This window comes from Arvicola amphibius, chromosome 2, assembly GCF_903992535.2.
Source record: "Arvicola amphibius chromosome 2, mArvAmp1.2, whole genome shotgun sequence".
NCBI classification, from domain to species: Eukaryota; Metazoa; Chordata; class Mammalia; order Rodentia; family Cricetidae; genus Arvicola; species Arvicola amphibius.
The window spans coordinates 29,618,791-29,690,879 of record NC_052048.2 but is presented as its reverse complement, the minus strand read 5'-3'; the positions used below and the strand labels follow the sequence as shown (position 1 = coordinate 29,690,879).

General features: G+C 43.3%; 2 protein-coding genes and 1 pseudogene across 3 annotated transcripts; 1 reads left to right on the top strand and 2 right to left on the bottom strand.

The window, feature by feature from the left end:
• Positions 1-15,005: 15,005 nt before the first annotated feature.
• Bms1 (BMS1 ribosome biogenesis factor) lies at positions 15,006-50,911 on the bottom strand. Of its 2 annotated transcripts, XM_038319596.1 has the most exons (23): positions 50,740-50,909; positions 49,832-50,037; positions 48,703-48,893; positions 46,853-46,932; positions 44,596-44,784; positions 44,007-44,149; positions 42,724-42,845; positions 42,263-42,456; positions 38,576-38,715; positions 35,869-36,629; positions 35,599-35,700; positions 34,390-34,550; positions 28,951-29,032; positions 26,869-26,942; positions 26,130-26,306; positions 22,585-22,773; positions 22,328-22,508; positions 22,098-22,156; positions 20,763-20,885; positions 19,494-19,641; positions 19,019-19,194; positions 15,954-16,115; positions 15,006-15,503 (listed from the first exon to the last, which is right to left on the bottom strand). In XM_038319596.1, exons 2-23 carry the CDS (start codon positions 50,005-50,007, stop codon positions 15,273-15,275), a joined length of 3,861 nt encoding a protein of 1,286 aa, XP_038175524.1. In that variant the 5' UTR covers positions 50,008-50,037; positions 50,740-50,909; the 3' UTR covers positions 15,006-15,272. The 2 variants fall into 2 exon arrangements, with proteins under 2 accessions (XP_038175524.1, XP_038175525.1); XM_038319597.1 differs by lacking the exons at positions 15,006-15,503; positions 15,954-16,115 and adding an exon at positions 17,627-18,973 and having other exon boundaries at positions 19,009-19,194; positions 50,740-50,911.
• LOC119807571 lies at positions 47,315-47,894 on the top strand (annotated as a pseudogene).
• Positions 50,912-64,661: 13,750 nt separating the features above from the next.
• Znf248 (zinc finger protein 248) lies at positions 64,662-71,336 on the bottom strand. The gene is made up of 5 exons (XM_042054523.1): positions 71,214-71,336; positions 70,857-71,045; positions 70,533-70,659; positions 70,161-70,250; positions 64,662-66,644 (listed from the first exon to the last, which is right to left on the bottom strand). The coding sequence occupies exons 1-5, from the start codon at positions 71,334-71,336 to the stop codon at positions 65,146-65,148; spliced, it is 2,028 nt and encodes a 675-aa protein (XP_041910457.1). The 3' UTR covers positions 64,662-65,145.
• Between the last annotated feature and the right edge of the window lie 753 nt (positions 71,337-72,089).

Sequence of the window (72,089 nt, the reverse complement as noted above, 5' to 3'; positions counted from 1 at the left end):
TGTGGCATAGATGGTTCTCTCTGAGAATCTCTGTCATCGGGCTCTGGCTTATTTGGCTCTGTGACTTCTGCTTACTCCCTTGGGGACTCCAGCCACTTTGGTTGTGCAAGCCCTGCTCCCCAGTGTTACCGCTTGTGCTTCTACTTTGTGGGAGGTGGATTGGACGGAAAACAGTCACATGCGGGGTGGCTCCACGCTCACCACCAGCAGCCCCGTGCCAAGCTGGCCCAAGAAAATCATGTCACTAAACTGATGCTAGTGCCTGCTGCCCAGCTCCCACCTGTAGGGCGTAGGAGGGGGCTGGTAGCCAGGCTGAAGGCAGCTGCTAATGACTCATGTACATGTTTTTGGACTTTGTGTTGTGTCTGAGTTTCCTGCTCCAAAGACATCTGTCTGGTGAAGAACCAGCCTCTCTGTGCTCAGAGGTCAGCGTCCTTCGGGTGGGCTCAATGCTGGCAAGGCGGAGGACAACTGGAAGGCTCCTCCAAATCTTCCTTCTATGCCCCTTATGGTCCCAGTAACCTGGAATCCCCTCTGCTTTCTCTGCGGGCATCCTGATTTCCCACTGTGTCTGGGCTTCCCTTCAGCCCAGTGTTTCATGCACTGGGTCAGGGGAGGTTGCTCGCCACCCTAGCAGTTCACGATTTCCTCTAGGACCGGAAGCTTCCAGCTATCCAAAATCGAATGTTTCCTCCTCCTCCCCCAGTTTCCACTCTGCCCTGTGCCTCTCATGAGCTCTCACTCTTCTTCTGACCCCCATGTAGTTCCCAACCTCTGCTCAACATCCACTCTCTAGTACCTTGTTCTTGCCCTTTGTCTCTCACTGACGCTGGCCCCTCTGCACGCTGTCCGCTGAAGCTCCACCCATCCACAGGCTCACTGCTTGCCCCTCTGCACGCTGTCCGCTGAAGCCCCGCCCATCCACAGGCTCACACACATACTCACATTTATACATGTAGCCATACTTAAATGCACACACAGAGATATTTCCACACACCCACACACATGAATGGAAACACCCATGAACTCACAAGCATTTGCCGAGCTCACACGTGATTACACAGAGTTACTGGTATCAGGAGAGAGGTAACGTGGGATCTGTTGGTCCACCAAAGTCCCACTCCCCCAGTAGCTACAAGATCCTCCCATCTGACCCCTTCCATTCCTTTTCTTCTCCACTTCCTTCTCTGGAATATAATTGCTTACATTTCTCCTCCTTGGAGAAAAAAAAAAGTAGGGAAGAGGAAGAGGAGAAGAAGAAAGGTCAAGAAGAGAAGGAAACGAAATTTCACTTTGTCCCAAGTTCCTCCCTGGTCTATCCTTTTGTCTTCCTATTGCAGCAGCCAACCCCTGTGCAAAGCCCGAAACAGTCCTCCTCTCGTCTATCCTTGCCCCTGTGCTAGGATTCTTTGGACTTTATTGTTCCATTTTTTCCCAAACTTACCTGCTCTCGGGACCCTTGTTTACTTCTGTGTGTATGTGTGAGCTGTGCGTGTGAGTGGCTGCGTGTTCACAGGAGTGGAGGTACATGTGTGCGTGTGTGGAGTTCTGAAGTGATGTCTGGTGTCTTCCTCGATGGCTCTCCATTTTACTTACTGAGGCTTGGTCCCTAGCTGAGTGTAGAGCTCATCAATTATGGCTAGTCTATCTAACCAGCTTGCTCTGGGGATCTTCTATTCCTGCCGCTTAAGTGCTTGGATTACAGGCTTCCGTCACCCTCAGTCCCCACAGTGACTGTGCCCCTGGCCCAAGTCCCCAGCCAGCCTCTGGTTCTCCCGAAAGTGCCTCTCTGTTGCAGCCCTGGCCCTTCTGGTCTGAACACTCCCCACAGACTCATAACATTTGTTGAACAACTCACTGGGACCCACCCATCCTGGTGCCTGTGGCCCGGGGCCCCGTGTATTTCAGTCCTATCCAGATACAGACTGGAACTCCTCCACTCACCAAAATCTCATCACAGCTGGTCAGCTCCCTGGGATAAAGGGGGCTTCACTACAGACCCCCAAAGCCCAACTTGCCTTCAGGTCCAGCCTGCATAGCACCGATGTTCTTGGATAGTGTCTGGATCCCTCAGCCCCCAAGGACCTTCCTCCCCTCCCCCTGCTTCTGAGAATCTTCTTGAAACACGTTCTTCCCCGAAGCACCCAGATCCTACTGTGTTGTTCCATCAGGGGTGTGAGCATGTTTGTCAAAATCTGAGCACTGCCTGTGCTCCTGGACTCTCTTCTTATGCTACACCCCATCTTCCATACAGGGACTCAACTACCCACAAAGCCAGGATTAATCATGGGATTTTCAACGTGAAAATGAAGGTAGTCATGACAAACCACGTCCCCATGTCCCTGGTCTGTGTACACTGTTGCCTTCCCAGATGGGATAGTCCATTTTGCCCTCAGAGATGATCCAACAATCCAAGTTTCACTTCAAGAGCCTCTTGAGCCTTCCTAAAATTTGAGACATGAACTCTCTGCCTGTTCACTGCTAACTCCTAACTACTCCTGGCTTGGATCCTGCAGAGGAACTATGGACTTGGTGGCTGCGCCTCCTCTCCGACTGGAGCGTATCTTCCAGGATGATATTCACATTTCTAGTAAGCATGAGAGATGGCCTTGCCATGTTTCCAACCACACACTATTTCTCTCTTGGGGCAGGAGATACATGAAAACAGGCTCAGAGGGGAACCTATAGAACGCCACCTACCCGCAGACCCAAGAGAGTGAGGACAGGAGAGAAGCCCTGAAGGATTAGTTCCAAATCCCTGAGTACAATGTGGGACCAGGCATCCTCCATGATGCCCACACAGAAGACAAGAAGCCAGCTGCTTCTCTAGGGGACCCACAGCACTTGGTGACTTCACTAAGGATGGAAGCAAGGACCCCAGGAAGTGTGAGGGAGAGCTCTCATCTATCTACACCAACAGTCCAAGGTGTCCATCCAAGGGAACTCGTCCTCTGCCCTGCCCTTAGCTGTGCGGATGACAGCTTTGAATGGAGGCTAAGGTCAGATTAAGGACCCTTTGCAGGACACAAGTACCAAAGAAAGACTGTGGTCAGTCCTTAGCTGCTGAGATTGGCCACTCCCACAACAGATCCATTAAGGACTAAGAGGCTCTCACCCATGGAGGGTGAGCACAGCCCCACATATTCCCGGCTCACAGGGCCCAGAGTAGACAGGCCGAGGATGGCAAAACTCACGACTAGGGAGAGAGAAACTGAGACTTCAACCCAGGGTCAGTAGCCTCAAAGCTCCCAGCCACTGGCCCTGTTCCTCTCCATGGGAACACCTCTCAGCACACAAGGACAGCACCATGCCAGGTGTGCTCAGTCCTGAGACAGACAACACGTCTTGGGTGACTCTAACGTGTCTGCTGGAATCCTGCGGGAAAGGGTGTGTGTTTATGTACACCCTTCTCTATCTGGATGGATTTGTAGCCATTCACAACAGAACACAAGCAAAACTGACACCCTTGCAGCTAGTCAACGATGGTCAGTTTACATAACTACCACACCAGTACTTGAAGGCATGTGTCACACACACACACACACACACTGCTACACAGCAGGAAGAGTCCTAGGCAAGTGGCCATCTGCGTCCACCTCTCTTCACATTAGCTACTGGATGTTATGGGAAGGCTAAGGAAGACAGCAGCATCAGGCCTCAATGATTTCTTAAGGACGTGTCTCTAAATGATTTAATCTCTTCCTGAGACACTGCCCATGAATTGACGACCTTTGCTTTCCTCTCTCTTGTCTGATGAGCAATGGCTCTCTGACAAGCCAGTAAATTTTTCCAATTGCTTCTGCTGAGGATTTTTTCCAAGATGATGAAGTGAAAGTGCTTTATGGCAAAGCACTCTGCACCCCCCGCCCTCTGCACCCCGCCCTCTGCACCCCTCACTCTGCACCCCCCACTCTGCACCCCCTCACTCTGCACCCCCTCACTCTGCACCCCACACTCTGCACCCCCCTCACTCTGCACCCCTCATTCTGCACCCCCCACTCTGCACCCCCTCACTCTGCACCCCACACTCTGCAGCCCCCCCGCAATCTGCACCCCCCAGCACTCTGCACCCCCCGCACTCTGCACCCCGCACTCTGCACCCCACACTCTGCACCCCCCGCACTCTGCACCCCCCCCCCGCACTCTGCACCCCCCGCACTCTGTACCCCCCAATTCTGTACCTCTCCTCACTCTGCACCCACCCCTCCCTCTGCACCCCCCCACTCTGTACCCACCTCTCACTCTGCTCCCCCCACTCTGTACCCGCCCCTTCCTCTGAACCTACCCCTCCCTCTGCACCCGCCCCTCGCTTAGCTACCAGGGAAGGAAGAGGAAGGACAGGCTGCTGGTGGCGGTATCTGGGCTGAGTGGTGCACTGTTAAACAAACGCAGGTACGTTCCAGATGGTGACTCAAGCACAGAAGGGGCTGGAGACAAGGAGAGAGAGCTGGTCACCTTCCTAAGCTCTGTGAGGCTCTGCAGTGACGGGGCTAGGAGCATGGCACCTCTAATCTCTCCCTAACCAAAACACTCCTAATCGGCCATCTAAGGGGAGATCCCAGAAGGCTCTGCAGAAATCTGGGTGCAATCCAACCATCTGCTAAACAGTCACAACCACCTACTGTGGCTCTGCGGACCAGGCACACAGCAGACCCACACCTGCCAGACTCCTGCCCAGGACATCTGGGACACTCAGCAGATACTGTGGTGCTGTAGAAACCCATTGACTGACTAGGACAGCCGGAGGGGAAGACTGGTGGAGGTGACAGGACAGGTACAGCATCAGAGGGACTGTGGCAGGGACAAACAAACCTATGGGGACAACAAAGAGGGTAAAGGACATAGTAGGTGCAAGGTTTTAGGGAACCCAAGGGGGTCTTCATTGGGTGCCATGCATGCAAGCCCACCCCTTTGTGGATTCTGCAGCTGCATGACGCCCCCTGCTGGGCATATTCATCCTGCTCCTCGCCATAATGGTCACAGGCTGCTGACCTTGGCACTGTAGGATGCTGGTGCCCCAAGTTCTTCACATCTAGAATAAAGCAGTCTGAATGAGAATGAAAGCACAGCATCCAGGCCTGAGACCTGCCCCCAAGACCACTCCCATGCAGGCTTGGCAGCACCAAGAGTGGCCTCTCAAGCCAAGCCAGCATTGTGAGTGTGTTCTTGGCGTGGCTTCATGGTCACCCCTCTTCCTTCAGAATTACCATGGCCCACAGCCTTGGCCGATACTGCCACACCCTGTCATTGCTTACTCAATATGCTGAAGTTTACTTTATTTACACTGATGTGTGTGTGCGTGCACACACACACACATGTGCATGTGCACACGTTGAGCACATATGGAAGTCAAAGGATAACTGCAGAAGTTGGCTGTTTTCAACTCCTGTGTGAATGCCAGGAGTCAGATGATCTAACTTTGTGGTCAGCACCGTTACCCACTGAGCCATCTTAATAGCCAATGGTTACTTGTTCTTGATGTCCAACCACTCCAGAAGTGACGTCCTGCAACTGTCAATCATGATGTACAAAAATCAAACAAAAGGCTCCTTCCATGAAAAGCCAAGAGAGAACATGGGCTATACCAGAGAAACAGCCAAATGGAACAAATATGGCACTGGCCTAAAATGATCCTGAGCTTCCTAAGGCCAAAGCAAAAAAAAAATCCATGACCAGAAGCCTCAGGAAAGCCCAGTGGGTAAGACTTAGAGGCACTGGTAAAAACAGGAAACTAGTGCCGATGTGAGCACTGTATTTTATCATCCTGCACACGCACAATCTATGGTCACGCACACACACACACACACACACACACACACACACACACGTGCGACCTTCACCATTTCCCCTGCCAAGTCAACCATGGGATGGTATTCTGCTGAGGCCAGTGAGCACAACCCCCAAGAAAGCCTGCAGGGACCAGAGGACATCAATGGGTATCCCTTTGTCTTTGCTGCATCCATAGGAACCCACAGGGAAACATCAAGTAGTATTGTAACATTAGGTCCTGCTTGTCAGGATTTCTGCCCTGCCCAGTTCCCACAGCCAGCAAGTCCCAAAGAAAGTCACACAGAGGTCTCCATAAGATTCTAAACTGATTGGCCCATTAGCTCAGGCTTCTTATTAGCTCTTGTAGCTTATATTAACCCATTATTCTTATCTATGTTAGCCACATGGCTCAGTATTTTTTTCAGCAGGACAGGTCACATCCTGCTTCTTCCACGATCTGGGCAGGACTCAGGAGGAATGGTCTTCCTCCTTCCCAGCATTCTCCTGTTCTCATTGTCCCGCCTCTACTTCCTGTCTGGTTGACTGCCTATACTTCCTGCCTGGCCAATCAGTGTTTATTTAAAACATGATTGACAGAATACAAACAATTCTCCCGCATCATATTATAAGGACTAAAGAGGCCCAGGCTCTCCTGTCCAGCCCTACTAGAGAGAGGAATACTATAAGCAGATGACCTAGTGACCACACTCAGCCACTATGATCCACATGATGGAGAAGCATCATGTCTCAAAGGTCCCCCTGCAGTCTTGTATAGATCCTGTGTATTATCAGTCTTTCTCCCACGCCCTGCCTGCAGGAGATGCTCAGAGGACCAACTTCCATCACCCTTTCTGGGGAAACTTAAGACTCACACCCTGGCAGCTGCCTGCACTGCTCCTTGCCCTGCTGGACTGTCCATCTGTCCCTCTGCCTGTTGCTGTGAATGAAGGTCAGCCTGGAGCCAAATGGGTCATGGGTCGAGAAACCTGAGAAGCAGGTGTCCCTTCATTCATCCCCTGGAATGCTCCTGCCACCTCCACTAGCTTCCACCTGCTTTGGCTGCCTGTTGATGCCTGGACAATCCTGGGGAGAAATCTGGGAATTTATACAACCCTGAGTCTGGTTACGGCTCATTACCCTAATGGAGAGAATTTCTGGACATTTCCCAAGTTTCTTCCCTTAAAATGCTCCATTAAGGACCTAACCTCAATAAGAAATGACCACTTTCTAAAGAATTCTCCTAAGTACTGACTCTTGTTGTTCAGTGTTTGTTTTGTTTTTTTTTCTAACCTGATGAAACTCAATCATTCCAAATAAAACCGGAGCCAAAGCGGAGAGGTAGACGGACCAGTAAGGCTGGGGGAGGCAGCCTGGGCTCTTTCCATCTTGTATCCAGCTGGTCCCTGGAGGCGCTGGGCTCTTCCTGTCCAGAGAAAAGCTGTAAGTGCAGAGAAGCGTGCACGCCCTGGGAGCCGGCCAGGCTGCCAGCAAGGCAGCTGAAGTCTTGAGAAAACTTCCTGATTGCATTAACAAGGTCACACCACCAGGACCTAATCAAATCCCCCTGGAGAAGGCGGCTTCTGGAAAAGCTGCTGCTCACACATGGCAGAACCAGGGGCCACCAGGGCCAGATGCAATGGGACAATCTGTCCTGGGACCTAAGGTGGGAAGGCAGAAGTCTTACTGCCTCCACCAGGCTGGAGCGGTGCACAAGCCAGGAAGCTGGACAGGTTTGCTAACTCGGGACCTCCCCTTTCCAGAGGCTACATGGAGATCCTTGGTAAGCCGGGTGCCCAGTGACTATGTCATAGGCCATCCTGTACAGCTTGGGGGTGCTTTAAGAAGGCATGGGGCTGCAGAGGGCAGGGTCTGAGACCGGCCTGCAGCAGCTCCTGGGCAGCCATGCTCACCCTGTTCAGGAAGAGCACCACGAGCACAGCAGTTCCCGATATGTGAGTGGCAATCTCCACACGGGCCGAATATTAGACATTACATTATGATTTATAACAGTAGCAAAATTAGTTATGAAATAGCAATGAAATAATCTTATGGTTGGGGATCACCACAACATGAGGAACTAGATTAAAGGGGTGCAGCATTGGGAAGGTTGAGAACCACTCGGCTGGACCCTTGTCTTAGACTGGGGCCACCTGCACCTCGCCCACCCGAAGGAAAGCTGGGAGAACTGTGAGGTATCCACTTTGCTTCTCTTTGGCTCAGTTTCTTTAGCTGTGCAACAAGAGGAACACGCTGAGGTTCAAAATAAAGGGCATGTCAATCATACCTTGCCTAGTACAAAAAAAAAAAAAAAGCCGCAGGAGATGACAGGAGGTGCCCAAACTCTCTTACCCAGAAGGGAATCTCCAATCTGTGTTTTCCTTTGCAGTCCCAGAGTACTTGAGAAACAACTCCTACAAACCCAGTCCACATAAGTCCAAACCCAAGGTATATCCCGTGCCCGTGATTCTACGTTCCTTCTCTAAGAACACTTTCTTTTCTGAAAGTTCCCAGGAGCCCATGTATATTCCTAGGCACCCACTGTAAAAGAAAAGGTATTAGAGACAGCGCAAACACACAGATTGATATAGACACAGCAGACTGGTTGCCTTCTAAGGCTCCTGAAGTCAGTTTGCTGTGGGCCCCCAACAGACTCCATCAGCTGCGCCTGAGCCGGGACCCCTCTGGCTTTGCTAGTTTGTGCCACACTCCACTGGGTTTTCCTGCTTCTCGGAAATCCTGGAATCCTTCACCAGCTGGCAGTTCCTTGTTGCCTTGAAGGTTTGGGCCTGTTTCCCTTCCCCAGACCACTCTGTTGGGGGGCCCTTTGCGTCCAGGACAGGGTTCCAGCTGCTACTTCACCTAAGCATTCCCCCTTCCTGATTCAGGAACTCACCTCAGCCTCCCTGGGACAGAGATTGGGAGGTCCTCTCCAAGCCCTGCATCTTCTGCCTGGTCCCTAGACCCTAGGCCAACAGCAGTTCTCCCTTCTGTGTCCACTGCCCTACCCCTGCTTCCGGCGATTCGCCCAAATTAACTACCTTAAAAAATGGGCTGAGAATTGAAGCCAGGGCCTGACATATGCCAAGCAAGTGTTGTAGCTACTGAACTACGATCTTCATTATTTATGTATTTATTTATCTTGCTTAAAATTTTAATCTTCCTGGGGTTTATAAGGCATAGCAGAGGAGTGACTTTGGGTCTCTTCAGTGGAGCACCGCAGCTAATCCCAGCACTGGGGTTGAACACCAGTGTTTCCTGTCTCAGAGGTGCCTTGGTCCAGAACACGGTCACATGTCTGATTGGTGATCCTGCTGCACTTCCAGGCTCAATCCTACTGTGACCTCTTCCCAAAGGAAGGACCTCCACCCAGATCCACAGCTGACTTCTCTGAGCCTCTCTGCCACGTTTCTCTAGCTCAGCTGTGCGTCTCTCTCCCTCCCCCAAAGCATGGAGTAAAGACCTCTCTCCCCAGCCTTACACCCCAAACATGACCCTTAGGCTGCATCTAGGAGGAGGCATCTCTACTGACAAATGTATGTTTTCTACCAACTTCAGTGACTTCCTCTCAACTCTTCAACCTGTTCTCTCTCCCTCCCTCCCTCCCAGCATTAACCTACATACACCTACAGCTGTGAGGAGACACCATGACCAAAAGCATCTTGGGGATGAAAGGGTTATTCCACTCATCAGTCCACAACACAGTCCAGCACAGAAGTCAGGCAGGACCTCAAGCAGGGCAGGAACCTGGATGCAGGAGCTGGAGCAGAAGCCAGTGAGCAACACAGCTCACTGACTTGCTCCTCGTGGCTTTCTCGCCTGCTTTCTTAAGCCACACTGGACCACACTCAGGACAACACTGCCCTCAGTGCGCTGGGCCAATCCACATCAACTGCTAATCATGAAAAATGCACTATGGTCTTGCCCACAGGCAGATCTGATGGGGGCATTGCCTCAACTGAGGATCCCTCTTCCCAAATGAGTCTAGCTTGTGTCAGGTTGACATAAAAAGAACCAGGACGCTCACACGCAGATACACACATGTGCAGAGAGATGCAAACATGCACATGCGTTCCCACAGGCATAGGTGCACATTATACGCATGCATACCCCCCACATTAATGCTAAAATTTGTTTAATATAAAAGAATATACATAGCAGACTCAAAGATGTCCAAAGGCACATAGCTACTGACTGGCAAAATTAAACACTTTTGTACTTAAAAGTCGTTTAAAACACTGGATGTTTAAACGACACTTTTTTCTTTCTTAAACAGCAACAAACAAACAAGCGTGCAAAGTTCCCGATAAAATGAGCAAACTCATTATACAGTCAGCCCTGGGAATATAAGCACTAAATAATCTAAGTGCTCTGACTAGCAATTATTCTTGTGGCCAGTGCTCATTGTATGCACGGATTAGCCTCCCCACACTGGCCGCAACCATCAGCTATCAGTCTGAGGGGGAATCTGAGGCTGAAGCCCCCCACATCACTACCCCCTCCAGGCTGGCCTTCCTCTTGCAGTGCTTGCCTATGGCGCCACCTCGTGGCCGCTGCGGTAACTCCCAATGAAGAGGCCGTGACGGGGGTTCCTTAGTCTGTGCCACAGGGCAGCATGCAGTCTCTCTGGGACGGCAGCAGCTGCTGACAATCTCACATGGAGATGCAGGGAAGGGGACTCATCCTTTAATCCCCTAGGATCTAGAAGGAAAGTCCCCCGAGTGCACTAACCATGAGTGATCACGTGTGTTTACAGCTGTACACATACAATGCAGCCTCCTGAGTGCATTCAGATGCTCACACTTGCAGGTGTTCAGATGCAGCTGTATACACTTTACTCCTTCCCTCCCTCACCCCCACCCCAACCCCGTGGAGGTACAGTGGCTCACACGGGGAATCAAAGCTGCTTCTACTCACAAAGGCAGACTTCAGTCAGAGCCGTGGTGCATGCCTGGTTCAGCTTATATAGAGAGGAAACCCGAGGCTCCTCCATGACAGGCCTAATATCCGCTGGTCTGCATGCCCTGTGTGGACGGCCCCAGGACAGTTCCAGGCCTGGAACGGAAACCCAAGAGAACAGCCACCGGCTTCCCATAGCCTGGTCACAGCAGCAGAGCCTCAGGAGGTACCCCACAACAGGTCAGCCTTCCAGTCCTCTGATGTCTCAGCAAACAGATGTAAATACAGTTATGAGCTGGCATGGGCGCCCCAGGGGACAGACACAGGAGCCAGGGCCAGGGCATGGAGCTCTTAAGTAGGGGTGAATCTAAAGAAGTCACAAGGCAAGTGTGGCACAGAACTAAGACTATGGAGGGAGGGAGGGGCAGCTGTCAAATGCTCCTGGAAGACGGTAGCTAAGAGCTTAGACTGGACTCTGGGGACAAAGTTAGCTCACTTTCTAGCTTCCTGTGGACACCACAACAATATTAATTTTACAGTTTTTATGGTCTTACTATATGTCCATTCCCAACCTATTAGCATACTGGATACTGACACCCAAACTGATGTAGAATAGAAGACACTCTTATCCAAAGGCACTCAAAAGAACCTGGGGACATATCAGCCCTTGTGGTTCATGAGTTCCATTTAGAGAGATTCTCACAGCCCATCCCTTCTTGGAAACACGGGGCGGAGGGCACTTACCTATTCAAAGTTTTAGACTTTCAGCGGGCGGTGGTGTACACGCCTTTAATCCCAGCACTTGGGAGGCAGAGGCAGGAGGATCTCTGTGAGTTCGAGGCCAGCAGTTCTAGGACAGGCTCCAAAGCTATAGAGAAACCCTATCTCAAACCCCTGTACCCGCAAAAGGAGTTAAAGACTTCCTAAAATTCAGTAAAAATGAACGCACCACATACCCAAACTTATGGGAGGAAAGTGCACAGCACTGAGTGCCTGCAAGAAGAATATGGAGAGACCTCACACCAGTAACTTAACAGCACACCTGAAAATCTACAACAAAAAGGAGCAGACTCACCTAAGAGGAGCAGACAACAGGAAATAATAAAACTGGGGCTGAAATCAGTAAAACAGAAACAAAGAGAGGAATACAAGAATCAATGAAGCAAAGAGTTGGTTCTTCAAGAAAAATCAACAAAATAAACCCTTATCCAAACTAACTAAAAGGCAGAGGGAGACTATCCAAAATCAACACAACCAGAAATGAAAAGGGTAATAATAACAACTCACTCCGAGAAAATACAGAGAATCATCAGGTCATCCTTGGAAAACCTGTACTCCCAAAACTGGGAAATCTAAAAGATATGGACAAATTTCTTAATAGATACCACCTACCAAAGTTAAATCAAGAGCAGATAAACAGTTTAAATAGACTGATAACCCCTAAGGAAATAGAAGCAGTTCATTAAGTCTCCCAACCAAAAAAAGCCCACGGCCAGATGATTTCAGTACAGAATTCTACCAGAGTTTCAAAGACCTAATAATACCAACACTCCTCAAATTATTCCACACAGTAGAAACAGAAGGAATGTTGCCAAATTCTGAGGCCACAGTCATCCTGATATCCAAACCACACAAAGACACAACAAAGAGAGAGAATAACAGACCAATTTCACTTATGAACACTGATGCAAAAAATACCCAATAAAATACCGGCAAACCATCCAAGGACACATTAAAAAGATCATCCACCATGTTCAAGTCAGCTTCATCCCAGAGATGCAGGGATAGTTCAACATATGAAAATCTGTTGATGTAATCAACCATATAAACAAACTGAAAGAAAAAAACACACGAACATCTCATTAAATGCTGAAAAGCCTTTGACAGAATCCAATGCTCCCTCATGATAAAAGTCATGGAGTGATCAGGGGTACAAGGGACATACCTAAACATAATAAAAGCAATATACAGCAAGCTGATTGCCAGTATCAAATTAAAAGGAGCGAAACTCAAAGCGATTCCACTAAAATCGACAAGACAAGGCTGTCCACTCTCTCCACATCTATTCAATATAGTACTTAAAGTTCCAGCTAGAGCAATAAGACAACTAAAGGAGATCAAGGGGATACAAATCGGAAAAGAAGTCAAAGTATCATTATTCAAAGATGGTATAATAATATACATAAACAATCCCAAAAACTCTACCATGAAACTCCTACAGATGATAAACAACTTTAGTCAAGTGGCTGGCTGCAAGATAAACTCAAAAAAAAAAAAAAATCAGTAATCCTCCTACATACCAACAATAAGTGAGCTGAGAAAGAAATCAGAGAATCAGCACCCTTTACAATAGCCACAAATAATATAAAATATCTTGGGGTAACTCTAACCTTAAAGACCTATATGACAAGAACATCAAGTCTTTGAAAAAAGAAATTGAAAAAGATTATCAGGAGATGAAAAGATCTCTCATGTTCATTCATGGATTGGTAGGATAAACACAGTAAAATGGCAATCTTACCAAAAGCAATCTATAGATTCAATGCAATCCCCACTAATATTCCAACACAATTCTTTACAGACTTTCAAAGAACAATACTCAATTTCATATGGAAAAACAAACAAAAAAACCAAGATAGGTATAACAATCCTGTATAATAAATGAACTTCCAGAGGTATTACCATCCCTGATTTCAAACTCTACTACAGAGCTATAGTAATAAAAACAATATGGCATAAAAACAGACAGGTGAATAAATGAAATCGAATCAAAGACCCAGATGTAAACCCACAAGCCTATGGACACCTGATTTTTGACAAAGAAGTCAAAGATATACAATGAAAGAAAGAAAACATCTTCAACAAATGGTGCTGGAATAACAGGATGTCGGCATGTAGAAGATTGCAAATCGATCCATCTCTAACACCCTGCACAAACTCAAGTTCAAGTGGATCAAAGACCTCAACATAAATCTAGATACACTGAACCTGATAGAAGAGAAAATGGGAAATAATCTCGAATGCATTGGCACAGGAGACAACTTCCTGAACAGAATACCAACAGCACAGGCACTAAGATCGACAATAGATGGGACTTCCTGAAACTGAAAAGTTTCTGTAAGGCAAAGGATACAGTCAACAGGATAAAACGGCAGCCTATAGAATGGGGAAAGATCTTCACCAACCCCACATTTGACAGAGGATTGATTTCCAAAATATATAAAGAACTCAAAAAACTAGATACCAACAAACTAAATAATCCAATTAAAAAACAGGGTACAGATCTAGACACAGAATTCTCAATAGAAGACTCTCAAATGACCAAGAAACATTTAAGATGTTCAACATCCTTAGCATCAGTAAAATGAAAATCAAACAACTCTGAGATTCCATCTTACAGCTATCAGAATGGCTAAGATCAAAAACAGAAGTGACAGCTCACGCTGGAGGGGATGGGAAGCAAGAGGAACACTCCTCCATTGCTGGTGAGAGTACCAACGTGCACTCTTGGGCATATACCCAAAGAATGCCCAATCATACCATGAGGATACTTGCTCATCTATGTTTATAGCAGCTTTATTTATAATAGCCAGAACCTGGAAACACCTAGATGTCCCTCAACCAAGGAATGGATAAGGAAAATGTGGTACATTCACACACGGAGTATTACTAAGCTGTTAAAAACAAAGACCAGGAAATCTGAAGGCAAATGGATGGAACTAGAAAACATGGTATGTACTCACTCCTAAGTGGATACTAGCTGTAAAATAAAGGATGACTATGCTACAATCCATAGACCCAGAGAGACTAGGTAACGAGGGCTCATGGGAGGAAACCCAGAACTCCCTGGGAATGGGAAACAGAAGAGATTTCATGAGAGGACTGAGGGCTGGTGGGGGTGGGAACATGAGCAAGCAGGTTGCGGGGGCGGGGGTGGAGGGGAAGAATACTGAAAGAGACTACTGGAAAGGGGGTGGCATCTTGGGCTCAGGTAAAAACCTTGCACAAGGGATCTCCCAGGAATCTACAAGGATGACCCTAGCTAAGACACATAGCAATAGCCGATACATAGTCTGAACAGGGTATCTCATGTGCCTAACCCAATTGTCATCAGAAAGGTATCGTCCAGCAACCGACAGAAACAGATGCTGAGATCCACAGTCAAAAAAAAAATTAAGAAAAGATTGCTTAGAACAATGCACTTTTCACACAGAATCCAAAAGCTTGAGTTACTATTTTCCCCCTGGGACCTTCATGCAGACAGCAGAGTAAGCAGTTATTTCTCAGTTATTTATAGCAAACTGTCATGTACTGTCTTCGAATAAATCACTTGGCCAGAGTTAATGGGAAAATAGTTTAATACTTTTATATCACAAAATAAACCGAGACAGGGAGAAGCATTCACAAGCTCTCGGTTCCCCTGCCGTGGTCCCGTCTCACTGGACACGGGGAACAAGCACACACCCACCAGCAGGTTCTACAGTTCCTCCTCAAGGCAGAGTCTGGAGGACACATCCCAGTCCTCGGGCTGGCACCTGATGTGTCCTAAGCACTGAAGTCGCCATGGCTGCCGCTCCAGAGGACGGCCCCTCCGTTCTGGAGACACTTCAGCTCTCCTTAGCTCTAGCTCCTTTCAGACTGGACTTCTGACTCCGTTTCTCCTTCTGACCCTGGATCGAGAAGAACTTCTTCCTCAGGTCCTTCAGCCGCCTCAGCTTTTCCTCTTCCTCCTTCTGCTTCATCTTCACGTGCTCCTTGTTGTGCAAGCTTCTCTGTTCTTTGGCGTTTTTCATTTTCTGGTTGTGTACTGTGCTCAGAGCACCTAGCAGAGCCAGGACCTAACAAGACAAAAGACAGTGAGCACAAGCCAGCCCAAGCCTGCCTGTTGCCTACATGATCAGGACCTCACCACACCGACTGCTGGTATCAAATGAGATTCAATCCCAAATGGAAACTGAGTGAAAATTCATCATGACTTGCATAGGGATGTAGGTTTGTATGCATTTGATAAAACAATCCACATTTACCACTGTGTGGAATCATATGCAGCTAACTGCTGAGTGGTTCACCAACAGGTGTCCCTATTCAAATACAGGTGGACTATGACTAACCAAGGATGTCAAACAGCCTCTGGGTTTTCCCCAATTTCCAGTTCAGGGGCCTTGCACCAGTCTGGCCCTTACGCTTTCCCAGTGAAGACTCAGAACACAGTGGAAATGACAAGCGTGCTGCCGAAAGCACTGCTTTCACGTCCAAGCACAATGAGAAGTAAGTCACTCTGACAGTACCTTCCTCTCGTGAGGCTCACGTATGACAGCCGGTCTCTGCTTGTCCCTTGGCACTTTGCCTGCCTTTGCTTGGATCTTGGGCTTGTTCTTAAATGGCAGAGCCTTCTGCAAGGCTTTTGGAATGTGCAGTGAATTAAAATGTTTCTTTTGTCTCAGGATTGGCTGAAAAGGAAAAAATAAAACAGAGACTATATTAAAGTATAACTTATATGTACTTAAAACTGTATCTAAGATATTTTCATGGACTGCCTTTTTTACAAATTAGCCACATTACCATCTGCTGACTACCAGAAATCAGGATTCAATCACCCATCCAATGTGGACAGCTTCAACGGGCATCTACACAGCTAGGCAAAACAAAGAGTACACACATCACAGCCACAGGTCTCCTGAAAAGCCAACAGGCCTACTTGAACAGAGCAGAGCTTCGGGTCTTCAACAGAACATAAGAGATTCAAAGTATCTCAGCAGAGAACTTGGGTTTTCTCTTTGGGAATCTGGGGTGGTTCTCTTCTAGCATAACAAGGATAGTCTAGATTCTCATTGCGACTGTCAACTTCTCTTCCTCAGCAGTCAAAGTTGAACTTAATTCTGATAGAAGGACGGCAGGCACAATCTAGACACTGAATTCTATGCTCAAATGAAATAGTCTGACCTGGATATTTAACCACTCCAGAGATTACTGTAAACAGTTCTGCAGGAGTCACGCCAAAGGTGAGAGGCAGTGTGCAGGGAACATCTCTGCTGGGCTTCTATTTCTTTAAGACATCACCCACAGTGTCTTTCAGAACCCTGGTTAAAGAACTCAAACTTTCAGATTTAAAGAACTTGGATAAGCCTTCTCCAAAAAGGGGTAAACAGGATAGGATGGGATAAGAGGCCCCACCTGTAGCTGAGGAGCTACTGACATTTGGTGGCTACTAGAGAGAGAAAGTAGTTGTTTTGGGGGTTCAGTCAATGGCAGAGGACAGCCGACTGCATAGACCCACATGGATTCAGTAGGCTGTTCTTTAAAAATAAAGAAGAGGACGTGAAGGTGTGGGGGGGAGCTAGGAGGAAGAGGTCCAGGGGTATCTGTGGATGGATATGATCAAGACATACACATATACATATACGCATACTGTTGTGGAATATTTAACTATGCAAAGATGTGTTGCATTTATGTTGCGGAATATTTAACTATGTAAAGATGTGTTGCTGTCTTATCTTGCCTGCCTAAGGCACCTGATTGGTATAATAAAAAGCTGCATAGACTACAGTGAGAGAGAAGGTTAAGTGTGACTTCTGGGCAGGAAAAGTAAGTAGGAGGAATTTAGGCTCAGGGAAGAAAGGAAGCGAGACACCAGGGAGACACCAGGGTCCATCCAGTCAGGCACAGAGAAAACAGGAAAGGAGGACATACAGAGTGAAAGGTAAAAATCACTGCGGCAAAACGCTGATGACTAGAAACAGGCAAAATTAATTTAAAAGAGCTAGTGTTGGGGGTGGGGGCTGGAGAGATGGCTCAGAGGTTAAGAGCACTGACTGATCTTCCAGGGGTCCTGAGTTCAAATTCCCAGCAACCACATGGTGGCTCACAACCATCTGTAATGAGATCTGGTGCCCTCTTCTGGCATGCCAACATGCATGGAAGGAATGTTGTATACACAATAAATAAATAAATAAATATTTTTTTAAAAAAGGGCTAGTGGGACAAGTCTAAGCTAAGGTTGAGCTTTCATTACTAATAATAAGTCTTCGGGAGCTGGGAGCAGACCAAAGGAAATTCTAACTACAGCATATACTCACATATATAATTATATTATATTATGTAATATAAATGCACATGCATTGCCAAAGAATATATTAAAGTCTTTAGAAACTTGTATTACTAGGCTATAGTAATGAAAATAGAAACAGACTATTAGTATGGAAGGGAGAGCACAGAAATGACTCCAGATCCATGTGGTCAACTATGCAAAGGCAAGCAAGGATACAAGATAACCTTGTCAAGAAATGTGAAAACTGTATCTCACTTAAAGTATAGAAGTAAGTTCTTAAACCTACAGCTAAATAAACTCAAAATGGCTCAGCATTAGACCCAAACCCTAAATGTTTTCCAGGAAAAAATTGCCTAGATTTTTTTCTGGGTGTCACACCAGAAAGAAACAAAACCCCAAAGGGAAATGACATTAAAGTAAAAAGCTTCTGCACTGCACCACAGAACAATCTACAAAATGTAAAAGCAAACGCTAAACAGGAAAAGAATATTTGTGAGCTGCCTACCTGAAAGGGGTTAGGACCAGGGCTTTAAAAAGGGCTCTCACAGCAAATCACACAAAACAAATAAGCAGGGCCGGGAACCAGTTCAGTCTAACAATGATAACAGTGTCAATGGGTGAAGGCCCCGCCCCCAACCCCCAGAAGTTCCTCCAAAACAACCTATCTAAAACAATGGGCAAACACCTGAGCAAGCATCTCTTCTAAGGAAACAAAATGAGTGATGAGAACAGGGAGACAGAGGTGAGAAAATACAAAATGACAGAAATGCGGGGCCAGTGTGACAATGCCCAGAGCAGAAGAGATCTGATACACACAAGAACCATGGTTCATACAAATGTTTCATGTTTGGGATTTTTGTAAAGTATTTGAGCAAGGGGATGAAATGGTAGAAATGTTCATCTGCTTCACCCATGGTAAGTAAGCACCTTACCAAATCCACATGCATCTCACAATGTCATTGGTAATTCTCAAATAGAACACTATGATTTTACAAAATATTCTAATTTCATTTCCAATTCTGAGAAAACCACCGGCATCATTTTTCTGTGTTCTTCCCCCAAAACAGCAAACAAATATATTATTGTTCAAATCAGACTTAGCACCTGACTTTATAATTGAAAATACAAGTCATATAAATGGGACATTACAGGGTTGGTATTTGGTTTGATCTCTGGTGCCATAAAAACTAAAAATAGTACAAATAAAGCCCGAGTGATGCTGCTAGAAACACAGACACACAGACACACAGACACACAGACCCTTCCTTACCTTATAGAAACACAGACACACAGACCCTTCCTTACCTTATAGAGTGAGTCCTTGTTTGGCTTCAGTTTGATGCCATGGGCAAGCCTCAGCTGATATGTTGTCCGCATCCCTGACCAGGTGTCTTTCTCACCCACGGGTTTCAGCAAAGATGTTACAGGGTTATAGAAGGCCGGGATGGAGACAGGATACCAAGTCCGCATGAAAACAATATCTAGAAGAAGTTTCCAAAGGTCTGTATCCATCTCGAGTGATACACATACATGTGCACACCCCAAGTTGTCCCAACATCTCTACCTGATTGAACGGTATTTGGAAAAAGAACTTAGCCAATTAAACTCCTGCTAACAATCACAAGGCTGTGGGTGTGAGACCAACAAGTACAAACACAGTGTGGGTACTCCAACTGAACAGGCCTGGAGATCAAAACGCCTTCTAATCAATACCAGCGAGAGTCAGTAACAAACCAGTAACAAACAGCAGTGTCCTCTGCAAACCACAAAGGAGTCTTACCACTCATTAACAACTTGTCCTCAAAGCTGGCCCGGAACGCTCCTTCTGGAGCCCGGAGCGCTTTCTTGATTTGTCCCCTTATTCCACTGACAGTTCGAATGACAGCACCTTCAAATTTGGCTACTTCCAAGGCAGAGTTAAACATTCCCTAAATGCAACAAAATAAAAACACTCACATATATACATTACCATTTATATCACTGGTTAAAAAGCAAAAACCAATCCACTAAACGTGAAATTACTAATATCAAAAAGTATGTTACTCAACTTTATTTATTTATTTATTTATTATTTATTTATTTGTTTATTATTTATTTATTTATTTATTTTAAACATTCCCTAAATGCAACAAAATAAAAACACTCACATATATACATTACCATTTATATCACTGGTTAAAAAGCAAAAACCAATCCACTAAACGTGAAATTACTAATATCAAAAAGTATGTTACTCAACTTTATTTTCACAGAAATGAACTCTACAAGAGCAAAGCGGTATGTGTGGGTGTGAACTGGCCTAGACAGCCTGTCAGCCTCTTCTGTGCAGGCTGAGAACCAACTCTAGGCTTCACAGGCACTCTACCGCTAAGTACCTCCTCTGTACAAGCACTGAGCTCCACCGCCTGCCCTCACCATCTTATTCCAAATGAAACTTCCCCCTGCCCTCTCTGACTCTGTGAAGCTAAGTGCAGTCTGCTGAAATCTTGCCGTTTGCTACAAACTGCTTTGTACTTTCTACTCAACAATCAAGACAAATGTAATATTTTCTTTCCCCTCACTAACGCAGCTTTAAAGTAATAAAACCCAATGGATGAGTCTGTTGGTTCTGGGATAATCTCACAGTTATAGTTACTAAGTATTTCTGACTTTAAGTGCAGTACAAATCAATAAAAATAAAAAAAATACCAAAAGTCAAGATTTCAAACACTTTCCTAAAAACTCTAAACTTACACTTTAAAGTACAGGAAAATCTGCTATCTAACCCCACTTCATGACTACCAGTCAAAACAAACGCACATCTAGACACTGTCTAACAGGACCTTCATGCTTGTGGATGATGTGTATGACCCACAGATGAACTTGTAGTTAGACTTCAGTTTCTAGCCCAAAGATAGCCCATTACAAACATAAAATTATCTCAAAACCTGAGAAGAAAAACCACATTGGAAATACTGCTAGCTCTAAATATTCTAGGTAATAAAAGAACATTCTACTCTTTCTTTAACAATATATAACTTATAACATAGGAATATATGGATATACAGACCTTAATAAATGAAGTATTCTTGAATATTTTAAAAGGAAAACCAGTTAGCTTTAATTTCTTCACAATTTTTATGGATTTATCCAGGTCAAGGACAACTCCAGTCGCAGCAATCCGAAAGTCAGGCTAAAAACAACAAAAATTTGAAAATAAGAATAATATAAAAAAATTTACAATTCTCTGATGTAATAATACCATATTTTCATTCACATAAACAGCTACAAAAGACAGAATTTCATTTCTTTTCGTACTAGGTACTTATTTGTAGTTTTGTTTGCTGTAGAAACAGTCTAATGCAGCCTGGGCTCACCAACTCTGGCACAGGATGTCCTAGAATGCTGCCTCCACCTCCCTGGCTGTAAACCAGGATTTTAAGGATGCTAAGTCACTGCTGCTCACTTGAATCTGCTCCTGAGAGTGATTTCATAGAAACAGTTTCACAACAACAATCAGCTCAGAATCAAAGGAAAAGGCAAATTCAGTTGCAACATTTAAAAATGAGATTTTGGACCTCTAGGTAGACTGCCTATTTACTATTCTTTTTTCTTATATGTTATGTAGAGCCAATAAATGAAGCTTGATTTCTGCCCAGTCAAAGACAACTGTGAACAGTTTGTCCACATCACTACTAAGGGACAGCACCATGCCTAAAGGGTTACAATGGCTTCATAAAACGTGCTGTAATAATTAATATCTAGTGAACACGATTACAGACTTTTTTTTTTTTTTTTTTTTTTTTTTTGGTTTTTCGAGACAGGGTTTCTCTGTAGCTTTGGAGCCTGTCCTGGAACTAGCTCTTGTAGACCAGGCTGGTCTCGAACTCACAGAGATCCGCCTGCCTCTGCCTCCCGAGTGCTGGGATTAAAGGCGTGCGCCACCGCCGCCCGGCCGATTACAGACTTTTTAAGTAAGCCCAAACAAGGCACTAAAATATACAGTGACGTCAGTGCCATTATAATTCTCCCTCTCTCATGACTCACACACTCTACTTAGGAAAGCCAGGCAGGGCAATTCACACCAGGAATTCCGACATTCAGATGGCTGAGGCGGGAAAATTCTGAGTTCTAGGCCAGTCTGGGCTACACATCAAGACCTTCTTAGAAAGAAAAGTGGGGAGGAAGGAAGGGAGGAAGGGAGGGAGGGAGGGAGGGAGGGAGGGAGGGAGGGAGGGAAATAAGAAAAGAAGGAGAAAGAGGGAGGGAGGACAAAGGCTGCAGAAGATGCAGGGCAAGGAGAAACATATCAAAAGTGGCTGATTTTCAACTTAGCTTCATGAATTCAGTTTATAGTGTCTAGTTCATTTGACTGACTGATGAAGAATGCATCTCTGATATTTACCATCGCACCACTGACAGACTGTATTGCCAAAAATCCAGTTCCTTGTGGGGTTATGGGACCTTAAAGAAAACAGAAAAGAAAATATAACAGACCACACATTTTACTCCAACCCCTTTTCTCAAATAAACAAATCTCTGAAGTTGGGCTTTCGTGACAAGCAGAGAACAAACTACAGCGATATAACCCTAAATGGCATAAACTCATCTTCTATTATTATAATCACAATTTACCCCAGAAAGTTGCTCCGCAATGCATGTGCTGTGGGGTGTATTTTAGAAGCCTCTGTCTGCCATTGTGGTCTTCAATATAGTACAGTGGGATTGTCTGAAACCTCCTCCATCCTACAGAAAAAATAATTGGATCTCGAGACTTGAGGATTTTCTTATACCAGCGATGTTTCTTGAGGCGCATCTAGAGACATAAACATTCAATAAAACAGTGTACATCCAAATAACCTGTCTCCAAGCCTGCAGCAAAGAGCACCTACCTGCACATATCCCACAGTGCCCTCACTATTGCCCAAACCACCCAGAATAATTGGGTAGTGTGGGTCGAAGTTCTGCACGAATTCACAGGGGATGTTTTCAATCTCAATTCGAACATACATTCCAGGTCGAAAACCCTCATACTGAACTCTAGTTTCATCTTCTTGGTCTTCAAATTCAGCATGGTTAAGCTACAGATGAGAAAAGGGACCAGAACAGAAGCGCAATGAACCCACACCACCAGTATTCTTAGTCAACATTAAGATTAAATTTTTAAAATACAAAGGAATCATGGACACAACAATTTAAGTTTTTATTGTAATAAAAAGCCATATTCTGTTCAACTCTAAGATATTTACCAACTGTATTTTCTGTTGCTCCAAGTCACAGCCACTAACGCCAAAAGGGTCGCTGAACGGTGCTCAGCAAATGGTGCTGGGCTATACTCTAACTCTCCCGGCTCTCTGCCAATCATTTTATAGAACTTTGCTCATCATCAGTTTTAGGACAGCCAATCCATCCTCCCTTATCCTCACTCTAGCTGTTTCTGCTTCCAGGCAGCTGTGTTCTGGTGTTTGTACCCACACAGGCTTTTATTACGACTTTGCACTGTGGGATAAGGACAAGTAACAACTTGGCAAAAGAATTTTTTTTTTTTTTTTTTGGAAACAAGATCTGTGTAATCCAGGCTAGCCTCAGTCTTCTGAGTGCATGGCCTGTTAAGGCTGCACACTGCACTTGTTTTGGCAGGTGGCTGTGACCCGGCAGCACAGGAGGCAACAGTCTACAGATTATTAAATCACATCTCTAGTCAAGGGCAAACTTTCGACTCCCAAAAGATCTTCCTTCTATTACTTTTCTCATTTTTTCAAAATCCTTTGAGTCCTCTTTCTCCACCAACTATTGCTCCATTTCTTTGCTTCACTTTGAACAAAATTCCACGTTTCCTCTGAGTCAGTCTCCAGACCAGCAGCTGCTTGTCCTGTAGCCGCCTTCACCTACCATGTTTGAAAGCATTTGCCTGTCACCACAGACCTTTGCCATGCTATCCAGTGGTTGTTCCACCTCTAGCAATGAGAACTGAAGTATATTCTGCATATACTGTTGGCTTCTGGCACACCTGCTCTTTGAAATTTCCGTCTCTTGGCCACTCTTCACCCTATGCCCCATCTCTCTGACTCAACTGTGCTAATTTTCCGAGCTACCTTATGGCTTGAAGGAGCCTGAGTCCTGCGCGTCAAGGCCCTGACTGAACTTAACACTGTTTGTCTGAGTATCATCACTAACCTAACCAGCTATCAAAGCTACACTACCTAGCGGCTTCCTACCCTACCATGAACACTGACCCTTTCAGGAACTCCCAGGTGAGCTTCCACTCGCTCTCTACCCCTACATATAGTCACCAGAAAACCTACCGATCCATCCTTTGGAAAAAATTACATCTAGACCTCACCTATACTACCATCTCCACCCAAACTGAGCTACCTTAATCCCAGCGTCCTTTCAAAAGGGAGAGATCATGACTGTCTTTTTCTGCCCAAAACCTTCCCTAGGCCCCACATCACTCAGGAAAACACGAAGTTCTGTATAACCTCCCACAAGGTTTTAAATTCTGGGGCTGGAGAGAAGGCTCAGTGGGTAAGAACACTGGCTGCTCTTCCAGAGGTATTGAGTCCAGTTCCCAGAAATCATATGGTGGCTCACAACCATCTGTAATGAGATCTGGTGATCTCATCTGGCCTGCAGGCACACATGCAGGCAGAACACTATATTCTTAATAAACTTTAAAAACAAAAAGATTTTAAATTGCAAATGGCTTGAACTAGAGACTACAAAGATTATCTCTCTATTGTTTAGTCACTCCGGTAAAAAGTCAATACAGACTGGAAACTACTAACTTATGACTACCAGGAGACACTTCTTCACACTGGAGTCTCTACCCTTCACACGCTGATCTCTACCCTTCCAATCCTAGGATGTGCTGAAGTGAGCAGCAGAGACACTTTCTCTGACTAGAGGAAGGTTTAGACGAGCAAAGCTTGCCAACCACATTTTCAAGTTCCAAGGAATTCTCAGTGCTGCCACCAACAAAGTGTGACTCAAACACTCCATGAACTGTGAGCAGAGCTTTGTGTCCCTTGTGTCTGCTTCTGGTGAAATCACCTCCCACCATGGCCGTAAGCAGGAGCCCCCACTTCTCCTCTGCATGCACTCCTCTCCCATCTGCATCTGCCTTGACATGTATACCCATCTGAACAACCAAGATGTGTCAAAACTCCCCCAGAAAGAACTCTGTGCACATAAGTCAAACAAACCATTCAGCTACTTGTTCAAAGCATTAAGTGACCAGAACTTGAACCTAGGCTTGTACTGTACATCAACATGTACATCAATATGTCAGTGCCAAGAGATGCAGTCAACACCACTAAAAGCACCCTTTCCTTTTAAGAAACCTCCACTCAGGTAAACCAGACCCTTAGGAACTTCAGGGCAATTGGAGAGAGGCTAAGTTACAGCTTGCCAGGTAATAAGAGAGACAAGCAGTGTGCAGCTACAAGTCAGGGTGTGGACTTCTTGAGAGTGACTCTTCCTTAGCTGTCCTTATAATGAGAGGTATCTTTCTGCATCTTTGTAAGCTATATTTTTTTCAAAGTATGTAATTTACAAGGTATCAAGCTTAAAAACTAAAGTTTATTTAAGTGAAAATATATACAACCTGGTTTACTTACTCATCTTAAAGTGCCTACATAGTGGGCTGGGGATGGCTCAGTGGGTAAGAGTGCTTGCTATGTGCAGGCATGAGAAACTAGTTTGGACCCCCAGAACACACATAAAAAGTAGGCATGGCTATGCATGCCTACAACCTCAGTTCTGTGGCAGGTGGAAATGGGAGGCTTGGGGGCTACCAGCAGTGCTCCAGCAGGGTTCAGCACATCTGTCGCAAAGGACGACAGTAGACAGCAACAGAGCATGGCAGATGTCCTCTTTTAGCTACGCAGATGCTCAGAGGCGTGCATTCACACGCACATAAACAGAAAAACAATTTTCCTTTGTAAATGAAATTTTAGGTGGTTTTATGTGACGCACTGTTTAGATTTAGAAATGAGTTCAGAGAGGAGTGCTAACACGTTTAAATCCAAGGCCACAAACAACCTGGCCTGAAAAAAAATATAGTTTGAAGATTTTTAACATTCTTGAAGTGTTATCTTTGTAGGCGGGTCTGATTTTTCAACTGTGTTGGTATTTTTTGACTCTCATATAAAATATAAACTAGATCCAGAACAAGTACCTCTCTTCTTAACTTTTCTACCATTCTATCCTGCCTCAACGGCATGAGTTCCTTGGAAGCAGGGACCATGTCTCAGTCATCACGTTTGCCAAGTGTGTGGGCTTGGTACAAAGTGGTGCTGATGAGAGGAGAAGGCCATCAAGGCCTGAAGAATCCATCACACAATTCCAACCTGGGCTCAAAGGCAAAGGAAAACGAGGAGCAGGCCAGTAGGTGGCGCTGCCTCGGCAGGCGGTCAAGGACTGCCCGATTTCTTACCTGCGCTTGTCTCTGCATTTCACCCTTAAGGTCATCGAAATACGTGCTTTCTCCCCCATCGTACTCCGCATCAAACAGCTCCTTCAACTTCCTCTTCTTATTCAGGTGCTTCTTCTTGGCACTTTCCTCCTCATTTGGGTCATTTTCTTCCTTAATGTCTTCTTCTGTATCTTCACTCTTAAATTTCCAGATTAAAAAGTATTGAGAAGCTTAGGGAGAATTTTCTTTAAACAAACAAAGCAGATTTTATAGTGTTTGAGTTTACAAATTCTTTGATATGACTATCATGACCAAACAGACTTTGGTGCTGATCTGGGTGTGGCAAATTGCATGAGAGAAGTGTCTCCCAGCTAGATGCTCCAAGACACTGTTCAAACTACTATCAGGAAGAACAAGGAACTTTTTTTTTTAAATTGTGCTTTTAAATTTCATCATTGAATGTTGGCAAAAGAAAGAAATAAAAAGCATGAACTTGACAGATGACTACAGCAAGGAGGAGTGGACAGCATCCATACGCTGTACAAATGAACCTGACAGTGGACAGCATTCATACGCTGTACAAATGAACCTGACAGTGGATGGCATCCATACGCTGTACAAATGAACTGTTTGATCATCTGCTGCCACTCCCTAGGAAGCTATCTATCGATCTGGCAGGGAAGTCAAGATCTACATTGCCCAAAGCAGACCCCATAAGACATACTGACCAGATCAAGCTGGCAGAGCTACAAAGCCATACCTGAGTATCCGGGCCCGGTTTTCCCTTGTGCACGTCCCCTGTTTCTAGGTCTTCGAAGTCCCCATAAAGCTCCTCTGAAAAAGAACATTTACATGTCTGTCTGTGACACTAGCACCGCCCACCCTGGCCGACCCTGTGCTCTGCATTCCAAACTTCATCTCTGTTATTTCCATCACTATACATGAGTCTTAAACTTACATGGCCTTAAAAAATTTTTTTTCTCACTATCTGCTTAGGAAAAGTAAACAGATCCGAGACTTAAACCTCACTTAGCGAAGAACTATCTCTCATGTCAAAATAACAGACACTGTATAAGAGACATAAGTGCAGCCATGAAGGTCAGCTCCAAAGCATGTCAAAGAGTAAGTGAAGGGACAGCCTGACGGCAGCCCATGTGAAGTGTCTCAGAGCGGACAACACAACAGAGGGCACCGTGCCTGGGGAAAGCTAAGACTACATAAGCACAGAACCTGGAACAAAACTGGAGCTCAACACAAGGTTGAGCTCATACGAAGAGCTCATTAATTCATCTATTCGCTCACTGTAGAGCTCTGGGTTCAGTTACAGGCTGTCCTCTCTAAAATACACAAGTTAAGAATGCCTTGGGACGGGTGACATTTACTGTTGTTAAGACATATTCACATAACAGATAGAAAGCTCTTATTTAAAATAAAAACAATAAAATTTAAGTATATAACTAGAACTGTGTTGGAAATTTACACACTAAAAAAAAAACCAATAAAATATAACAGGGCTAGTGACACAGCCCAGTAAGCCTGAAGACCTGAGATCAGTCCCCAGGACCCCCAGCTCCTACAGGCTGTCTTCTGTCTCCACACACATGCTAGCCATGTAGGAGCTTTATGATGTCACCAGGGGCACAAAAGGAACATCAGCAAGCAAACACTGCTTTCTTTCATAACGGCTTTCTGAAACACTGGGTCCAGCACACCTGACACCCACTTCTGGCCTTCAGGGGCACCCGGCACACACATGCACATACACACATGAGGCAAAGTATTTATACAAGGAAAACTAAGAATACATTTACAAAAATTTCTAAATAAAATCTAAACCCCAGCCCAAAGTTTATATATAATACTCAACGCTGAATGAAAGCAATAAAACAGATGCTAAGGCACCTGCTTATGGGCACACGAACAAAATGACCTTCAGAATAAAAATGGTAATTGTGGACTACAAAAGGTGATCCAAGAGTTATCTGAAAATCCTCTCTCTCTCTCTCTCTCTCTCTCTCTCTCTCTCTCTCTCTCTCTCTCTCTCTCTCTCTCTCTCTCTCTCTCTCTCTCTCTCTCTCTCTCTCTCTCTCTGTGTGCGTGTGTGTGTGGTGGGATACCGGGAATGAACTCAAGGCCTTTGTATGTTAGATGAGAACTCTATTACTGAGATGCATTCCAGGCTTTTTCCATTATGAGTAGGAGGAAAGATCTCAAAATGTTAACGATCTTTTATGTGCAGCAGACTTTTAGTATTATATGTCCTTTCTAAAACCTTCTGCTATTGATATGTACCTTTTACTTCAAACTTTCCATGACTATTACATTTACTAAAACAAACATGTTGAGGACAACCCCCACCCACATTCATATAATTTATTTATAACAAAACCTGGAGGAGGTTTCTCACTTTCCTTTAAAGTCCCCATAGAGCAAATGTGGGGGTTTTATCTGTCAGTTCCCCACAGCATTCACAATGGACTAAACTTCAACCTGACGATAGCATTAAAGAAAGCATGAAGCAAGAATGGCTGCTGGTAAAGTCCCTGTACTTGCAAGTTCAAAGACGTACATTCTCTTCCCAGAATTCACGTAAACAAAGCCAAGTGTCTAGCAATCCCAGTTAGAGAGGAGGATCCCTGGGTCTTGCTGGGCAGCCAGCCTAACATACTTAGTGTTAGTGAGTTCAGGGAAATAAGAGAGCAGGACTAAAGGTACAAACAAATGGGCCGGCAGTGCCTGAGGAAGGAACACCACCTGAGAAACGACACCTACGGTGGCTGTCGCTGCTTCAGAGGCGTGTGCACGCTCAAACATACAAAGGAAACACGCAGCCCTTACTTACCATCTGCTGCTAGGATCTTGGCGGCATCTTTCTCATCTTCCCACTTCCCCGTCACAAAGCAATCTCTGATACTGTTCATAACCTTACACAGAAAAACCAGCTCTTAGTTGACTTACACAAAACTGTTGTTGAGAAATGAAGAGCAGACAATCGCCTCTAAATATTTCTCAGGACACTCCGCACTGTCCGCACTGGCCCTGTATTCCTAGAAGCCCAGCACCAGGGTTGTGGAGGCAGAATATTCAAGCTCAGTCTAAATCACACAGTGAGCTCTTAGTCAGCTTAGAATACACAGAGAGTGTCTCAAAAATTAATAAGAAAGGAAACACATACTTTTGTGGATACATTCATTTCACATAAGTGTGTTAGATAATTCCTACAGAGTAACAGAAAAATAATCTGCAACTTATGTATAGAAGGGACATGTACCAAGAATATATAAACTGATAAGGGAAATGTTCTTAGAAAACACAAACAACTCATAACTAAATGTGCAAATCTTCAAAATAGGAGAACAGTATGAACAGGTATAAAGACAAATAAACAGCAATCACCTGAAATAATGCTTGACAGAATTAACTATCTAAGAAATGCAAATCAGTACCATGACATTTCATACCTTCTAACGTGACTAAAACAAAAAAAAAAAAATGAACAAAATAACTCTTAAAGACGTAAATAAACTAGAACCCACAAATAACGCTGGTGGGAATAAAAAATTGCACAACTGCTTTTTAAAACAATGGATACTGGTGTAGGAGGATCTTCTGTCTATGTGTCTATGTGTCATTGGTTAAATAAAGAAGCTGCCTTGGCCTTTTGATAGGCCAGCCCTTAGGTGGGTGGAGTAGACAGAACAGAATTCTGGGAGGAAGAAGGCAGTGTGGCAGATGCCATGGCTCTCCTCTCCGAGATGGGCACTGGTTAGACTCATGCTGGTAAGCCACAGTCAAGTGGCGATACAGATTATTAGAAATGGGTTAGATCAATATGTGAGAGTTAGCCAATATGAGGCTAGAAATAATGGGCCAGGCAGCAATTTAATTAATACAGATCTCTGTGTGATTATTTCGGGGGTTAAGCGGCCGGGCGCTGGGAACACAGCCCGTTGCTCCCTTTTACTACAGGATACTATGAGGGAAAAACTTACTTTCTCTAATCTTATCGCCAGTAACTAACATATTGTCCTGATACAGTTTTGTATATAACACTGAGATTAACAAGATAAGCAATTACATGATTTTTCTAATTTTGTTCCTTCAGATTCAACCAAGGACTAATTCTCTAGGAGGAATGTAGTTAAAGATATAAATAGATAAAGAACACGAAATTGAGGAGAGACAGTGCAGGGTGGATATGATCAAAATACATTGTATACATACAGAAAATTATCAAAGAATAAATATTATATCAGGTTCCCTAGCCACCTTTCCTAAGAAAATGACTTCTTCCCCTTCCCCACTCTTCTGCCAACCAGCAGCCATGTGCAAAAAGAACAAGCCTAGTTCTAGACCTGAACCTTCTTCACCTGAACCACATCCACCTAGTAAGTCTGTTCTTCTCTTTGCCATCTGTGCAGACTAGTTAGCTCTATGTCATCTTGACACAAGTCATTTGGGAAGAGGGAGCGTCAATTGAGAAAATGCCTGTAAGCCAGTTTTGGATTGATAATTGATATGGGAGGGCCCAGCTCACTGTGGGCAGTGCCACCCCTGGGCTGGTGGTCCTGGGTGTTATAAGAAAGAATACTGAGCAAGCCATGGGGAGCAAGTCACCAGGCAATTCTCCTCTTCAGTCTCTTCATCAGTTCCTGCTTCCATGTTCCTGCCTTGAGTTCCTGCCCTGACTCTTTGGATATGATGAACTGTGAACCCTTCCTCCCAAGCTGTTTTTGATCATGTGTTTTACCCCAGCAATAGAAATCCTGCAAATACAAAGGCCAGTTCTAGACCAACATCCACACACCCTCTTTGTTACTGAGACACCTCTGCTGAGTAAGTCACTTCCTTCCTCTCCCACCCCCCTGCATTCATTCCCCCTTCAAAAAAAAAAAAAAAGCAAAACAACAACAAAAACTGGTTATCATATCCACACCCACAAGCCTAGCTCCAGATCCACGGCCTTTGAACCTGCTTTCTTCAAGAGCCATCTTTGACTGGTGAGACACTCCTTTCCTCTCCCATCTTTCCATCTGCCCATCGCCATCGCTGCACCCACAGGCCTAGCCCTAGACCATCGGGAGCCATCTTTATGTGGTTTAACTACATAGCTCATCCACTGATTTTGTATGACCTGACTCGGGCCATACATCTGCACTGACCCAATTCAAGGAAGGCCAGATTTTCACTTTCAGACATACAACCAAAGAAAGAAGTCCACATGCCCAGGTCAAATCCCCACAGCCAGCAAAAATAACATGAATGGCCATTACAGCATATTTCCCATCAAACCCAGTAGTCTTACTGAAGTGTTCTCTATTGAGAACTACCTAGGTGAACCCCAGGATACAATTTAAAAGCACAAGCATACACTTTATCAAAAAAGTCAAGGAATTTAAAGGCATCATCAAATACTTCATTACGCTCCACGAGGGGAATGAGAAACACCTGAGTGATGTCCAAGAAAATACAAATACATGGATGAATAAAATGATGAAGATAATTCACAATTTAAAAGCTGAATTCAATAAAGAGAAACACCGAAGTAAACACACGTTGAAATGAAGATGGAATTAAAAAATCTCAATATCCTGATTAGAAAACTGCAGGGAAAGTCTGGGAAGTGAATGAATCAAGCAGAAGGCAGAACATCAGGACTTGAAGATAAAGGAGAATCTGGATGAAAGAAGCAAAGAAAATGAAATAATATTGAAGCACAGGAAAGGAACATTCAGGAAATGTGGGACACTATCAAAAGACTAAATCTTCTAATTATAGGCATAACTGAGGCAGAAGAATCCCAGATCTTCAACAAGATCACAGAAGCAAACTTCCCCCAAATTAAGGAAGGACACACCCATACAGACATAGGAAGCACACAGAACACCAAACAAAGCCAGAAAAGAAACACCCCACAGCATATCATAGCAAAAACACTAAAGATACAGAACAAATAAAAAATCCTGGAAGCTGCCAGGGAAAAAAACACAAGTCACATATAAAGGAAAGCCCTTCAGAAAGGCCCTGTTTTAACCCCAGGAAGGACTTCTCAGAGATGACCTCTCACCTCTGGAGCGTGCACTCTAAGCTCTAAAGCCATGGCTACCAACCAAGATCATGTACTTGGTAAATTATCTGCTGTCGGTAAGAAAGAAACTAATTTTCCATGATCCAAACCTTAAAAAATTAATTTCTAACAACAAAAAAATGCTCAACAGAATACTGGAAGCAAGACTCCAAACTGAAGAGAAGAACAAACACAGCCAAGAGACTTAGGAAGGAAACAAAGCTAAAATTAATGAAATACAAAGTACAACGAAGAACACAAATTAGCAGGAAAAAAGCAACAAACTGACTGCAAGATACACGATACACACACACACACACACACACACACACACACACACACACACACCTTTTAAATAATAGCTCTATTCAATTTTCTGAACTCTTCAACCAAAAGACACAGGTTACCTAAATGGATTAAGAAACAAAACCCAGGGGTCTAAACAGTTGGTTCAGCAGTGAAGAGCACTGGCTACTCCTTTGGAGAACCCAGGTTCAAGTCTCAGCACCTACATGACAGCTCACAGCTGTCTTTACCTCTAGTGCAGGGGATCTGACACCCTCACCCAGACATACATGAGGCAAAACATTAAGGCACATAACATAAAAAGTTAAAAACAAAACAAAACAAAATCCATTTATCAATCATCTTAGGACACTCAGCTTTAAAGACACCAATTGAAGTGAAAGGTGGTTCTAAGAAAATGAGATCAAGAAGTAGGCAGGCATGGCCATCCTAGTATCTGACAAACTAAAACTAATCAGAATAGACAAATAAGAACACTTCATTGTAATCAAGGGATCAATTAATCAGGAAAACTCACACGCATCAAACTCTGCTGCGCCCAATGTGGCTCAGCAGCCACAGGAACAAGCACTGACAGGACTTCCAGAGGACCTGGGTTCAATTCCCAACACCCATATTGTGCCTCCTAAGGGTTCCCTGGGATCTGATGTCTGCTCACCTTCACAGGCACCAGGCCCACACACAGACATATGTGCAGACAAAATATCCATACACACAATTTTTTAAGTCTTAAATAAAAAAGAAAACAAACTAATGACAAAGATTAACACAAACCCAATTACTGTAGGTGATTTCAATACCCCACTTTCTCTAATAGACAAAAAATAACAGAGAAACCTCAGACTCAAACAGCTCTAGCAGATATCGACAGAATGTTCCACCCAAATGCCAAACATATTTCAGTCAGCAGCACATGGAAGCTTTTCTAAAACAGGCCACATACTTGGTCACAAAACAAGCCTTAACAAATACAACTCCATGTATTCTAATCAATATTACACAATAAAGGGTGATAGCAAAAAAAAACCTCCAGAAAATGCATAAACTCTAAATTCATGGAGATTAAACATCTCATTACTGAATAATGGATAGGTCAAAAAAGACACAAGATATTCATGGAACTAAATGACTATGAAAACAACACAGCAAAACCTCTGGAACACATAAAAAGCAGTTCTAGGAGAGAAGTTTAGAACCTTGAGCATCCATTAGGTCAGAAAATGGTTTAATGATGCAACTCAAGAAAAACACAAACCAAACCCAAACCCAGCAGATGACAGGCAAGAAATAATAAAAATCAAAGCAGCAATTAATGAAATGGAAACAAAGAAAACACAAAGAATCAGTGACTCTAAGGCTGGCCGGCTGAGAAAGGCAAGGACAACAGATTCTTGACCCAACTAACCAAAGGGAAAAAAGGAGACCCAAATTAATGAAATTAGAGGTAAGCATCGAAACATGACAACAGATACAAAGAAGTCCAGAATATTTTAAGGAAATACTTTAAAAATCTGTACTCTGGAGCCTGTCCTGGAGCTAGCTCTTGTAGACCAGGCTGGCCTCGAACTCTAAACTACAGGGAAACCCTGTCTCGAAAAACAAAAACAAAAAAAAAAAAAAAAAAAAATCTGTACTCTGTTCAAGTTTGAAACTTGAAAGAAATGGATAAAGGATGAAAGTTAAAACAAGAGGAGGGGGGACCCCAAAAGGCAGCAATGCTTTCACACCAGCAGTGGAACATTTCCTCTCCTGCTCACAACACAAGTACGGAGTCCAACTAAACTCAGAACCTGCTCCTGCTTGTGTGACAGAAACACGGATGTGATGTGGGAAACAACCTGCTAGAGGACAGATGTGCAACCCGACACCAGTCTTCGTCTTCTTGCAGCAGCGGCTGCCCAGCATTACCTCCTCCAGATCCCAGTCGCGAGGCGCCTCCACAGGGAACCGAGAGCAGTCCAGAGAGTCAGCCTTGTGCTTACACCCGCCGCGATCCGGCTGGCTGACACGGAACAGCCCTCCAAGTTCTTCTACAGCATCTCCATCGTCATCTTCATTATCCTCTGTCACTAAAGAGATCACCATAAGGGAAAGATGAAAATAAAAACTTCAATCCTAGGACTCATTGCCCTGAACTAGTTAATATCTTAGAATTCAAGGAATTATAGTCCCTGCTCGTTACAGACATGTTGTGTCCTGGCCCACTCACCCACAAAAAGTCAAAAGGCCAAAAAACTTCCCCTTAATGTGTCTTATCCTCTTGCAAAGCAGCAGCAAGAGAACTGGGGAGTGAAATATTGGAGGTTGGGGTAGGGAAGACATTTAAAAGAACACATCTTACAGAAGATTTTCTATGCAGAGCTCCCTTATAACTTACTGTCACTGAATGTCTGCAGACAAAATCTACATGAAAATCAGTTCAGATCCCTCTCCAATTTTCTTATCACAGGGGCAACTTATTTCTGTACTTTTTCCCAAAGAGAACTATAAACGAGTCTAATAAACTATAAAAATTAGTGAATACAGGCAAAGAAAATACAGTTCTCATTCTTACAGGGGGGGGGGTTCAACTTTCATAGGCAGAAATATGTTCCTAACATTAAATTTAACAAAATAAATCCCACAAAGGACTTTATAAGATGATATAATGGACAATATTCTCATTAAAACTTTCATGCCAACTGAACAGCATAAGACCAATTTATGGTCCTTGTGACATGATTATAAGCATCTGCCAAAGCCAGCAAAAGGCTCGGTAGGGGAGGATGCTTGGCATGCAAGTCTGGTGACCTGAGTTGGATCCTGGAAACCCATAAAAGGGTAGAAAGAGAGAACCAACTGCATACATTGTCCTCTAACCTTCACTCATATCCTTGGCACTGGAACTCTCCAATACCATAAGTGTGTACACGTGTACACACACACACACACACACACACACACACACACACAATTTAAAATCTGTTTTTAAAATGTCTGGTAAATATACAGAAGCTTATAGCCAGAAATAACGGATGTCAAAAGTATAATCCCAATCTTTGTATTGATGACCTCATTTCCTTTTCAGAAAATAATCGAAGACTTAAAACATTATGAGCTCTGGGCAGAGTTCTTTACCTGTCCCATACACCAGCTTTCGAAGATTTGGAGCTGCTTGTTGCTGTCTCAGAAAGGCCTCTGCTGCCTTCCTGGAAAGATCTTCCTTCCACTTGAGGGCACCTGAAAGACCAACACCCAGTTACACCTCCTCACTGACCAGGGGTCACTCATCCTAAAACACACCCATGACATATTCAAGTGGTTAACAGCCCAAGGAGCAGACTGAAAATGTGAGCATCCTACAGACAACAACAGTGTGAGGGTGCGGGCGCTCTGTGGAGCATTTACCTGACGTTTCTACAGAGCTGCTGTTCTCTTCCTTGTGATCCTCTTCCTCTCCGAGTAAGTTTTCAATGTCACTGGTCTCATCAACCAGGTTCTCTGACTCGAGTTTCTGCCCACTGCCCCCGTGATGACTTGCAGGCTTTCCCCTGACAATGCCTCTGCATTCTGAGTCTTCCTCCTCTGAACTCAGCTCGGAGGCTTCAGACTCGTCTTCAGATGGACAAGCCTCTTCGGCTGTACAGTGACCAGAGTCAGAAGTGGTGAGGGCTGCTTTTGTCACTAGGGACGGCTTCTCTCCATCCAGACGGTCCCTCCACTGATGAGATGCTGACAGTCTTGCCCCACTGTCTCCTCCAACAGATTTGGAATCCCCATCGTCTCTCTCTCCTGCAGAAGAGTCTCCATCTTCACTGCTTTCGTCCGCTTCCTCTGCTGCCTCCTCTTCCCCAGAGCTCCTCTCGAGATCGTCGTCGCTATCAGCAAACGCTGGCAAGTCCGCATCGCTATCTTCTTCCTGCTCCTCGAGTTTTGGCCTTTTGCGTCCCCTAACAGACATGTATTTACAGTCGGTGGTTTCAGCCCCGTCCTCTTCCCCTTCAGCTTCGTCGTCGCTGGAGCCATTTTCCATTCTGTCCCCTTCACACATTTCTTCATCCTCACTCTCTTCATCTCCAGACTCATCTTCCATGTCCTCAAAAATGGCTTTCCGACGTACGCGGCCAGTCTTTACGTCCAGTTGCTTTTCCTCTTTTGGCATCCACAGCCTGTATTTCAAATAAATAAAAGCTAATTCAAACTGTACAACAGTTATTCTAGAAATGTCAACCGACTGTGCAGAGGAATGGGAGGCTGAGGCAGGAGGGTTCAAGGTTCTAGTCTGCCTGAGCTCATCATAGTAAGGTAAGACTACGTGGGCAACTTAGTAACTCAGTGAAACCCTGTCCCCAAAGAGACGTTTAAAGAAAAATGGACTGAGGAAGTTTGTTGGTAGAGCTCTGACCCAGACTGTGCAGGATCCTACATTACTGAAGGAACAGCACCGTCACTGTCCCAAAATGGTGACAAACCACTAACAAGAAAACTCACCTAGATGCCTAATGGCACGCTGGCAAAGCACTAAAAGCACTAACAGAACAAACAGAACCACGCCTATTTCAGGAAGACTATTTGAAAGGGAAATGAGTATTTAGTACATCTTCAAAAACTGACTCCAGGTCCAATGAACAGTGCAAGCCTGGGTCACCCTGTTGTGTCAGAAAGTACTATGCCTATGCTCACAGTTAACGGGGATAAGCCTAGAAGACACGGGAAACTCAACACTGAGGGTCACATCTGGGACCATGCAAGCATCAGAGAAAAATGACAGTAATGGGATGGTAACAAAGTCCAGAGTCAGCAGTGATACAGACAGCATCAGGAAGGGGAAACGCTTGGTTAGAGAATGACTACTGGACAGAGTTCTGAACACAGCTCTGGGCAGAGTTTGTAGAGCACGATGACACAGGCTGAGGAGACGCCTCAGGAGTTCAGAGCATTCACTGATCTCAGAGAAGACGTGGTTCCATTAATTGGTACAGTATTATTGACATGGTAAAGTTATGAGATAAAATTAAAATTAAACAAAGCTATTCAATGTGCTACATTTAAAATGGTGACACCATCAATTATAAAAGACTACAGTATACCATAAGACAATTCCTTAAGTCAGAAACACAAATAACAAGACAATGACTATATAAAGAAAATGCTTAAATTATAAAAGTATTAAATAAGAGTTATGTATGTGTGTGCCTACAGCATTTATGTGTACCAAGAGCACGTAGGTGGCCAAGCCTGTCAGAGGATGTCAGAGGCATTTGTGAGGCAATAGCTGTGGGTGCTGGGCACTAAACCCAAGTCCTCTGCAGAAGCAGGATGTGCTCTTACCCACTGAGCAATCTCTCAAGCCCTGGGAATAATGACTGCTAAATGAACTCTTTAATTTTTCAAGTTACCATGCTAAGCAATAATGCACAGTATAATAAATAATACTATACATAGTCTACCATTTTCAAAACGATTATAAGCCATGAGTAGAACAAAACTCAATGTTCAGCAAACACCCACCAAGTACAATGGCACATAAGCTCCCAATCCAGGCTGAAAAATGAGCCACGTTAGTGGCTATCTACCATGGTGACAAAACAACGTATGGAAGCCCTTCAGAGAGAGGGCATGTGCCTTCGAATGGGACCTAAATAAGCAGCTACACAGCGCTCGGGAATTTGTCACTAAAAGATAGCCAAGTGGTCTCCTAGAAAAATAAAAGCAATCAATAGTAAAGTTTGTGTAATATTTGAGTAAAATTCTGAATATTTCTGTTGAAAACAAGTCTTATATTTTATATGAGAAAATATGTAATGCTACATAAATGAAAAACTGACAAGAAGCACATGAATATACACAGTAAACCAAAAAACCTGGGGTCAAATTACATCAAAATAAAGTCTGATGGTGGAATGGTAATGTAATTTTTACTTTAACTTTTTAAAATTAAAAAATTAGAAAAGATCTAATAACATGGGTCACTGGGTAAAGAAAGGCACTTGCTGCCAAGTCTGACTTTCTGAGTTTGATTCCTGGCACCGACACAGTAAACAGAGATGCACACACGCACACACAAATGTTTAAAAAAAATTAAATAGAAAACTTAGAAAAATTGTAGACTTACCCTTGATTATCTATATCTTCTGACCCCAGAGGTTTGGAATCAGAAAAAAGTGTCACTCTGCTTGAAGCCATCTTGGCATCGATACTGGCATGGGTGGAGATGAGACTCTGGACCAGTTCATGCGTAGGGCCTGCTTCCTCCTGCCAAAGCCAGGGAAAAGGTGCAAGTGAGGAGAGCACAGCACTCTGGAGACATGCTGGTTTCATCATTCCTCAAAATTACCCTAAACTTGGGCTAGAGACAGCTCCACAGTTCCAACAGCACACTGCTCATGCAGAAGACCTGAGAATTCAGTTCCCAGCACAGCGCACACACCAGGAGGCTCACAGCTGCCTGTAACGCCAGCACCAATACTCGACAGCTCTGCCTCTGTGGCCACCTGAACACACACATGCACGTATGTACACAGACGGACACACACATGCATGTATGTACACAGACGAACACACACACAAATAATAAATACAATGGTATATTATTTATGTTATAACAAATAAAGCTTGCCTGAGGATCAGAGGGCAAAGCAGCCAAACTAGTCAGCCATACAGACCTTTAATCCCAGGACACGAGAAACAGAGGCAGAGGGATCTCTGTGAGTTCCCTCTGGGGTACAAAAGAATGAATCTAAGAAAAATAAAGCTCACATGAAAGTGATCCCAGCACTTCGGATCCCACACCTTTTATTCCAGCACTAGGGAGGAGAAGACTGGCGTGGTATGGCTGGGCAGAGAAATGAATATAAAGGGGAAACAGGAACTCAGTGGAATGTAGAGTCTGAGGTTGGTGGAAAGTATTGCTGGATTGCCCCTTGTTTGTCTGAGCCTTGGTAGAGTTAAGGTCTCTCTAGTTGTTGGCTGCTTTGCTTCTCTGATCTTCAGGTTGAATCCCAGTATCTGTCTCTGGGTTTTTATTATTTGTGCTACAAATAAATCTTTTTAAACATTCTTATAGTTCTAAAAACCTTTTTCACTGTCTCAAGAAAGAGAAGAAAATCTTGCAACAAAGCTTAGACTTGACCCCCAACACTGCAAACACTTCTCAGTTCATGTAGTCCATCAGTCTGGTAACCATGGCCCTAGCTAGGAAAACTCCAAGTCTCAGCTCTACAGACAAGAACAGTTTTAATCCCATGAGATTATATTCCAAGAACTAACAAAAACCTCAAGTCCCCATGACTTCCAAGGCTCAGGGAAGACCGTGGAATACGGGGTGGAGGAATGTAAGCTGGGGAGCAGGAATAGTGCTGTGTAACACTCCTCTGCACACAGCATGGCCATGGTACTCATGAACCGACAGCTGCTGTGCTGAACTGCACAAGGCAGAGCTGCCAACGTTCACACTTGGGCTGGGGAGGGATTCATGAGGCACCATCCCTCCCTGAGGAGCAACAGACTGTTAATGGCTGCTGAATGGGGAATCTTTGCTATTGCTGTTTAACTTATAAGCGTGTAAGGGTGTTTTGTCTGCACACTCTCATCTGTGCATGCCTTTATGACTGCAGAGGTCAGAAGAGGGCAATGCTTTCCCTGGAACTGGATTAAGTCAGTTGTGGGCCACCATGCAGGTGCTGGGAAGGTCCCAGGTCCTCTGGAAGAACAGGTAGTGCTCCTAACCTCTGTAGTCTACATCCAGTAAATAACTCCAAACCTATTCTCATATAAACACCCTGATTAATTTCAGTGGGTCACTATAAAAAATGACACGCTGAGAAAAGCTTTAGCAGGAAAGGGACAAGGGAGGAAGCAAGTGTGAGAACTGCCAGTCTCCATCACACACACACGCTGGAACTAGTGTGAGAATTGCCATAGTCCATCACACACACACACACACACACACACACACACACACACACACACACACACACTGGAACTGTCAGAGAACGTACTGAAAAGATGTCCAGCAGGAGTGTGAGGGCGACAATGACTGAAACATCATATACACATATATAAAACTGTCAGAGAAATTTTTCAAAAGAACAAAAGTACCTCAAATGTCTTACACTTACACACATACCCGGCTCTAACCAAGGGAAGAGAAAGTTCAACAGGAAAAAGAGGGAGGACAAACAACACAGTATGTTTAATAAAACCTCAAGAAATCATTATTTTTTATATTTACATAAAATTACACACACACACACACACACACACACACACACACACACACAGAGTAAGAGGCATGGCACTTAGACTGACAATGTTCTTCACAAGAACCACAGACTAACCAAAACCCCAGTACTCAGCATGAAAAACAAAAAACCTCCATGTGAGTTGCTGGTCAGGGAAGCCCAAGTGACTCCCAAAACAATCCAGGCTATCGTTGTTGCCCTTGGTTGCCTCTCAGAGGTTGAAGGTAAGTTCCTATTGCTGAAGACAATGCGGACTCAGGACACAGAACCTAGAGGATTGAAGCTGGATCCAACCTAAAAGCTCCTTCCTGAGGTCCAGTCATCACAGTACCAGAAAATACTAAGCAAGCCACAAAGGAAGGGAAGCAATGAATAGTCCTACCCGGCTGTGATGCCTATGAACCAAACAATGACAATCTGTCCCTAAGAGTGTAATACTGGCACTCTTATCTGGGTGATAAAGGTCTGCTCAACAGGAAGGAAACCATGCTTGGTACTGGAAAGCTAACCAACTAGGAGCTAGTGAAGTCATGGATCTTAGAGGACTTACTATCTCTACTAGCCCAGCACCATTCCCAGCTACATTCTAAATGTATCCATATACCCACAGATAAGAAGGAGCTTCTCTTTACAGCAAATGAGACCATTATAGGAACCACACTGGTCATGATGCAGAGATTAACAGATGGTGGGAGCCCAGTCTCAATGGCTGCATCTACAATACAACATCAGAGAGGGGGCAGAAAGACTGTAAGAGGCGGAGAAGCAGAGTTCTGTGGTTAAGATTATGTTTCCTAGAAAGGGCGGGGAAGCTACACCTGCTACCTCAACTGTGTGGCTGTCTAAACAAGACCTGAGCAATGACATCACTGATAATCATGCTAATGTGATGGGGGACCGTCACAAGAACCTACCCATAGACCACTAAGGAGAGAGAATCAGTCTTCCCCAGGGACAAGTCCCTGATTAATTATCCAACACAAAGTGATCATCTCTGGCTAAATACACACAAACACCATCAAATGGACTCAGTCACAGTTATATATTTATATTTACACACATGAATATATTTATAAATAACAATAATTATCAAAGAAAAATAGGCCATCAACTTGAGGGGTGGGTCATAGAAGGGACTGGAGAAAACAGAAGGAAAATGTGACTTAATTTTGATTTTAGAAGTTGTAAATTAGAAAGAATAAAAATACCACCAATTACTTACACGTCAGCCAGGGCTATGCAGAGACTCTGTCTCTCTCTCACACACACCAAAAAAAAAGAAAGAAAGAAAAACCAAAATAAGAGTATTCCAGACCTAGAAAACACTATAGTTTTCTAGAAAGAAAATGAGCATGGCAGTGGCGGTAACCACTGGGAACTTTAAATCTGAAGAGTATGAAAGTATTTTTTATTTTCTTTGTTATAATGAAAAACATCATTTATAATCAATTCTTTTTATTATAACTTGGATTAAAAGAAAAAAGCTTTAATAACTAGAAGATGAGCACAGTATTTGACAAAGACTTGTAAACAGTAATTCAGAAGAGACCCCTTCTTACCATTTCCTGAAAGCCATGGCTACCACCGAGGTCGACATAGACAGCATCCTTGTCATACAGCACACCTCCAACTCCAGAGAGCGGCGCATAGACCAGCTTCTCCTTCTCATTCAAACAGCGCTTCTTTTGCTGTTCCGGAAGAGCACAGGGGTCTGGGAGAAAACTGACATCGCTGACAGCAAAATCTCCTACGCCTGGAAGACAGAACCCAGGAAGCAAAGCACTCACAAACAAGTGTCAACTGCTGGCATCTGAAGGCTTGCACTTGACACGGAAATGCACCATAGGCAGCAGCCCCTGCTAACCAGACAATATCTGCATCCACTTAACACTCTGGCAGATGATTCACAACGGGGTTATCTCTAAAACCTCCAGATCATGTTTCTGCCTTGTTTGATAATTTTTCAATGTTCCAGAGGAACAAAACCATCCCAAGAGGAAACAAATACAAAAGAGAATACCTGGCATGTGAACCTGGCTGTTATTTTTCAGGTAGGCTCCTCGTAAATAACCATAAAGAGACACCTTTCGGTCACACTTGATGTTTGTGCGGATATCCTCAGGGTTTGTCAAATCTTCCATCCTAGAATAAAACACAATCATATGACAGGAAGGAGCACAAGAACTTCTACTTCTCGCCACATGTTGACCACTGTGTTCATGGGCCGGGAGTACAGCTCAATGGTTCAATGCTACCCAGTACATGAGGCTTGGAACTCGATCTCAAGCACCACAAGAACAAGACTTGCCCCTTAAGCACATCATTTAGAAGACTACAAATACAGAAGAATGGTTCACTGTGTTCCAGAGGACAAAGAGTAAAACCATGACTGCCTCCAACTGGCTCATATGATAATGCACTCCACAAGACACTTGAAGGGAAATGAGACCCTTATTGGGACAGGTGGTGGCGGCGCATGCCTTTCATCCCAGCACTTGGGAGGCAGGGCAGGCAGATCTCTGTGAGTTCAAGGACAGCTAGGCCTGTTACTACACAGAGAAACTCGGCTTTGAAAAAACAAAAAAATAAAGAGGGGGTGCATTATAGGCTGAGAGAACAAAACAGTAAAGCAGGGCACCAGGTGACTGGTGCTCTAGGCACATGGACATCATCACGGATGCCTCAAAAATTTTCCATTCTTCAGTTATTCAATTTGGTTTTGTTGTTGTTGCTTTTGTTGTTTTGTCTTTTTGACACAGGGTCTCTCTGTGTGTATCTCTGGCTGTCCTGAACTCGCTCTGTAGACCAAGCTGGCCTCAAACTCAGAATTCAAGAGATTCACTTGCCTCTGCCTCCTGAGTGCTGGGATAAAAGGCATGTGCCATCACTGCCTGGTTTGTTTAGGAAGGAAGGAAGAGCAAGCCAGGCAGTGGTGGCACACGCCTTTAGTCCCAGCATTCCAAGACAGATGTAAGTAGATCTCTGAGTTCATGGCCAGCCTGGTCTATAGAGCAAATTCCCAGGACAGTCAGGGCTAAAGAGAGAAACCCTGTCTCAAAAAACAAACAAACAAACAAAAAAGACAAGAAGAAAAAGAAAAATACTGGGACTCAGGCAGAGGTTTTGTGCAAGTCCTGTACGCACTGAGCTCTATCCCCAGCCCTTAGCTCTAATTATTCACCCTAGAAAGCACAGCATCTTCCAGTGACTGCATATAATAGGCTCTATCACTGATCTCTCTCACACCTTAAAGAAGCTAAAAAGAAATACATCACCAGGAGGAAATGAAAACACATAGTTTACCTGTCTGCCAGGATGTACGGATGAGATGTTTGCCATGTGAGAGGCCTAAACTTCATAACTGTAATAAATCGGCCCAAGTTGTGAATCTCTTGGTTCTGATACTCGCCATGTACCATTCCAGAAAGGTAGAACAGCTTGGCACCCTAAACATCAAAAAGAAAAAAAATGTAAAATGAATGTCAATTAAACGCCTGGTTGCCTTTGTTGGGACTTGTCATGTGAAGGTCTCACCAAAGCAAACTTCTCTCAGTTAAACACCAGCACCTGGGAAGAAGGCACTGAAGTTCCTGGGCAGAGAATGGACTCTGTGAACAATGAGCCAGAGCAGAGCGAGAAGGAGAACAGCAGCCCTGGACGAGCAGAAACTTCTGAAGAACTGCATCAAGCCATGACCAGCGGAGGGTACATGTCTCATGTATGTACAGAAGCAAGTGAGATAGACCAAGAGAACCAGAGAAAGACCATGTGGAGCAAACAGGCCAAGGACTAGATATACATGCATCCAGGGAAACCCCAGGGATTTAAGGAAGAGCTCTTCATTCTGGCTACTTTAAAGGACGACAGGTGACTCAATATCTCTTCTTCCTACCGGGTAGACTTCTGTCCAGAACCTATGCTTTAACCGCTTCTTTGTCTTCTTTAGTTGTTTGTTATGCTTGAAGGAGTCTAGATGGGTGAGAACTCCCATAATTTTAGGAAAGCCATGTACTTGACAGATGTTTAGAAACTCAAATGTCTCCATTTCAAACCCGAAGCTGGCATCTATAAGCATTAGTACCTAAAAACAGAACACAATTTCTCACACAAGTCATGAAAATACTCCATCCAGACCAAGAGTCAGCAAGTTATGGCCCATGGGTCAAATCAAGCCACACACTTGGTTTAAATAGTCAACAAAATGACACAAAAGGTATCTCCATTAATAATGTTCTCAAACTATAAAATATTAGTATTTCAGTCATTTTAAAAACATAAGGCTTAGCAAGCTTATACTAAGTTGTATTAAGAGTAACACTTTATTAATAAATCCAAAATTAAAAATACCTATCTTTAATATTAATATAGTTTGGTGGGACTAGAGAAAGAGATGGCTCAACAGTTAGAGCACTTGTTCTTGCAGAGGACCCAGGTTCAATTCCCACCACCCTCACAACCTCATAACTTAAGTTCCAAAGGACCAGATACCCTGTTCTGACTTCCACAGGCACCAGGCATGTACATAGTACATAGACTCACATGCAATCAAATCCCTTATATACATATAATAAATAAAAGAATCTTAAAAAAAAAATTGTGACCAGTACTGATAACTTTTATATTTTTGGAGTCTCTCTGGTCCAAAGGACAAAAATTTGTAGCTCTTTGACATCTAGTTAAATTAAATATACACACACATAAGTCACAAAATTCAGGGTATCTGTTATTCTGTCATGCTAAGAGACAGCAAAAAAAGAGAAAAAAAGAAAAAAGGGGGGGGTGGATGCCCACCACCACTTTCCATTAGCTACAACAAAGAAGACCCGCCAGGCAAGTTATGTTCACCACTCAAATGACCATTATGGTAGTAATCAACTGCTTTTTGATTGAATTTGAGGCCTGTTCCACAGAACTCATGCCTAGCACTGTAAACCTGGTCAAGAGCCAGTGGCTGGGGAGGTCATAGGCTCTAAAGGAGTCTACTACTGGTGTTTTCTAAAAAAACAGTGCCCGACCGTCTTCTCAATGGTTATGTTTAGCCAGTTACAGTGATGCACACCTTTAATCTGGAAGACAGAGACAGGCAGATTTCTGAGTTTGAGGCTAGACTGGTTTACACAATGAGTTCTAGGCCAACACACAGGGCTCATAATGAGATCCTGTATCAGAAATCAAAAAAATACAAATCAGATTAGTCGATCTCAAGATCTTTTCCGGGGATTCTTTTTGCAATGGGTGGCAGTTAACATAGATTCACTGCTGGTCAAAGTGCTAAGAATAATGACTGTAGAGTGCCTGGCCATAAACAGGACATTGGTATCACTGTATTCCCTTCACCACGGCTCAGCAATACTGCAAAGCACAGGGTGAAAAGGTAAAAGCCAGACGACGGGGAAGAATGTGCTCAAGAACTCACTGTCTGTGATTACCTGGACTCATGCATGGAGTTCCGCCCCCTCTCAGACTACATGCAGCAATGGATACTGAGAGGGGCAGCGGTGATGAATTGCTGCCGTTCCAATAAATAACCAAAGTCACACAAGCAGTCATAATTAAACACTGTGGGTCAAATAAATCACTAACTAAATAAATATAAAGACATCAGCCAAGCATGGCGGAGCACACCTTTAATCCCAGCACTCTGGAGGCAGAGGCAGGGGGATCTCTGAGTAGATACAGAGAAATCTTGTCTCAAAAAAAAAAGAAAAAAAAGGTGAAAAAGAGAGGGGGGGGGGCTCATTCCAAGACAAATTACTTAGCTGATGGGAGCCTCAATTTCATCATGTAAAGCACACATGATACCTGAATGAGCACACTGATGCTATGTGAGCTATCAGTACAGTGCCTAGGGAGAGTTCCAGAAAAGGCAGGCGCTGTGAGAGCAAGTGTGTGTGTGTGTGTGCATTAATATAATCTTGCCATATGTGTCTCTGTGTATACATAATCTTGTCCATTGCTTTCTCAACCCTATGGTTTTACAATATATTCATTACGCAGATTTCATTTTTATGACAGTAACAATATCATAGTTTCAATCACTTCTGCTCATCTTTCCTTAACAATCACAAGTACTTCCCTGCAAATGAGATAGATAACCCATCTCACTGCCACACTCTCCACTGGGATCCCAGGCCACCTGACCAACTTACCAGATCTGCCACTTTAGCTAGATCAATCATCACATTGATGTCACACCCACATTCAATAATGGTAAGTCTGCGCTTTTTACCTGTAAGTACAAAGAAAATTTTACCTTTTAAAAATCTTGAAAATGCACTGTCATTAGCTCTATAATGACCATGCTTTTAACTGAACCCAATAAAACATCATACACCTCTATAGGAATGTGATAGTTCATTTTTATGGCCAAAATTATCAAACTAGTACCAATTCCATCCTGTTTTGCTTGCACTGATCTCTCTTTACTTCTAAAAATATACAACTGCACCCAGATTAAAAAAAAAAAAGGTATTAAAAAAAGTACAATCCTAGATGGGGTTTATAACTACCATGATCCTGCTGAACCACAGGTCACTCTCTTATCTCCATCAAATTTTTCTATGCTCTCAATATGGCTAAAAATACCATCAAACTGGTGCAAACATGGGGAAGCAAAAAAAAGAGAATATGTGACTATGAAGCGAATGCTGAGTCTCAGAGATGAGAGACTTAAAGAAAAGTATAGATTAAAGCCTAAAAAGAAAGAGAAGAAAGATCCCACTGTGCTGAAGGAAAGAGAAGTCCCCCAACATCTCTCCTGCTTATTCTTCCAGTACAATACACAGCTGGGCCCACCATACCACATCCTTGTTGATACCAACTTCATCAACTTTTCCATCAAAGCCAAACTAGACTTAGTGCAGTCCATGATGGGCTGTCTGTACGCCAAGTGTATCCCTTGTATAACTGATTGTGTGATGGCTGAAACTGAGAAAATGGGCCAGAAGTACCGAGTGGCACTAAGAATCGCCAAGGATCCACAATTTGACCGACTTCCATGCACACACAAAGGAACCTATGCTGATGACTGTTTGGTATAGAGAGTGACTTGGCACAAGTGTTACACTGTGGCTACAGTTGATCGGGACCTCTAAGAATCCAGAAGATCCCTGGAGTTCCTACCATGTATCTTTCTAACCATAGATACAACACTGAAAGGATGCCAGATATTATGGAGCTCCTCGGTTCTAATTCTTACTTGACCAAATTTACGTGCCTTTCTTTACCAGCCTTCTCTGTTGTCAGTTAATTAAACACACTTTTTGTTGTTTTTTTAAGCAAAAAAAAAAAAAACCCATCAAACCTAACACAACAGGGTGTTCACAGGATAGTCACATGTTCCTGTACTACTACTATGTATAGAAATACCCCCAAGCTTAATAAACCAAACTGTCCGTGGACCAGTAACTTTCCCAGTTATAATGCAACGATTAAGGCTATTCTCTTCCGAAGCTAAAGAAGTATTACTCGACCACTACTGTCACAAGGCACTTTGGGTTCTACCATTATCACTGGGGGAACTGACTTCATTCTCCTCCCCTTAGGCACAGAAACCCTAATCCCAGCACTGGGGAGCCAGCAACAGGGGCATCTCTGTGAGTTCAAGGTCAGCATGGTCTACATAGCAAGTTCCAAGGGAGCCAGAGCTACACACAGAGACTCTGCTTCAAAAACAGGAAAAAACGAAAAGCACATGGATTCTCATAAAAGTAGCTTTGAGAAGCAAAGCAGACATGTGGGGGAGACGGGAGCTAACTTACTGTGAAATGAATGTGCTCACAACAACGGCACCAGTCTAAGCACACTTGGCAAAGTCAACCAGCCAGACTAAGGAGGTACACATCAACATTGTCATGTCTAAGAAGTTACAGGCAAATGGTGGTACTATCACAGAACAGCACTGGTATATACTTTCCGCTTGAGCAAACACTGAAACTCAGATATGTTATCCCTCAGGCAACAATACTTGTCCCCCTAGTTCCGAAGCAGTGCACCCTACCTGACACAATTGTCACAGGGCCTCTGATCTCAGTCAACTTCTGTCTGGTGAAATTCCGAATGAGGCACCGTATCAAAGTGCTCTTTCCAACTTTTGGGGGCCCCATCACCACTACCACTATCGGTGGAGGTTCTAGTGGAGTTCGATCAACCACTGGAATGTGATGCTTTTTTGTCTTTAAATCCTGAGTCCTATTTAAAAAAAAAAAGTTACTTTCAGAACACAAAAGACCTTAACGTGTTAAAGTTAGATTTTATAGAGAACAGATAATACACAGAAACAGTTAACTTGAATTTAATTGTTTAACTTCTAAGCTCCCCCAGTCCAAAACTATTTTGTTCTTCAGTAAAGATAAAACAGATGACTAAAAAATAAAGTTAATAATCAAACACATCATAAATGAAGACTGATTTGACTTTAAGAGAATAAAAGGCAAAGATGGAGACAGTGTATTATACAAATAGAGGTATAGGAGATAAAGCAAAAGTTCGATCAGTCAACTGGTTATTTAATTTTTGCCCTGGACCTGTTTTCTTATCCACAGAATTGGGATGAGAATAACTCCTAACCTCTACTCTTGAAAGAATTGAATTCAGGCTGGGCAGCAGTGGTGCACGCCTTTTATCTTTAATCCCAGCCCTCAGAGGCAGTGGCTGAGGCAGGAGGATCTCTGTGAGTTTGAGGCCAGCCCGGTCTTCAGAGTGAGTTCCAAGAAAGCCAGGAGAGAAACCCTGTTTTAAAATAACAAAAATAAACAAACAAAAGAATTTAATATAGTAACATTTAAAGGAAACTGCTGGATATATAGAATGTCTCCTGAAATACAACTATTTTTGTACATTAAATGAAGGATGGGGGAAGGCACCCCACATACTGTCATGGAGATAAAGTTTACAAAATTTTTCTGTGAACTAATATAAATTCTTTTCTCTTGGGTAAAAAGAAAAGGCAAAGGGCAGATGTTGGAGGCAAAACGTTTCTTTGGTTGGAGTTCTAAGACTTTAGGGAAAGTACTATGGCATGCCTATGTCCTTCAGATCTGAGATAGACTCGCAAAGCCAAATACCATCTGAGAGAGGCTCCTAGTACTTCATGAAACGGAAGAACCACCAACCCCAGGTAAACACACCTGTGAAAGGACCGAGCCATCCGCACAGCGGACTGAACGGCAAAAGCTTTAGGGTTTCTCTTCCGGGCATCCTCTTCATCGCCAAGCTGTAGATCCTGCAGGTACCGTTTCTTTTTCTTCTCAGCTTTAGGCCCACTGTGCTTCTTTCTGTGTTTCTTATGTTCTTTGGCCTCCATGGCGGCCACTTATCAACTATAAGTCTTAACCTATAAGGAACAGGGTGGCATGGTGGTGGGAAAATACTATAATCAGGGCAACATGGGGGGCGCCAGTAAATTTCATTTGTTTGTTTATGAAGTAATGATATATTTGTTCTCCGAACAGAGGTAGAACTGCCTAGCCACCTTCTTCAAATTCATTTCTTTCTTATGACATAAAGTAGAAGTGTTGCCAGCACCAATATTATCCCTTTTATTGTTTTACGTATCTTAAAACCATTGGCAGTGTTCATTTTTGCGATGACAGAAATATACGCTATGCGGTTCTCTACACAGTAGCAATCAACTACACGTGGTTACAGAGAATTTCAAACGTATCTTGAGAAACTGAAAAAGAATCTTCAGTTTTAACTAATTTTAAACCGAAACAGCCATATGAGGCAAGTGCCGACTGTACCGGACAACTCAGGCTAGCCTTTCACGTTCAGTTCCCAATGAAGTTCATAACGAAGTGGTTTTCTAAGTTAAGAGAAAACGAACATAAAAGTTTACAACAGTGCTGGTCCGACCAGTCTCGCAGCGACCGGAGGAAGCACATTTTTTCCCTACCTGTGTTCTCTTTTTGCTCGGAAAAGTGCACCCGTCAGAGCCGGCTAAGACCTAGGTCACCAGCTGGAGGGACCCCTCCCGCCCCATCTCCTCGGGGTCGGGCACCCCCCGAAGCACCTCTCCGGCGATTGGGAAACTTGCCTTCCAGCCCAAGACGCGTGGATTGGGGGCAGCCCGTCGGAGGCTTCAGGACCGACCTCACCGGGAAGAGGACTGACGGACGGCGCCTGCGGTGCTCACAGAATCGCCCAATTCTTCGGCCGCAACTGACCGGGCCCGCAAGCACGATACCGGAAGCGGAAGTTGTCCTTCGCGTGCACCCGCCGGGGGAAACCGAGAAACAGGAGAGAAAGAGAGACCGGCAAACGGACGCTATTCGGGAGAAAGCCGGAAGTAAGTTCTCGATTGGCTGAGGGTGTGCGCAGGCGCAGCAGCCGGTTTTGCCGAGTACCTCGGGTAAATCCTCCTCACTCAGCTGGAGGGACCCAGCTGCAGGACTCCGGCAGAGAGGAGCTGCGCACGCTGACTCCACGCCAGGGGTCCGGGCGGCCCTGGAGCCTCGCCCGCTTGGGTAGCAGAGGAAAGCCAGGGGGCCCTTGAGTCACCACCAGCCCCAGTTTGAAAGCTCAGAACCCCCACTGCGCAGGGCTAGTCCAGCAGCCTACCGCTCACTGTTGGAAAGGCCAGCACGGATAGTGCTTAGATTCTAAGGCTCTCTAGTGCCCTCTTGTGCCAGGTCCGACGGGCCGAGGGCAGAGCCAAAGTGTGCTTCTCTATGCTCCTGGAGAGGGCTGTTTTTGCAAGAAACATAGCCGCTTCCCATTTTCTTTGTGCTCAGCCTTTTATTCCCAGGACTCCTTCCAGTCCCACCTGAAGAAAGTCCATGAACACCCCTCCCACACACACACACACACAGTCCCAGTTCTTTGCTATAACTATGCCAGACCCAAAACGCACCCCAATCTCAAGAAGAGTAAGAAACAGGTTATTGCACCAAATATGAGTGACTGTGGCTTGGGAATGTGGATTTAGGTTCCCACCAAATGTATGTCCATGCACAACAGCTCTCACCTCAAAGGCAACATGAGCTTATTGTTCAACTGTAGTGATACTGGGCTAAAACACGCATTCAGGTTGCCTCAAACTACACTGTTTCGTTCCTCTTCATAGCATATCAACACAAAAAAATTGTAAAAGTTTACGTGGAAATGATGAGACAAAATCAAAGGTTTAGCGATTTACAGTGTGTAAGGTTTGTGCGCTTCTCTCCTCCCATCCTTTGGCCACCATTCCAGCCTTCCAGCCCCCTCCCTGCAAAATGCTCCCATTTCAGCAGGAAAGACTCTCTGAGTTCCAGACCAGCCTGGTCTACGGAGGGAGTTCAGGACAGGGAGGGCTACACAAAGAAATACTTTCTAAAAAAAAAAAAAAAAAACAAACGAACGAACAAACCAAATCAAACATCAACAACAACAAAAATAAGCCCTCTGGACACTTTATCTGCTTTTGCATTTTGCAAATCTTTTAAAAAGTCATTGTGCACTTCTTCCTGCAGGGGCTATTCTCCCCGATACTGACTCTCTCTTCCTGTCCCTTCCCAGCTTGCACCCAGAACCCACCCCCCCCCCTTCAACCTCCCGTCTTCAGGGCCATAAAATCCCACAGCTCAGCCTGTTTGGGTGCTGGGACCAGGTATTGAGTGCACCCAGGCGGGTGGGAGGTCCTCTGTTTCAATAGCCTGCCTGCAGCAAGGTAGGCCCTTTGTCAACAAATTGCTTGGCCAGCAAGGAGACCTGATTGTCTACCAGAAGATCCATCATTCATTAGGGTGAGTGAGTGCCTGAACCGAGGCAGCCGCCTGGAGAGGGACCACAGACATTCCCCAACACCCCCCCCCACTTCCTGGTCTTCCTGCAGGGGCTATTCTCCCTGGATACTGCCTCTCTCTTCCTGTCCCTTCCCAGCTTGCACCCAGAACCCCCCCCTTCATCCTCCCGTCTTCAGGGCCATAAAATCCAACAGCTCAGCCTCTTTGGGTGCTGGGACCAGGTATTGAGTGCACCCAGGGGGGTGGGAGTTCCTTTGTTTCAATAGCCTGCCTGCAGCAAGGTAGGCCTTTTGCCTGCGAACCACCTGGCCAGCAAGGAGAATTGAACTTCTAAAAGAAGACCCAGCCGGGCGGTGGTGGCGCACGCCTTTAATCCCAGCACTCGGGAGGCAGAGGCAGGCGGATCTCTGAGTTCGAGGCCAGCCTGGTCTACAAGAGCTAGCTCCAGGACAGGCTCTAGAAACTACAGGGAGACCCTGTCTCGAAAAACCAAAAAAAAAAAAAAAAGAAGACCCATAGGGGATTATCCGGAAGAAGAAATGGGCAGGCGCCAATGCAAGAATTCCTCCAACAATTTGAAAAACAACATGAAAGCACCAGAACCCAGCGAACTTACAACAGGAGGACTTGAACACACTAATCAAGAAGAACTATCAAAAACTGACTTTATGAAAGTAATAGAGTCCCTTAAATAGCAGGTGAAAAACTCTCTTAAAGAAATGGACGAGAAGAATAACAAAAAGTTTGAAGAATTGAGTAAATCCGTAAATGATATCCTAGGAAACCAAGAAAAAACAATCAAACAGATAAGGGAAACAGTGCAAGACTTGAAAACTGAAATGGAGGCTGAAAAGATCCTGGTTTTCAAGGGTGGCGATTCCCCCCTAACTCAATAACCCGAACCCACAGAGACAACAGCAAGAGGTTTCTTTACTAATTACACAGGCGTCTGTAGGTGAATCAGCAGGTCTCGCCAACTGAGCACACCAATCCAACTCTTTATTCAGCATTTATATGTTTACAGGTTACATGGGGGGCTTAGTAACAGTAATTCTATTGGTAGGGGCTTGGGTCATCTTGGGGACAGTCCGATTTGTCTGTTCCCAGGTGTTTATTTCACAAGGTATACTCCATCAATTTGACAGCAGTGATAAGTAAGCCTGGGAGCTTAGTCCGGTCAGCTAATCTCTTGACCAGATGTAACCCATAAAATATCCTGCTGTGGCACCAGTTGTCCATAACGGAGACAGTATCTGACCCAAAGGTCACCTATCTCTGTCTCCTAAAGGTTAGCTCAGTTCACATCTGTCGTTTATCGGGACTGGCCAGGACACCATTCACAATTTATAGGGGGGAGTTCTGGTCTTGTAAATGAAACAGCCAGTCGTAAAATAATCTAAGCTTCCCAAACATCTGAGAAAACAGCTCCCTGTGAGTGAATGATCCTTGATCTGCTGGAAAAGCTGCTGATGGTCTGTTCTCATTCACCCAGACGTGCAACTATATATATATTCCGCATTTTTGGAATCCATATTTATTTATTTATTGAACTCTTCAGAGGCAAGGAAGAAAACACAAGCCGAGGGCCGGCTGGATATGGAAAATCTAGGTAAACGAATAGAGACTACAGAAACAAGCATAACCAACATAATACAAGAGATAGAAGAAAGAATCTCAGATTCTGAAGATACCATAGAGAAAATAAATGCACTGATCAAAGAAAACAGCAAATCCAACAAATTCTCATCACAAAACAATGAGGAAATCTGGGACAATAAAAAGACCAAACCTAAGAATAATAGGGTAGAAGAAGGAGAAGAAGTACAGCTCAATGGTCCAGAAAATATATTTAATGAAATTATAGAAGAAAACTTCCCCAACCTACAGAAAGATATTCCTATAAAGGTTCAAGAAGCTTACAGAACACCAAATAGACTGGATCAAAAAAAAAAAAAACCCTCGCCATATTATAATCAAAACACAAAACATACAGAATAAAGAATGAATATTAAGAGCTGCAAAGGAAAAAGGTCAAGTAACTTATAAAGCGAAACCTATCAAACTTACACCTGACTTCTCTATGGAAACCATGAAAGCCAGAAGGTCCTAGATAGATGTTGTGCAGAAACTAAGAGAACATGTATGCAAGCCCAGACTACTATACCCAACCAAGCTTTTGTTCACTATAAATGGAGAAAACAAAATATTCCAAGATAAAAACAAATTTAAACAATACATAGCCACAAATCCAGCCTTACAGAAAGTAATAGAAAAAAATCACAAACCAAGGAGTCCAGCATTGCCCAAAATAAGTCAGACATCTAGCAACCCTTCACCAGCACATCTCAAAGAAAGGAAACACACACTCTCTACTACCAAAAAACAAAAAAGAAAACAAAAATGATGACCAGAGTTAACAACCACTGGTCATTAATATCACTTAATATCAATGGACTCAATTCACCTATAAAAAGGCACAGGCTAAGAGATTGGGTACGAAAACAGGATCCGACATTCTGTGGTTTACACGAAACACACCTCAACCACAAAGACAGACACCTACTCAGAGTAAAGGGTTAGGAAAAGGTTTATCAAGCAAATGGACCTAAGAAACAAGCAGGTGTGGCCATACTAATTTCTAACAAAGTTGACTTCAAACTAAAATCAATCAGAAGAGATGGAAAGGGACATTTTCTGCACATAACAAGAAAAATCCTTCAGAATGAAGTCTCAATCCTGAATATCTATGCCCCTAATATAAAAGCACCCACTTATGTAAAAGAAACATTACTAGAACTCAAGGCAGCCATCAAACCACACACACTAATAGTAGGAGACTTCAACATTCCTCTCCCACCAATGGACAGGTCAATCAGACAGAAACCTAACAGAGAATTAAGAGACTTAATGGGGGTAATGAACCAAATGGACTTAACAGACATCTATAGAACATTCCACCCAAATAGGAAAGAATATACCTTCTTCTCTGCGGCTCATGGAACCCTTTTGAAAATTGACCACATACTCGGTAACAAAGCAAACTTCCACAGTTACAAAAACATATTAGTAACCACCTGTGTCTTATTGGATCACCATGGATTAAAATTAGAATTCAACAACAATGCTACCCCCAGAAAGCCTACAAACTTATGGAAACTGAACAGTCAACTACTGAACCACACCTGGGTCAAGGAAGAAATAAAGAAAGAAATTAAAGTCTTTCTTGAATTTAATAAAAACAAAGACACAACATACTCAAACCTATGGGACTCTATGAAAGCAGTGCTAAGAGGAAAGTTCATAGCACTAAGTGCCCACTTAAAGAAAATGGAGAAAGCGCTCATTGGAGACTTAACAGCACACCTGAAAGCTCTAGAAAAAAAGAAGCAGACTCACCTAGGAGGAGTAGAAGACTGGAAATAATCAAACTGAGGGCAGAAATCAACACAATAGAAACACAGAAAACAATCCAAAGAATCAATGAAACAAAAAGCTGGTTCTTGGAGAAAATCAACAAGATTGACAAACCCCTGTCCAAACTAATCAAACAGCAGAGAGAGAACAAGCAAATTAATAAGATCAGAAATGAAAAGGGGGACATAAGCACAGACACAGAGGAAATTCAGAGAATCATTAGATCTTACTACAAAAGCCTGTACGCCACAAAATTGGAAAATGTAAAAGAAATGGACATTTTTTAAAGATAAGTACCATATACCAAAGTTAAACCAGGACCAGGTGAACAATCTAAATAATCCTGTTAGTCGTGAAGAATTAGAAACTGTTATCAAAAATCTCCCAACCAAAAAGAGCCCAGGACCAGATGGTTTCAATGCAGAATTCTACCAGAACTTCCAAGAAGACCTAATACCTATACTCCTTAAGGTATTTCATAATATAGAAACAGAAGAGTCATTGCCAAATTCCTTTTATGAAGCTACAGTTACCCTGATACCTAAACCACACAAAGACTCAACCAAGAAAGAGAATTACAGGCCAATCTTACTCATGAACATTGATGCAAAAATTCTCAATAAAATACTGGCAAACCAAATCCAAAAACACATTAGAAAAATTATTCACTACGATCAAGTAGGCTTTATCCCAGAGATGCAGGACTGGTTCAACATACGAAAATCTATCAATGTAATCCATCATATAAATAAACTGAAGAAAAAAACATGATCAGCTCATTAGATGCTGAAAAAGCATTTGACAAAATTCAACACCCCTTTATGATAAAGGTCTTGAAGAGATTAGGGATACAAGGGTCATTCCTAAATATAATAAAGGCTATTTACAGCAAGCCAACAGCTAACATCAAATTAAATGGAGAGAAACGCAAGGCCATCCCACTAAATTCAGGAACACGACAAGGCTGTCCACTCTCTCCTTAATTCTTCAATATAGTGCTTGAAGTTCTTGCAATAGCAATAAGACAACATAAGGGGATCAAGGGGATTCGAGTTGGAAAGGAAGAAGCTAAACTTTCGTTACTTGCAGATGATATGATAGTGTACATAAGCGACCCCAAAAACTCCACCAAAGAACTCCTACAGCTGATAAACTCCTTCGGTAACGTGGCAGGATACAAGATCAACTCCAAAAAAATCAGTTTCCCTCCTATACACAAAGGATAAGGAAGCAGAGAGGGAAATCAGAGAAGTATCACCTTTCACGATAGCCACAAATAGCATAAAATATCTTGGGGTAACTCTAACCAAGGAAGTGAAGGATCTATTTGACAAGAACTTTAAGTCTATGAAGAAAGAAATTGAAGAGGATACCAGAAAATGGAAGGATCTTCCTTGCTCGTGGATTGGGAGGATCAACAAAGTAAAAATGGCAATTCTACCAAAAGCAATCTATAGATTCAATGCAATCCCCATCAAGGTCCCAACAAAATTCTTCACAGATCTTGAGAGGACACTAATCAACTTTATATGGAAAAACAAGGAACCCAGGATAGCCAAAACAATCTTATACAATAAAGGAACTTCTGGAGGCATTACCATCCCTGACTTCAAACTCTATTACAGAGCTACAGTATTGAAAACAGCTTGGTATTGGCATAAAAACAGAGAAGTCGACCAATGGAATCAAATAGAAGACCCGGATCCTAACCCACAGACCTATGAACATCTGATTTTTGATAAAGGAGCCAAAAGTACACAATGGAAGAAAGAGGGCACCTTCAACAAATGGTGCTGGCATAACTGGATGTCAACCTGTAGAAGAATGAAAATACATCCATATCTATCACCATATACAAAACTCAAGTCCAAATGGATTAAAGACCTCAATATTAATCTGAACACACTGAGCCTGATAGAGGAGAAAGTGGGAAGTACTCTACAACATATGGGCACAGGAGACCGTTTCCTACGTATAACCCCAACAGCACAGACATTAAGGGCAACATTGAATAAATGGGACCTCCTGAAGCTGAGCAGCTTCTGTAAAGCAAAGGACACTGTCACTAAGACACATAGGCAGCCTACTGACTGGAAAAAGATCTTACCATCCCTGCAACTGACAAAGGTCTGATCTCTAAAATATATAAGGAACTCAAGAGACTAGACTTCAAAATGCTAATTAACCCATTTAAAAAATGGGGCTCTGAACTGAACAGAGAATTCTCAACAGAAGAAGTTCGAATGGCCAAAAGATACTTAAGGTCATGCTCAACCTCCTTAGCTATCAGGGAAATGCAAATCAAAACAACTTTGAGATACCATCTTACACCTGTCAGATTGGCTAAAATCAAAAACACCAATGATAGCCTTTGCTGGAGAGGTTGTGGGGTAAGGGGTACACTCATCCATTGCTGGTGGGAATGCACACTTGTGCAACCACTTTGGAAAGCAGTGTGGTGATTTCTCAGGAAATTCGGGATCAACCTACCCCAGGACCCAGCAATTCCACTTTTAGGGATTTACCCAAGAGATGCCCAATCATACTACAAAAGCATTTGTTCAACTATGTTCATAGCAGCATTATTTGTAATAGCCAGAACCTGGAAACAACCTAGATGCCCTTCAGTGGAAGAATGGATGAAGAAACTGTGGAATATATACATGTTAGAATACTACTCAGCGATAAAAAACAATGACATCTTGAATTTTGCATGCAAATAGATGGAAATAGATAACACTATTCTGAGTGAGGTAACCCAGACCCAAAAAGATAAACATGGGATGTACTCACTCATAATCGGTTTCTAGCCATAATTAAAGGACATTGAGCCTATAATTCCTGATCCCTGAAAAGATAATAAGAAGGTTAACCCAAAGAAAAATATATAGTTATCCTCCTGGATATTGGAAGTAGACAAGATTGCCGGGCAAAAATTGGGAACTTGGGGGTGGGGTGGGTTGGGGACAAGGGGAGATGGAGAGAGAAAAGCGTGAAGGGGAGGATGGGGAGAGCTTGGGGGGGAATGGGATGGTTGGGATATAGGAAGGGTGGATATTTGAGCAGGGAAGCATATATCTTAATTAAGGGAGCCATCTTAGGGTTGTCAAGAGACTTGACTCTAGAGGGGTTCAGCTAGTTCCTTGGGCAGCTGAGGAGAGGGAGCCGAAAAAGCCAGATCCTATAGCCATACTGATGAATATCTTGCATATCACCATAGAACCTTCACCTGGCAATGGATGGAGATAGAGACAGAGCCCCACATTGGAGCACCAGACTGAGCTCCCAAGGTCCTGATGAGGAGCCGAAGGAGGGAGAACATGAGAAAGAAAGTCAGGACCGTGAGTGGTGCATTCACCCACTGAGATGGTGGGACAGTACTAACGGGAGATTACCAAGTCCAGTTGGAATGGGACTGATGGAATATGTGACCAAATCAGACTCTCTGAATGTGGCTGACGGTGGAGGCTGTCTTAGAAGCCAAGGACAATGGCGATGGGCTTGGACTCTATGGCATGGACGGGCTCTGTGTGAGCCTTGTCAGTTTGGTCGCTCACCTTTCTGGACCTGGGTGGAGTTGGGAGGACCTTGGACTTAACATAGTGTAGGGAACCCTGATGGTTCTTTGGCCTGGAGAGGGAGGGAGTGGGGGTATGGGTAGTGGGGAGGGGAGGGAATGGGGAGGAGAAGGGAGAGAGATGGAAATTTTTAATAAAAAATTTGAAGACAAGTCATTGTGCACTAAAAATTATGACTTATCCATATTCTTTCCAGGACGTTTATTGATGGGGACTCTCATTGGTTAATAAAGAAACTGCCTTGGCTTTTGGATAGTGCAGGATTTAGATATGTGGAGTAGACAGAACAGAATGCTGGGAAGAAGGGAAGTTAGTCAGACGCCATGCCTCTCCTCTCTGAGACAGACACCATGGATCCAGCCACTAGGTCAGACATGCTGAATCTTTCCCAGTAAGCCACCACCTTGTGGTGCTACACACATTACTAAATATGGGTTAAAGCAAGATGTGAGAATTAGCTAATAAGAGGCTGAAACTAATAGGCCAGGTAGTGTTTAAATGTATACAGTTTGTTTGTTGGTATTTCCAGGGCTAAGCTAGCTACGCAGAAGCCAGGCGGGATGAAAAGCAGGCCTGCCCGCAGCTCTTTCTACAGTTTATCATGAATGGACTTTGGATTTTGTCAAAGGCTTTTTTGTATCAATTGAGATTATCATGTTATTTTTGTCTTTGGGATCATTCATATGAGATATGACATTTATCCATTTGTGTATACTGAACCATCTCAGCATCTCCAAAATAAAACCAACTTGTTCATAGTGACTGATGTGTGTTTTTTTGGGGGGCGGTAGTTTGTTTGTATGACTTTTGGCCATTTCATATTTGTATATAATGTACTGATTATGTGCACCACCCATGATCTACTGTTGTTCCCCTCCGCCACCTACTGACTCCTTTTTTCTTCGCAACTCCTCCTCCTTTTATGCTGTTTTTTTTTTTTTTTTTTTTTTTTTTTTTTTTTTTTTTTTTTTTTTTTTTTTTTTTTTTTTTTTTTTTTTTTTGCAGGACTTACAAAGATTGTCTCAGCTCCCACGTGCTTATCCTTCTCTTCGGTCCATAGTATTCCTTTGCGCATCTTCTATAGGAATAACTGCTGATTATATGATTAGAGCAGTGGAGGGAGGTTCATCCCAAGCTGGCAGCCAAACTTGGCGGTTTCCTTCTCATGTACTCTGGCTTTGGAGACATGAAGAGTCCAGCACTGACGGGGGTTGTTGATTCTTCCTCTAGAGAGCCATTCAGTCAAGGCAAAGTGTGGCAGAGTTAAGAGTCCCTGCAAGGGGCACTGGGAGACCACTGCATGAAGGAGGTAAAGCTGGGTCATGGTGGAGACTCCAAAATATTGGACGTGCCAAAGCACTGAGACATCTGCCAAGGAGAACTGCACACAGGAAAGGCAGCCAGCCCAAGTCAGAGCCATACAAATCCTTTAAGACTGTCCCAGACACTGGACACACAGAGCTCGAGGATTTGGGTTTGCCCTAATTGTTCCAGTATTTCCTCACTACGCCACCATTCCTCACTTCTGGAAGGGAATGTATAGTTTCATTATGGGTTGGAAGTATGTGATTTGGTTTTTCTTTTTAATCTACAGGGTGGTCACACGTAGAGACTGCCTTAAGTCTCCAAAGAAACTGCATTTTGAGTAGTTTGATTGCTAAGACTATGGGGTCTTTTGAAGTTAAAATGCATTTTGTAACATCTTGAGACAGCCAAATGTCTACAAGATCTAGGAGCCAAATGTGCTAGCCTGCATGAGAAATTACCATGGGTTCATGTATTTGAACACTTGGTCCACAGTTAGTGGTTCAGTTGGGGTGTTCCAGTCACAGAAAATGAAACACCATGTTCTCTCACATGTGGGCTGTAGCTTTAAATCTTCTGCTACATGTATTTAATTTGGAATACATGTGGAGGCCAGAAATCTACTAATGGGCCATTGTAGGATTAGAAAGCTCTTTCTAAGGATCATTAGGTGTTTTAGACAGGCAAAGAATCACAGCTTCACAGTTAAGCAAATGCAGCATAAACAAAAGCCACAAATCTTTACATCATTAAACAAATGTTCCACCGCATAAACAAAGGTAACACACCTTAAAATAACATTCCACAATATACAGGCCTAGAATATCTGACATACTTTTTTTTGTGAAGCAAGAATTTTGAAGGACTGTCCTATTGTGTTTTGGCAAAGTTCAGCAACTGCCTTCTTTTGTGTCCTGCTTGTTCAAGTTGGACAGCATTTTGTCAGTAGTCAAGGCAAGGGCAGCCTTTTTGCCCAGTGGATAACCCTGCCACAAATGAAAGCAAACACCATATGGTGGTTCTTTGATGCTTATCTCCTCTTTTGAAGTAAATTGGTGCTGCCAGGAGCAGATGTGCCTCACTATCATGAAAAGCTTTATGTTATGAAAGCATCTTGAATGGGATATTCTGTAGGCCTCTGAAGTGTTTGAAGATCATCTATCTAAAATATATCTTTGCTTGACATTGAAAACATACCTAACATGACTTACAAGTTGGATTGTTATAGATAACTAACTCCTAAGTTGCATTTTTAAAAAAAATATTTATTTATTTATTATGTATACAATATTCTGTATCTATGCCTGCAAGCTAGAAGAGGGCACCAGACCCCATTACAGATGGTTGTGAGCCACCATGTGGTTGCTGGGAATTGAACTCAGGACCTTTGGTAGAGCAGGCAATGCTCTTAACCTCTGAGCCATCTCTCCAGCCCTAAGTTGCATTTTTTAATTATCCTAAGTACTTTATAATATAGCTTTCAAGGACTAGAACTTTACATTTTTAAATGAGCTGCATAAATATAATACCTTACAGTAGGAAAATAACCTTAAATTTGTATCAAGACACAAAAATACAAAAGTAGAAATATATACACAGGATAAAAAAATAAACTCAGATATGTGCAGAGACATGTCACTAATTTATAGGAAAAATGCAATGGGACTTAACTTCACACAACATATAACAAGGAACATCACAAAGATGTTTGTAAATCATGTACCTTAACATACACTCTGCTGCAAACACTTCAAAAGGTAGGCATACCTGCTATAGGACTCTCATTTTCAAAAGAAATTTATTCATATCAAATTTTTCTCACATGAAATCACAACACAGAAAATAATTGTTTCGGTTAGTACAATAGCTTTATTTCCAATACTAAGAGGTTAGGAGTTTACAGAAATGAAAACCACTACAGTGCTTATTCTATATTTTTGGAACCTGGACTATCTCTCCACCTTCTCTGGGTTCACCTGCAGTTGCATCTTGTTGGGTTCTTCAAAATAAGGTACTAGCAATTTGGTGCTATAATTTTAGTAGTGTCAGTATCTCCTCAATGACATTACCTTGAACTGGGATATGCTAATCCAGTTTATATCCTTGTCAGAAGGAAAATGGCAACCTGAATGCACTAGTTTCTGTGTGTTTCAACATCCCTTGCTCCTGGACAACATTGCTAGAGTTAGTCTACCACTAAGGTTATTTGAGGCATTCTGTTTTCTACCAGAAAGAACCGTGGCTTTAAAAAGCATCCATCCATGCATGCAGCAAACTGTTAAAAGGACTTTTCCCCACAAACCATTGTATGGAATGTTAGAACTTGAAAAAGTGATCTCTGTTATTAACTGGAATGGCTTCAACTCTATGTATCAGACAGTCCTAATAATAAACAAGTAACACGTATTGTTGAAAAAAAAAATACAAAGTCCCAGAAAGAAGTGGTGTAGAGGACTAAACAACTCAGTGACTTCATACCTGGGTCAGCTTTTTGTACTGTGTGTGCTGCCATCTTTGGGTCACTGCCCTTCCAGGCCACAGACTATATGCCAATATCATATACAGGTCTAAAGAAACACATCCAGCAGGTATAGTATCTTTTCATGTCTCTTAATGTCATCTCATGTTATAACAATTTCATCACTGACATCTATTCCAGTATTACACAGCATTCCCTAACTTCAAAAACTTGTCAGAATGGAGCTGCCATGACTAGCTTTGACTAATCTCAGTTTATTTCCCAAAACATCTTTGGGGGGAGGAAAAAGAGATAAAACTCAACTCACCAAGGAAGTGACCAGAGCATCTCTTAAAACCACTGATCAGTGTGTTTCTAGGGGGTATAGGAAATAGCACAAAGGAGGTGGAGACACTATGAAGGAGTCTATAGTTCTAAATACAAATATATATTACTGAATTACACAGAAGTATGGGTACATGTAACCATGCCTAAACAGATACACAATGAAATACCAAGGGTAAGAAAAATGAGCATTTTATTATGCACTACCATATTTCATTTTTAGAGTGCAGCATTACCATTTACAACTCACGTTAAGTCATGTAAATACCATTTTTATTGACAGCATTTATATGGTTGACACAGAGGTAGCTAAGAAAAACCCTCAGAAATATACTGCCTGATTTTTTTTTTCACCAAATGGGTAGTTTGGTAATAATGGTCACCCCTACTCGTGGTCAAAAATAGTGAAAAGTATGTGACAATGTTTTGTGTGTGCGTGAGACAATGTCATTAGAAACATATACTGGCCAACCTAACAAGAGAATGGTAGTATTTAGAACTAGACAATTCTGAGGTAATGAAAAGGCTCACTAAACCATCTTTTGGCTTCTTTACTACAGAGGCAGTTTGGTAATGATGGCTATAGCCATGTTTATTTATGTATTTATTTTTAGGAACTAGAAAGAAGGATGGGTGATTTATACTTTAAGCCCGCCATACAGCTCACATGCACACAGCTTCTCTGAGGAGATCCGTACCCCCTGACACATGCTTTGTCAGTTCCGAAGGCCAAGCTACCCACATGAGAGTAGGGATGGATGTGGTGGAGTCTGGAGAGACAGCAGCAGTCGCCCCTCTCTAGAGCACTCTCCGCACGGAGGCCAATGGCACGCAGCAAAGGTAACAGGGAAAGACAGCAAATCATTAGGCATGACAAGTGCTGTTTATTTCCTTTGCTCTCCATATAATTTAACTGCAACTTCGTGTAACTTTAAACGACTGATTCACACAATTCTTGAAATTTTAACAATTATCAGCACTTTGAAGTTGATGTGAGCTGCCTTTATGACATCACCATTTGTGTACATGCATATAAATATATTTACATAGGCATACATGTAGATCCACATTCACACATATGTCCATAAACATACATAATCTTATCAACCTTTAAAGACACTGGTGGTACTTAGTATTGAAAGTATACCATAATAGCTATTACACTAAGGGTTCAATTTCTCCTCACATTCTTACTGGGTTCTAATACACAGATCAAGCACTCCCTAAAGTACATAAATATTACATTAGCATACTCACACAAGGTCTATAAACATCACATGTTCTTTACATACATGTTTAATGCTATTGTCACTCACTTTTAAGTTTCATAGTCTCCTATGAATACAAGTAAAATTAATATTACCCATTATATTTAAAATAAAATTTTGAAACACATTTGGAAGACATTACACAATTTAAACTTTATAGATTTTTTAACCATATGTTTATATGAATGATTTCCCTTTAAAGCAATCTTCTAATGAAAGTTTTTATTTTCTTGAAAGCTTTCGTGTATTTCAACATAATGGCATTTTCTAGTACTCTCGTATTCTTTGGCAGGCTCTAAGCTCACTTTCAAACCGTATAACCGACTTGACAGGCATAAGGAAGGTGACCATCTAGGAGGCTGCAAGAGCCTTCATCCTAGAGTGAATTCTCTGATGCTTGGTGAGTACTGACCTCTGACTGAAGGTCTTCCCACACACGTTACATTCATAGGGCTTCTCCCCCGTGTGAGTTCTCTGGTGTTTAGTAAGAGCTGACTTTTCACAGAACATTTTCCCACATTCATTACACTTGTAGGGCTTCTCCCCTGTGTGAGTTCTTTGATGTACAATCAGGTTTGACTTCACACAAAAGGACTTCCCACATTCATTGCATATAAATGGTTTCTCTCCTGTATGTGTTCTCTGATGGACCGTGAGGGCGGACCTGTGACAGAAGGATTTCCTACATGCATTACATTCATAGGGCTTCTCCCCTGTATGTGTTCTTTGATGTTCAGTGAGGTTTGATTTGACACAGAATGTCTTCCCACATTGCTTGCATTCATAGGGTTTTTCTCCTGTGTGCGTTCGCTGGTGGTTGGTAAGGTGTGGCTTTTGGCAAAAGGCTTTCCCACACTCGGTACATTCATATGGTTTCTCTCCGGTGTGTGTTCTCTGGTGCTGGGTGAGGTTTGATTTCTCCCAAAACATTTTACCACACTCACCACATTCAAAGGTTTTTTCTCCCAAGTGAGCTCTTCGAGACTGGGTGGGATGCGTTTTCTTGCTGAAAAGTTTCCCGTTTTCATGGTACTGATAGGGTTTCGCCCCCATCTGGACTAGCTGGTGTTTAAAGAGAGCTGACTTTGCCCACGCTTTGCTACTCACTTTATACTCCTGGGCACTCTGTCTTGAGTAAGCTTCCTGGTGAACAATGAAAGCTGAGCCATCGCAGAAGATTCTGTCATAGGCGTTCCGCTCACAAGGACTGCTCCTGGGAAGAGCTCCCTCATGTCCAAACTGCAAATCCACATAAAGGGACTTTCTACAAATGCTGCATTCGTGCGGCTCCATATGCAGGCGAGTTTTCTGAGACACACTGAGCTTCAAACCGTCAGTGAACGTTCTTCTGCACTCGGTGTGTTTACAGAGTGTCTGCCCTGGCTGAGAGAGCTGACCTGGGCACAGGGCCATTTCCTCACGGAAGCCTTGTCCGTTTTCATGACACTCAAAAGGCTGACCAGAAACTGGCCGTGTGAGACCCTGGCAAAGGCTGAGGCCACCCCTTTTCTCATTATATCTATATAATTTTGCTCCTACAGGAATTTTCTCATGCCCAGATTTAAAGAGTGGTTTCTCACCTATATTAAACTCATCAAGTTTCTTTCTGGAATAGTTCTTTTTATTAATAATGACACCTGAAATATTCTTTAAATTCATTTCACATGAGTCACATATTTTGAGCAGAAAACTTGTTGAAGAAACAGGGTCCATTTCTAGAGTGGAGGTTTTTCTTGGGTTACCTCCACTGTCTACACGCATGAGCTTGTTGGTGAGCATGAGCGGCCAGAAATGGTTACCTTGATCTTCCTGGCTGCTCTCCAATAGGCCGTCCACTTTCCATTTCCTTTCTATGAATGAGGAAAAAAATATCACCAAACCTTATATAATACTTGAGTTTCTTTTTTTAAAAAAAAATTTTTGATGGGGTGAGGAAACACACAGAAAAAAAAGACACAAGCAGAGAAGGGACATGGGAAGCTGAAGTACCTCAACACATTTCTGAGGATGCGTGGACTTGTACAGAAATCCTCTACTCTATGTTTAATTCTATTGTTTTAGATTCAGTGTCCTGGTACAAACTGAATCCAGCACATTTTCTTTAGCATCTGGTTAGAGGAGAAAAACTAAATACGCTGCTGTGGAAGCAGGAATGGAGTGTTTAAGCCTGCCTTTATTTCTAGGTTTTTCATTTACACATAGGTTTTCTGCTTTAACATCTAACATCAACTTTGTTTTATTTACATGTGGGACCCCTAACTATCATATTGCTGTATCTGTTACTGAGACTTTCAGGACACCTTATCATAAAAATTTTGGCTATCCTCAACTGTTGGTACTCAATGCAAGAATGCTAATTATATGCTTAATTAAAAAACAACTATAGCAATCTACTGCCCTAAAGATCAACAATTAAAATTATGATCCTAGCAAAAACAGTTCAAAACAAAATAAGCAAGCAAATAAAACTTTATATCAATTGACTCACATTAAGTGTTTAAATCAACATTCAAAATATCCATTAAAACTCTGTGCATGGACAGATTTGTTCATAAGGCTGCTTGTCATTGCACACATGCAAAAGTAGTTATGTCTATGTTCTCTTCATCCTTACCCTGATGTAATTCCCACTGTGGTTTATTTGCTCTCTCTGCTCTGCTCTTCGTTGTTCCTTTCTTTTCTTTTCTTTTGTTTTCTTTTCTCCCCCTTCTTTCTTTTTGGTTTTACAAGATAGGGTTTCTCTGTGTAGCTCTGCCCGTCCTGGAACTCACTCTGTAGACCAGACTTTCCTCAAATGCACAGAGATCCACCTGCCTCTGCCTCCTCAGTGTTGGGATTAAAGGCGTGCACCACCATGCCCAACTGTCGTTGTTTCCTTCCCCCCTTTTCCATTCTCCTTTTTCACATGAAGCATCCAGGGTTTTTTCACTATCCTAATAGTAGTCCATAAAAATAAATTATAATGATTCTATTCTACCTGCCTTATAAACAGGTGCAGGTGTTTTTGAAAGAAAAATAGTGAGAGTAGAGATGAAATCAGTAAGAACTGAGCAGATGCAGTAAGGGAACCCATGGGTGTCACGCAGAAGGTAAGAGCTGAGCAGACGCAGTACAGGGAACCCATGGGTGTCCCACAGAAGGTAAGAGCTGAGCAGATGCAGTACAGGGAACCCATGGGTGTCACGCAGAGGGTAAGAGCTGAGCAGATGCAGTACAGGGAACCCATGGGTGTCACGCAGAGGGTAAGAGCTGAGCAGATGCAGTACAGGGAACCCATGGGTGTCACGCAGAGGGTAAGAGCTGAGCAGATGCAGTACAGGGAACCCATGGGTGTCACGCAGAGGGTAAGAGCTAAGCAGACGCAGTACAGGGAACCCATGGATGCCACTCAGAGGGTAAGAGCTGAGCAGATGCAGTACAGGGAACCACGGATGCACACAGAGGAACTAGTAAGGTGGTAAGGTTGGGCTATACTTGATTCCTCAGAAATGGAACTGGACTTTGTATAGCTTAGGTTTTCCTCTACTTCTCCTCTAATGGATGGATTTAATAACTTTATGAACAAGTATCATCCCATGACTGTTCTGACAAAACCATGCCCTAGGAAAGGGACTGGAAAACTATGGCTTGAGGTACTTCCTTACAACTGAAAGTATCTTTTATGTTTTAAAAGGGGAAAAAGTAGAAGAAACAATAGGGATGGGGGTGGAGGGGAGAGGGACATGAGGACCAAACAGAAAAAGACAGAAGGGCAGCAGCAGCAACAATGACCGGGAATGCACCGAAAATATTTACTGTCTGGTCTTTTAAAAGGAAATTTATCTATCTCAGCTTTAGATTTCATCCAAACCACACATAAAATACCATCTAAAACAATGATCTCTCTGCTACTGTGATGGAGGAGGGTCATCTGTCTATGTGTTAATTTCATTGGTTAATAAAGAAACTGCCTTGGCCCTTTAATAGGACAGGAAATTAGGTAGGCAGAGTAGACAGAACAGAATTGTGGGAGAAAGAAAGCAGAATCAGGCAGACGTCTCAGGCAGTCGCCATGATTCTCCAACCTGAGACAGACACAGATTAAAATCTTTCCTGGTAAGCCACCACCTCGTGGTGCTACACAGATACTAAATATGGGTTAAAGCAAGATGTGAGAATTAGCCAATAAGAGGCTGAAACTAATGGGCCAGGCAGTGTTTAAAAGAATACAATTTGTGTGTTGTTATTTCCCGGGCAAAGCTAGCCATGTGGGAGCCGGGCAGGATGAAAAGCAGGCCTGCTCACCTCATCACTACACTACTGTTCAAACAGAGGCCTGGCACTTCAGGTTCTCTTTGTCTAGAATAATTTCCATTCATACAGTTTATTCTTACTCCCTTAAAGTATTCTATATAACATAGGCCTCATTCAAGTTTTCTCTGGCCTCTCTGCCAAATAGCATACATCATTATGCTGTTCTCCCCTCCCTGTGTGAGCTCTCTTCATCATTCTTACCACCAACCGACACTGTGTGTATATACACATATATGTATGCATTGAAGTGTGTATGACAATAAATAATTGTATCTACATGATTCTGTTCTTCATTGTAGCATATATTCTATAATACATGGTATATTACTCTCTTGCTTACCTAGAACATGACTGTACCACAGTGAATGTTCGCCATTATGCATCTGTTAAGTGGAATATATAGAAGTACATGGGTATATGCTAGCTGACAAATGGTGTCCAAAGAAAATAGAAGTTGTGTAATTTGTAAAAACAAAGAGCAATTAACTAAGCAAAATAAATCTTAAGATGAAGCCAACTGACTTTGGATTTACAGGTAGAAATAAAACACTCCAAAATGTCTAAGCAAAAGAAAAGTATGAACAAGAGTCAGATGTAGGAGTTGTTAAGGCAACAGTCGGAAGCTGTTCTTGGTCATTTCCAGAGGTCTGTAGTAAATTTCACAGGTAACTGTGGTGGTTTGAATAGAAATGGCCTGCATAGGCTCATGAAGTTGAATGTTTGATCACCAGGGAGTGGCACTACTTGAGCAGGATTAGGAGATGTGCCTTGTTGGAGGAAGTGTGTCACTAGGGAGTGGGCTTTGAGATTTCAGAAGCTCAAGCCAGGCCCAGTGACTCACTGTCTCTTCCCACTGCCTGCAGATTCAGAAGCAGAACTCTCACCTACCTCTCCAGCACCATGTCTGCCTGTATGCCACCATGCTTCCCACCATGATGATAATGGACTAAACTTCTGACCTGGAAGCCAGTACCAGTTTTTTTTTTTTTTTTCCTTTATAAGAGTTGCCAGGGTCTTGGTGATTCTTCACAGCAATAGAAACCTAAGTCAGTAACCTGCCTTACTGACTGTACCTGGATGGCATTGGAATCCATTTTCAGGTATCCATGGCTCTTCTCCTTGCTCTATTTTGAAGATCACATCTGGTTTAGTAACACAATACCCTGTAAAGGCAAAATAATACAGGCTGGGTATGCAATAGTTTAGCTTTGTGAACTGAAAAAGAAAAAATGAAGGAAAAGAAAGGCACAGCCTCAGCTATGGTTCAGGAAGGTTCTCAGCATTCTGCAGAGAGATGAGAAGACACCATTGTCACAGCAAAAAGAGATCAGTCATCTTAGACCCGTAAGCCTTAAGACTCCTAAGGCTCAAACTGGAAATTACAAACATTCCCTCCCAACCTTGGAGATGTGTGTGACTGGTAGCCGCTGAGAAAAAACCCTTACCTACTGAGACAAAGTTGCTATAGTTCTCCAGGGTCACATCTCTGTAAAGCACTTTCTGAGCAGGGTCCAGCAGATACCACTCCTCCTTGGTGAAATCCACACACACATCCTTGAATGACACTTGCTCCTGCAAGACAACATTCTTTTCCTATATGAAGGCATTGGCACTGGGCAATAGAGAGAAGATTTAGCACAACAGGTTTCTTTAAAGTTTACTGAAAAATAATGAACAGGATACCCCTCCCCTTTTTTCCCACTACACTATGTAGAATAAAGGGAAATATCCTGTATAACTTGAGATGCTGCTAAAGGTCTAAGAGTGACCTGTGTGATCCGTGTGACCTGTGTGGCTGGTATGACCTGTGTGATCCATGTGATCCGTGTGATCCATGTGACCTGTGTGGCTGGTGTGATCTGTGTGATCCATGTGATCCGTGTGACCTGTGTGACCTGCATGGACTGTGTGGCTGTTGTGACCTGTGTGACCCGTGTGATCCGTGTGACCTGTGTCACCTGTAAGAATACACACATGTACATTTATCAGGTGGACATTGCAAACCTGGGAGTAGATTTCACTTTTTCTTAGGAAGCAAAACTTGAACTTGTTAAATAAATAATGATATTGATAAACAAGGGACAGACTCCCACTAAAAAAAGTCCATGACTGATTAAAGTACTTGCCCTGGAGTCTAACCCCACAGGATAGAGCAAACCTCTCTGCTTGAGGAGACCATTTTCTGAAGTCTCATGGATTTTTGTTTTGACAAGCACAGTAGTTTTATTAAACCTAGTAAAGAGTTTCATGGTGTGCGAACCAATAGTGAACAAGAAGTAAAAGAAGTAACATAAGCAGACCCATATTGACGGTTATTGAAATGATTAAATGTGAACCTCAAAATAAATTGTGGCTAATGCGTTCAATAAAGCAAGAAATTCAGAAAAAAATATTGAAAGAATGGAAGAATTCAACAGATAGATGAAGTGGCATGGTGTGTGTGTGCTGTAGGAAAAGGTTACGACAGCAGACCAAAGGCTGCCATCCTCCCAACAGTTTTCTACTTTCTCTGGTTCTTTTCCCACTCACACATTAGCACACAAAGCACTATATTAGTAACCCCATATTCTCTAAAGCTGGTACGTAGAGGTGACGAGTGCAAAGATGATGGTTAACTCTATTTTCACAGTGTAATCACCCTTGAATGGTGACTGCATTGCGAACAATCCCCAGGGAAGGACTAGGAATAGAGCCTGCGGGAGGGTGGGGGGCAACGGGCAACTTTACTTGGATGACAATGTCCTCTGCTGTAGAGTTTCATGGGGTCCCATTTATTAGCTTTTGGTTGACTATGTTATCAGGACACTGTTCAGAATGCCCTCACCTATAAATGTTAGTTGAAACCTTTTCCTCGAATAGGTTCTGGGTATCAAGTCTTAAGTTGAGGTCTTGTATTCATTTTTTATTTTTGATTTTTATTAGAAGTCAAAGGGAAGGATGTTGCTTCATTCTTTGACATGCAGCTATTCAGTTAGACCACTACTTGTTGAAGAAGCTATCTA

Excerpts from the sequence above, each read along its gene's own strand:
- Bms1 (XM_038319596.1), bottom strand. The coding sequence starts at position 50,007 with ATGGAGGCCAAAGAACATAAGAAACACAGAAAGAAGCACAGTGGGCCT. Across the intron at positions 46,933-48,702 it reads CCCTGTGACAATTGTGTCAG|GTAAAAAGCGCAGACTTACC; the intron begins GTAGGGTGCACT and ends TTGTACTTACAG. Across the intron at positions 16,116-19,018 it reads ACAAGGACTCACTCTATAAG|CCAATCCTGAGACAAAAGAA; the intron begins GTAAGGAAGGGT and ends TTTCCTTTTCAG.
- Znf248 (XM_042054523.1), bottom strand. The coding sequence starts at position 71,336 with ATGAAACTCTTTACTAGGTTTAATAAAACTACTGTGCTTGTCAAAACA. Across the intron at positions 71,046-71,213 it reads CTGTGGGGTTAGACTCCAGG|GTGACACAGGTCACACGGAT; the intron begins GCAAGTACTTTA and ends GTATTCTTACAG. Across the intron at positions 70,660-70,856 it reads AGGTCACACGGATCACACAG|GAGCAAGTGTCATTCAAGGA; the intron begins GTCACTCTTAGA and ends GTTGTCTTGCAG.